The sequence below is a fragment of the Alosa alosa genome, chromosome 21 (genome assembly GCF_017589495.1).
Source record: "Alosa alosa isolate M-15738 ecotype Scorff River chromosome 21, AALO_Geno_1.1, whole genome shotgun sequence".
NCBI lineage: Eukaryota > Metazoa > Chordata > Actinopteri > Clupeiformes > Clupeidae > Alosa > Alosa alosa.
Window position 1 is genome coordinate 26110828 of NC_063209.1, and position 72089 is coordinate 26182916.

The 72089-nt window shown below is 42.7% G+C and overlaps 3 protein-coding genes and 1 long non-coding RNA gene across 5 annotated transcripts; 3 read left to right on the forward strand and 1 right to left on the reverse strand.

Annotated features, from left to right (window-relative positions):
• The first annotated feature begins 1424 nt into the window (after nt 1-1424).
• LOC125286363 (probable carboxypeptidase X1) lies at nt 1425-20032 on the forward strand. 2 transcript variants are annotated; one of them, XM_048231394.1, is made up of 13 exons: nt 1425-1898; nt 6568-6677; nt 7504-7643; nt 7983-8067; nt 9243-9393; nt 9646-9734; nt 11973-12096; nt 16882-17078; nt 17305-17484; nt 17579-17873; nt 18220-18359; nt 19009-19111; nt 19232-20032. In XM_048231394.1, the coding sequence occupies exons 1-13, from the start codon at nt 1478-1480 to the stop codon at nt 19537-19539; spliced, it is 2343 nt and encodes a 780-aa protein (XP_048087351.1). In that variant the 5' UTR covers nt 1425-1477; the 3' UTR covers nt 19540-20032. The 2 variants fall into 2 exon arrangements, with proteins under 2 accessions (XP_048087351.1, XP_048087352.1); XM_048231395.1 differs by lacking the exon at nt 1425-1898 and adding an exon at nt 3141-3525.
• A 7434-nt stretch (nt 20033-27466) lies between these two features.
• Nucleotides 27467-32549, forward strand: lyar (Ly1 antibody reactive homolog (mouse)). Its single transcript, XM_048231396.1, has 8 exons — nt 27467-27999; nt 28128-28242; nt 28362-28469; nt 28575-28658; nt 28974-29346; nt 29436-29498; nt 29926-30011; nt 32303-32549. The coding sequence occupies exons 1-8, from the start codon at nt 27878-27880 to the stop codon at nt 32438-32440; spliced, it is 1089 nt and encodes a 362-aa protein (XP_048087353.1). The 5' UTR covers nt 27467-27877; the 3' UTR covers nt 32441-32549.
• A 16799-nt stretch (nt 32550-49348) lies between these two features.
• LOC125286642 lies at nt 49349-50636 on the reverse strand. The gene is made up of 3 exons (XR_007192213.1): nt 50398-50636; nt 49999-50262; nt 49349-49791 (listed from the first exon to the last, which is right to left on the reverse strand). It is a non-coding gene; the product is annotated as an uncharacterized LOC125286642 (long non-coding RNA).
• Nucleotides 50637-55450: 4814 nt separating this feature from the next.
• tmem128 (transmembrane protein 128) lies at nt 55451-60612 on the forward strand. The gene is made up of 5 exons (XM_048232358.1): nt 55451-55590; nt 57372-57504; nt 58022-58183; nt 59899-60007; nt 60425-60612. The coding sequence occupies exons 1-4, from the start codon at nt 55485-55487 to the stop codon at nt 59996-59998; spliced, it is 501 nt and encodes a 166-aa protein (XP_048088315.1). The 5' UTR covers nt 55451-55484; the 3' UTR covers nt 59999-60007; nt 60425-60612.
• Nucleotides 60613-72089: the final 11477 nt, after the last annotated feature.

Below are 72089 nucleotides of genomic sequence, written 5' to 3' on the forward strand. Positions count from 1 at the left end.
TAAAGAGGTGTTTGTCTTTTGACAGTAGGCTATCCATGGTCTTACAAGCCCTGCTTATTCATGAAGAACAATATGAAGCAGAACAGTATGACTAATAACAAACAAACAAACAAAAACATGTCAGTTCACTTTAGGAAAAAGAATACCATACACGTATGTACAGTAAGCTACTTAGTTGCGGCCATCGCATGCAGTGTGTTCATATCTGTAAGCTTGTCTTTAGGCGCCATCTAGTGTAATCTGAAAATAGGCTACACTAACATAAAAAAAACTGGCATTTTACATACTTTACTGGACAGACGTGAGTTAACTTGTTTAACATCAACACCCATACACGTTTCCAGTTGCATGGGTAACAATTTAACAATGATAAATTAGCCTAAGTGAGGACTCTTCCATTTACTTCTGTGGCCTAGGCTTAGGCTATTGAACATAATATGAAACAGAAGAAGCCGTTCAGCTTTCAACGTTCTAGATGGGGAATTAAAGGTTAACTGAAACGCAAAGGTCGTGTTCTTTTAAGCAAAGGGGCCTATGATATGAGATGTTCTTCATTAGTCTTAATGAAATACAACTTCAACGTCTTCATGACATGAGTTCCCCTAGGCTACTTCTAGTTCTGTGGTAATAATAATACAAATATCATTAATAATAATCATTGTTTATAGAGCGCTTATCTAAACAAAGTTACACAGTGCTTTACATATATAAAAGAATATATAACTGTCTAAAAACACAGTAGTAATATGGTAGAGTGTAATAGGCCTACATCTGTAATATCCTTAGGCTACCCTGTCTTGTGTTCCGATAGTAGGCTACAGTCTTATAGTAGGCTAATCCTACTTCTATAGTGTGTCCCAAAATACTATAGTATAGTATTCCTACAAGATTAGGCTACTTGATCTTAAAATAGCCTAGTAGGCCACTATACGATTCCTATAAATCTTTTTGGTAAAATGTAGCCCTGTTGCTAAATATTTTCTCGCAAGATGCAACTAGGCCTACGAATTGTGGGTCTTACTTTTCTCTATTTTAACTGTTGTTCAGACAACATTTTAATCTGTTTTTCTCAGTATTGGTTGTAGGCTGTAGTACATTGCACACTATCGTTTCCACCAGAGGGTGCACTTTCAGTACTTATTGTTGTGTCTGTCCGGTTGTGAGGTAACCAAGCACATAGATCCAAAATATTGTTTAGAAATAAGATTACATTATTAAGCCCTTTAAACAAATAGAAAGACAAATCACACAATAGAAAAGAAATAGAAAAACACACATGCTTTCATATTAGCCTACATATCATGAAATGTTTACCAGCGTTCCATCTGTGCAGGGTATTACGGCAAAAGTTTGTCCGTAGTCTACTCCCTAAACTTGTCTGCGCATGCTATCGACGAATTACGGGGTTTGGCCAATTATGAGGACTTGAGAATCTGCACAATTGTCAATTTTCGTTCTGATTTTGGACGAAGGAGACATGGCTTTTGTGTTATTTTCTACTTTTACTCTTATATGCATTACGCGATTATCTAGTTGTGGTAATGTTTCATTGGTCTATTTGGAAAGGCAGGACCGCACAAACGGGACTGGCATATCAAACAACAGTAGTAGACCTACTACCTTGGCTCCTGTATTGACGACCACCTTCATCCCAACTACCAAGCCAACCGATGATACTAAAATAGTCACCGCAGTTAAAACAGAAACGACAACTATAGGAGGTTCCAAATGGTCAAATGCAAAAACTACTACTACTACTACTACTGCAAAGACTGAAACAAAGAGCAACACGTCCAGTACTGTGCATTTTACCACCGAAGACTTGAATGAGAAAATCGACAAAAACGTGGAAAGGAGAGTATGGGACAAAGCCGAAGACAATGAGCCACCTGAGTTAGGTGAGAAATTAATTTAGGCTTTCTGCCTGTGAGCTAAATTTAGACTAACGGTCCTTCAAACACAATGTGAAAATGTATTTGAATAGATGTGGTTTATTTGTATTGACGCTCTTATTAACTGACCTATTCCATAAGTAATTTGTTAAAGTGGAAGTGCATGATGCATGTTGGCCCATGTTGTCTGTTTTTGAACATCGCGCGCAGTTACATAATTCTGCAGGCAGACCAGGTTGCGTGCTCCTTTAATTGCCAGCGGTCATAGAGATTTCACACTTAAGATTCCATCTGAGATCGAACTGTATGCATTGCCTTGTGTTGTTGTTATTGTGGTGATGCTTTTAATGAACTTTAATATTTCCATATGATCAGTGAAACACGGAAAATGAAGCATTGCATGAAATTGTCAGGAAACCGAGTTACAGTAGGCTAGATGTTTCTGTCTAAAATGTACAATGTACAAGAAATGGGTCAAAGGGGTGTGTGTGTGCGTGTGTGTGTGTGTGGTATGTGTGCGTGCGCGCGTAAGGGAGGGCTAATATTTCTTAGTTTATCAGTCACTGATGGAAACCAGATGCACCAGTGTGCAACAGGCACACTATTTCTATTCTCTTTTCGCCTGTGAGTGTGTATATATATATATATGTGTGTGTGTGTGTGTGTGTGTGTGTGTGTGTGTGTGTGTGTGTGTGGTGTGTATGTGTGTGTGTGTGTGTGTGTGTGTGTGTGTGTGTGTGTGTGTGTGTTGTGCATGCAGGAGAGAAAACTATTCTAGTGTGCTGCACTTAACCATGAAGGAAATTCAGAGCAATGCATTATCACCACTGAAAGAAATCAAAAGTATGTCAGTTTAAAACAAAAGCCAATGTGCCATTATCTGTTCTTCATTTCTTTTCTTTTCCTCCCAGGAAACTGGTTGTGTAACATTCAAATTGAGTTAAAACACATAATTGTTTCCAAAAGTCTCATATAGAGAGAACAAATGTAACCTTACAGTTGAAATGATATTCTGAAACCTGGCAAAGCCGAATGTAAATACATCAGCTCAGACCTTGTAAATGTGAGTGCTTCCATTTGTATGCACATTGGGCCTTACACTGGGTCAAAAATCTGGGTCAACCCAAACATCCCATAATGGCTTGGAGATCCCCCAAACCCAAGTGAGATGCTGAATCAGCTCTTCTGCTCCACTTCAGACTCGGTCTGCCTCTCTGTCTGCCTCACTCACTGCCCTGCAGGCAAACCACAATTAATCCTGCTGTCTCTTCCAAGTCAGGAACTCAAGACTCTTCCTCCCTCCCTAGAAGCAAGGGTGTAGAAACAATTTGTGACTTGTTGTTGTTCTTTCATTCATTTATTCGTCCACAAAACAAAACTTGTTTTCTCAGTTTCATGAGCTTGCTTTTGCCATTTTTTGCAGCCAAGTTGTTCTGTAGGATCGCGAGGAGCACAAAGGTAGGAAAGGGGCATAACACCATGGTAAAGAAGCCCAAAGTTGTGCCCAAAAACCCAAAGGCCACTAAAAAAGCCACCACTGTTGGGAAGTCCACTCCAGCCCCCGTGAAGCCAAAGGCCAAAGAAGCCAAAGAAATGCCAAAGAAACCAGTGAAAACAGAGAAACCAGTGATGCGTATGTATGCAGCTTCTAATTAGCATAGAGGTGTATGTGGTATGCATAACATGGACATAAGTATGTTATCATACTGTGTAGAACTGAAGGCTGGTGCTGCAACGTTTATCATGCTTCAGACGGGGAGACGTTGTGCTTCTCTGCAAGCTTCAGTATCAAGCTGACAGCTTCTCTGGTGGTCCGTCAGCCTGCAGTTGCTGCCTAGAACTGTGTGCTTACATTTGCTTTTCGCTACTCTTTCGCTAGTCATTTGTCTTCTCAGCTATTTAACACACCTTAATCATTTCACTTTTTTTGATAGCTGTTCATGGACAATTTGCTGACACTCTTCTGATCTTGAGGAATATGAATAAGTAAAGGGTAGACTAACAGTTAAGTGCCAGATATTGTCAAGTTTTCGGTTGACGTTAATGGATATATAGTTGACAGAAATTTGAGAAATTAGGCTAGTTATAAGGAAACGCATAGCTTCTACAGGAATTACTGACTGTTTATAGAGTGTTTCAATCAGGCTATCCAAATAAAGTGTCAGTCAATCTGCTATTAGTGCAGCGAGTGTTATGGTCTGCTTTTGTTTTTGAGAAGTATCATATGACAACATCTGGGGAGTGTGACTGGCCAACTGAACATGACTCAAAACAATGTGGTGTTCAGCAGTGTCTGAGGGCAGGCTAGCCATTTCACAAGAGGCTGATTAATGTTCCTTAATGGAGTGTCAATATGTAGTTCTACACACAGTTCATGGAGATAGGAATACGATTGTTGGTAATATGCATTGTGCTTGAAAGGTTTCGGCTAGAGGCACAGAGATATAGACCCTTTCATCAATAAAAACAAAAACAATGCTTGAACGTTCTATTTGGGCCCCAATCTACTTCCTCTGCATTAAGATAACATATGGCATGTTAAAAAGGAAGTCTTGTGGGGCCAACTATGATGCTGATAATGGAACTCTCTTGAAAGGGTCCATACAGATACACAGTATCACTTATCATAGCATTGAGAGTTTGTGAACACTACAACATGACCTACAATGCCTCTGAAAATGTTTTTTATTTGTAGTTTGGCCAGAAGCTTGGGGTTTAGTGGAAATCATTTGTCATGGAATTTACACTGATAAGATGTGAGGAAATTGTTTGTCTTGTTTATTTGTTCCTCTCTTACATAACCTTTACTTAAAAAATTTTGACAAGGTTCAACTTATCTGGTTTGCCCCAAACTATTTTTCAACAGAACTCAAAGAGAACAGACATTCCGTATGCTGAGACTTCCTGTTGAAAGTAAAAAAGTCCCTACGTTTTGCCTTGCAGAGTCTGGGCTAGCCATCTGCAGAATTTCCTCCCCATCTTCCCTGGTCTGTTTCTCCTGCTCTCCCTCTCCCTGTCTCTCTCCCTCTCCCTCTCTCTCTCTCCCTCCCTCTTTCTCCCTGATATCCATGGAGGGGAGTTTTTAGTCTGTTTTTCCCCTGTGTGTACTGCATGGGTCTCATGGTGAGTTTGGCTCCCAACTTCAGCTGGTGACCCTGCTCTCTGGGAGACTTCCTCTGAGGAACTCGAGGCCTGAATGTGGGGGTGTGAGGCCCCTTTTTCTGGAATCCACAAAAACGAGAACCACGGGGAAACAATAAAGGGTTGTGTGTGTGTGTGTGTGTGTGTGTGTGTGTGCCCCAAAGGCCAGTGAGAAGGTCTCGATCGCATGTTCCCCTCAGCTTGTTCTGTTAGTTTAACCCGTATTCCAAACCCTAACATTCAAATGTCCCATTCCGGGGGATGTTATCCTAAGCTCTGGAGCAGTCCAGATAGCGGCAAAGATGGATGCTGGCCTTGCACTGCATGCCTCAGTGCTTCTTTCAGTCGGAGAGATGTTTTATGGTCTCCAGCATTGTGTCAACACAAAGTCAACCAAGGGTCTTAAGACCGCCAATCATACGTTTTGGGCAGCTCATGCAGTGATAAGACCCTCTGCTTTACTGCACCGTGAAAACGCCTGCGCTTTTATTGCATATTAGAGGCTTATCTTTTAAGCCAAAAGTTGATTGCTCACAGTCCCTCAGGGTAGTAAGAGGGTACTACGGAGTGGGAGGAGGGACATGTGGAGCCAGAACCAACAAACACTGATAAGTTTGCACTCTTGATCCGTGACAATGCAGTCAGCTGAGAGATCCAGCAGGCTTCAAAGGCAAAAGGGGGTATTCAGGTTTTATACAAACACTGAACTGACAAAAAAAGGCCTTGGCTTTGGGGTTCGTGTATGTTTAGATGGCTAGTGGACCCAGATGAACTTCTCAAACAATGGAAGTCTGTCTGCCCTCTCAGTTGGAGAGATGGTAATTGTGGGACTTCTTTTTTCCCTCTCTTTTGTTGAGATTTCCTTTCTTTTAATTTTCTTTCCATCCTTCTCTCACTGTCTCTCTCACTCACTCAGTCTTACACACACATGAGTACTTACTATGCTATAGAATGCACATGGACTCTATGTATATAATACTGGCCACTGTTCTGTGATTGTCATAGAGAAAAGCATGTGCTTGAGGTGTCAGTGCTTTCCTGGGTTAAGGGCCGTTCACACCAACAACGATAACACAAAAATATCGTTCTCGTTCATATGAATGACGACGTTCACACATAAACTATAACGATAACGACATGAAGAACGATATCTTTGGGGATCACTTTCAGAGTGATTTTGAGAACGATAAAAATGTAACAACACATCAGAACCCATCACATTTTATCCATCACATTCATTAACACAAGGAGAGACTTTGCTTATTGTTGGTCAGTGTGGACGCCTTTATCGTTATCTTTGTGGTTATAGTTATCGTTATAGTTATTGTTCTTGGTGTGATCGGCCCTTTAGACCTGACATATCAGAATGCAGGAGTGCACCAAGGACCTGCATTCTGTGCTCTTAAATAGAGCAACTCGTATGTCGATTTGCTTTCTACTGCAATTCAGTGAGCAATTTACAATAACATGGTGTTTACATTTGTCATACTTATCAACTTATAGTCATGGTCTGAATGACTCTCTCTTCTCCCAGAATGCCCTCCTCTCGGTCTGAAGTCTCTGCGGGTGAAGGACACACAGCTGACAGCATCGTCCTACCAGCGTACGGGGCTGGGACCGCATCGGGGCAGGCTCAACATCCAGGTGGGTCTGAACAGCAATGACAATGAGCATGCACGATTGATGAGGAGGAAAATGTAACATCATAACATTTCCACATGAACTGTATGCTGTACTGTTGACTTTGGAGTAAGTACCGGTAACTATGAAGCAGTAACTCTTCAGACATGGAGTATGAATATTCCTGGCAGTTTATTTTCTGTGATTCAAATGAGGAACAAATGACAAGAGAACAGTAGTTTCTAATGTCTTACTTTAACCGCTAGAAATCCTCACACTGCGGATTGTAATCTGTGTCTTTTCTTAGGACTCAAAACTGTTATCTTATGTAGTCGTAACATTCTGAAGACTGCAAATCTTCATCTGTGTATGTTTGCAAAACACTGTTCATTGCTAACCGTTATTGGCTGGTACCATGCTTGGAGAGAACACTACATTGGACTGTCTATACTCTGAAGAGCATTGGCTATCCTCTCTTTCCATTGTCTGTGCTGTGGTCTGCCAATACATCTGTTCCATCTGCTCCTTGTGGTATATGTACTGCTCTGCTAGGTTGTTTACTGTAATGTGGAAATAAGTATTTGTCTGTGTGTGTGTGTGTGTGTGTGTGTCAAGTCAAGTCAAGTCAACTTTATTTCTATAGCACATTTAAAAACAACTGAGTTGAACCAAAGTGCTTACAAACAAACATAAAACAATGACAATGGTACAACAACAATAATAACATATGTGTGTGTGTGTGTGTGTCTGCGTGTGTGTGTGTGTGTCTGTGTGTCTGTGTGTGTGTGTGTGTGTGTGTGTGTGTGTGTGTGTCTGTGTGTACGTGTGTGTGTGCATGCCTCCTCTGTAGTCTGGTATTGCGGACGGAGACATCTACGACGGGGCCTGGTGTGCACAGTATGAGGATAAGAAGCAGTGGCTGCAGGTGGACGCGCTCACGCTCACCCGCTTCACTGGGGTCGTTCTGCAGGGCCGCATGTCCATCTGGAGGTCAGTGTCCCTCTCGATGGTCTGCACAGATTAAACACACAACTATTAACTATTAACTCCAGTCATACACATTGCATTGGCATATTATAGTTAATGAGAATGGATCTATGATATTTGTGAGGGCTCAGTATGCATTCTGGGACATAATCTGTGACATAGCTAAAGGTTAAATCCAGTGGGTTCAGATAATCATTTTATTCACCAAACTGAACTGAGTTTTTAGCTTTTAGTTTCAACTAGACTTAAATCTATGCTGAAATAACTAAACAAAAACTATGTAAAATACACAGGTGAATGTAAAGCTAGGTAAATAGTTACAGTAGATGTGTTCTTTTGCAGTTGGGACTTTGTGGAGACTTACAAGGTTCAGCTCAGCAACGACTCAATCACATGGAAGCCGTGCATGAATGGGACAGATGAGGCGGTGAGCATAACCAGTCCTGATACACTGTGGCCACATTCACACCAGTAGGTTATGTAATGCATTTTTCAATGTCAGAAACTGGACTGTTCCATGGGGAGGGACCCACATTTCTAGAACGAGGTCACAAATCACAAAGATTGTGCTGTCACAGAATCACACAGCCCACAGAGACCTGGCTAGTTGGGTATTCATTCTTCATCGTTAGCCTCATAGCATCATACTGTATTAGTGGATCATTTCTCCTTCCACACTCTTTTCCCCGAGCACAGGGACTAGCCAGGGCACTAACGGGCATGGTTGTCGTTGGCATTTGGGCACAGAGTTAAGTGGCTATTTTGGAAAGCCTGCCAGTGCCAGGCCGTGCCAAGGGAAAGCCGGCACACACACACACACAGACACACACACACACACACACACACACACACACACACAATCTAATGGGCAGTACAGAAAGTGGAATGTGATTCCTGCTGTCTGAACTCCACGACCTGAACTGTAGAGTTCTGAGCATAGTAAAATCTGGTTTTGTTGTTAGCTTAACTCATTGAGTGCCAAAAACGTAATATTAAGTTTTTAGCTTTTTTTTTAAATTACGAAACTAGACACTCTAACACACCTTATATGTGATTTTGGGAACTCTGTGATGAATGGAAATGAAATATATGACGATCGAAAACTCATGAAAACGCACAATCTGGACATATATCTGGACATTTTATCATAACTCGTTTGCCGCTTTGGGTCGAATCAGTGACGCATCCACGTCAGCTCAAAACCAGGCCATTTTCGTGGGTCTATCACTAGGTGGCAGTCTCGCCAGGTCTCGCTGATCACTTCCCGGAAAGTTTACAGGCAACACTTCATATTTCATGAAAGACGATATTTCTCCATTTCTAGAAAAAAACAGCGATTTTGATGAAAACTAGCCACTGTTTAGCTTGGGATTTCTCAGGAACAGAGGCATGTAGAAATACACGGTTTGCACCCACTGAGAGCTTAAAGTGTCACCTTTTAAACGAGCCATTGTATGTGTTCATAGCTATAACACAGAATATGCTGTGGCTGTACAAAAATCATCAACAATGGTCTAGATTGCTGGCACTCTAGGACAAAGCTTCCGAAAACAGCTTGGCATTCAATGAGTTAATGGTCTGTAATGTGTGTGATAAACGTAGGTTTTTGAAGGAAATGTGGACACCTATACCCCAGTCTTGGCCGTTTTCCCAGAATCAATGGTGGCCCGCTACATCCGCATCAACCCTCAGACCTGGTATGAAAATGGCACCATATGCCTGAGGGCTGAGATTCTGGGATGTCCTATTCCAGGTATGACTGCATGTCCTACAATCACCCATTTAACCCCCAATAATACCGTCTGTCAAGAAATCAACCCTCAGCAACACCAACAAACTTCTTAAGATCTTAATCACAAATGACACACGTAAGAACATTCACATGGTTACACAATGGTTGAAATACAGATTGTGTGCATCTGTGTCTTTATGCAGATGATTGATTACTATGTCCATGAATCACCATGCAGGTCTAGACTTAACACTGTGTGAATACCATCCTCAGACCCAAACAACATTTACATGTGGCAGGAAGAGGAGGGCTCTAGGGACAAGCTGGACTTCAGACATCACAACTACAAAGAGATGAGAAAGGTAGGATGGTTGTCTTGAGAAATGCTGTATTGTACTACAGTTAAGGCTGAAATCAGCGGTACCTTATTTGACCAGTTTTAGAGAAATTGTACCCCATACCTTTTGCAATGTTGTCACTCACTAGGTTGACTAGAGCACAGGTCACATTTCCGTGAAATCATGGCATATGTTTTAGTCTCAAAGCCAGTCTCAATGTCAAGTTTGTCATGAGAACACGTCTTTTTCTCATTTGCGTCCACTGCATGCAGCAGCTGTGTTTGTTGTAGGTATTTTAAACAGATAGTATGTCTCTAAGTACTTCACGGATGAGAGAGACTGTTTGGCACATCTTAAAAACAACTGTGAGTGAGGAAGACATGCGTGAAATGTGAAAACTGCACTTTAAGCCATTTTCAGTAAGTTACAAAAAGTCTCAAATTCTGCTTTCTAAGAATCCAGGACTCAACCCATTTTGAGATTTAGGTGTTCTTCTAAAAAGCAGACTCACATGGAAAGGAAATGTACCAGTCAGACAGTCACATTGTTAACTTGGCACAGGAAGCTCCACTCCTCGACAGCTTTAAGTCGTGGAGTTCTTGGCCTCCATCTTGTTCATTAATTCCGTATCTCAGACAGGCTGTTGCACACTTGCACAGTTGCTGACTAATACAGAAAAAAAAAAAAAACACCACAGCAATGCCAAAATCGCTGAGAATCTTGTTGAAGCAACACAGTGCAGTTCTTTTGAAATTACGCTTCAAACTCATTCTGATGCTACACTGACTTAAAGGTAAACTATGCAGTATTGGCAATTTCCTTTCTCAGTTTTTTTCTCAGTTTTTGCTTCTTTTTTGCTGGCTTTGTCATGACGAATGTCTGCCTGGCGTGTATGTGTATTTGAATGCAGTAAAGCAATTCGTTACACTCGTTATACTTCCTGACACTGAGGCCGTAGTTGCAAGGGTGGTTTTTCCGCCTCACAGGCTGGGGAAGCGAGACGCCACCATTCAACCCGAAAAAGTCATATAACCATTCCAATGACTCTGAAGCTGTTAAATGAAGGTAAATTAAGCCAAAAAAAACTTGCATATTAAGCTAAAAAACCTGCATAGTGTGCCTTAAAATATGAAGAATGAAATATCTGACGAGCCTCCAGAATTCCAGGCATTGGAATTGAGGCACTGGCTAGCACCTTGGTGTTGAAGATTGACATCAAGGGGTACAAATACCAATTTTTCCATTGTGTTACTTTAAAAGCCAGTAAACTCGTGGCGAAGGTAACCAAAGCTCCCAGCATCCTCCTTCTCCCCCTCCCAGCATGCCCGTCTTCGTGATTGGCAGTGGCACCCTCTCAGCGCAGGCCTGTGGTCTGAGGCTCCACAGTCTTTCCAGTGAACAAATATTATTCCAGCTCTGTCCTTTTTTTCCCTTCCAAGCTAGGCCAGTGCTACTGCAGCGGGCGGCTCTGTGGTGAGCTTGACCATCATTGCGTAACACTGAGTACATTAACACACACACACACACACACTCACACACAAGGCAGTTGAGTCCTCCTTTCAGCCACCAGTGTCAGCACTGTTTTTATCTTTTCGTTTTATTTATCTATCTGAAAATTAATGTAGCTCATTTTGTACATAACATTAAATAACATTTATACCATATTTTACGGACTATAAGTCGCACCGGAGTATAAGTCGCACCAGTCAAAAAATGTTTCATGAAGAGGAAAAAAACATATATATAAATATATATACAGTATGTTGCACCTGAGTCACAGGGTCGGCCAGACTATGAAAAAAAGTGTGACTTATAGTCCGGAAAATACGAAAATGTACATTTCATTTTATTACATTTAATAAAAAATTGCATCAACAAATTCCAAGAATTTATTCCAAGAAAGTTAGAAGTAGTATGTGAAGTAGTATTTTACACAAGCTACCACATATATGATTTTACTATCTTTAAATACAAAGTGACAAATGTTTGGGAAAGAATCTTTAACCTACTCAACACCAATTAACACATTATACAAGTTTGATGGCAGATTCTGTACACAGATAAAGGACACTGTGCTCCCCTGAATGGAGTCCAGTGCATTGCCAGCCTAAAAGTATTAGTAAATTGATATGATATAATAAAATATAATATAATTGACAAGATAATAAAGTAAATTAATTACTAAAAAGAAACATCGAAAACACCAAGACTACTGGACCCTAGGGACAGACCACTCTTGTTTATGTGTCTCTCTCTGCCCAGCTCATGAGGTCAGTCCACGAGGCGTGTCCGGACATCACCCGCATCTACAGCATCGGGAAGAGCTACACGGGCCTCAAGCTGTACGTCATGGAAATCTCCGACAACCCAGGCAAACACGAGCTAGGTGAGAGAGTCAGCCGGCGCTGTAACAGTCCCACAGTTAAAGAGGAGCTTGGCATTGTGGGAAAGTGTGTGAGAGGGAACAGCAGGTTTTAATGTCTGTCATGTGGCGATGAAGGGAAATGTATGTATGTATGAGAAGTTTGGTGAACTGGTAGCCAGTGAGTCACACCTGGACTCTTAAATGCAGTTTATGAGAACAATGCTTCAGTGGTCTTTCTCTCTGCGTATGTGTTAGTGTGAGTGTGCGTGCTTGTGTGTGTGTGTGTGTGTGTGTGTTTAAACACTGTTTACTCACTTCATCTTCAGGAGTCGTGGGGTTCACATGCTGGGCCTCATTCATTAAGTCAGCAGCTTTGTTAACTCTAATACTGGTCCTGTAGCTCATAAACACTCACAGAGCCCAGATTACTCATATGAAAGCACCAATGTCTGGAGCCGGAGGGGAACTGCACTGATTTACTCTCCTCTCTATCTCTTTCTCTCTCTCTCTCTCACTCTCTCTCTCTCTCTTTCTCTCAAATTCAAATTCAAATTCAAAAAGAGCTTTATTGGCATGACCATGTGGTATAGTGTTGCCAAAGCAGACACACAAACAAAAACAGCAACTAAGAAAAGTAAACTTATGACTGCTAAACTTCAACAATAAGACTATTTGTTTTAATTAATAAATTAATCCATACATAAAATGAAACTAGTAACTAAGATTCACCATATTTTTGGTAATATCAAGATGAAAAGGAAATTTAAATTTGTATGTCAAAATTGAGCTATGATAAAAAAAAACTTATTAATGCACTTAAATAAAACTCTCTGTGCCAAATGTACGTACATTTGCGAACGTAGCGTTATCAGCGTCATGGACACACCGCAGATTGCGAACGCTGTCAGACCCAAGTTTCCGTCGTATTTATCAATCGTTCAATCCTTAGTGTAAACTGCACATTTCTCTGCCTTTCTCCGCCCATAAACGCAATTTACGAACGTCCATAACTGAATGGCAGAGCCTACATACAAGCGCAGTTGAATGAAGTTACTGTAACTGATGACAACATTAAAAAGAATGAAACGTTTAGCGATCATGAAATAATACCATACATGATAAGATGTAAACAAGCAGGGAGATAATGAAGATCAGTAGTTGTACTCAAACTACGTGTGCATGTAGGCTATGGAAGATTGGTCAAATCTAGCAAGTAGGAAAGTTTAAGTGAATGACATGAAAGTTAAAGTAAGACAATCGAAAGGCCAACGAAAGTTGCGGTTGCTTTTGGTAGTACAAATACTTTCACCACAAAAACTGGTGCTCTAAATAGCGATTCTGTTGTCTTTGAAAGGTTCTCTTATTGACGCATTGAACTGCAATTTGGATTAACACCTGCTTTTACAAGGCGGAAGTATTTAGGCGCAGAATAGACGTGCGCTTTTTTAGGAGCAGTCTTATACCACGGAATACATAATTAGGCGCTCTTTACTCTTCCCCTCCCATCTTTTTACGTCAAACTCCCACTTTCCCCTGGATCCTCCCATGAATGCATATGCATGACATGACAAACGCAATCTGCCACTTTCAGCTCCCGCAACAGGCAGTTTGCGCTTTTACATCATTGCGGCCTGTTTGTACATACCTCGCAAAAGCGTTAGTACATCTGGCCCTCTATCTCTCTCACTCTCTCCCTTTCTCCCCCTCTCTCTCTCCCTCTCTCTCTCCCTCTCTCTTTAAGCTTAAGGCGGGGAAGTGGGTACAGTATATCTTATGTGCCTCATGAGAAAGCGCTGTGATTGGTTCGGCCGGTTGACCCTGGAGTGTCGAGGTGTTTGCTTTGGCCGTCGCGTCGGCGTGCTTTGCCCGGCCAGCGCTGGCAGGCAGCTCTGAGGACCTCTCACGCCAGAACTCAAAATGCGCTCGGGTCCCCCGGGTAGTGATGCACTGCGGCAGGGCAAAGTGCCTGGAAACAGCAAAAAAAAAAAAAAACACCTAAAAATGGCACACCGAGTGTCAGATTGTGGGCCATGCAGCTTGGAATGAAGCAATACTGCCTTTTTATGAAGAGCTTAAAAGTCCCATCTGTTTGTGATACTGTTCTCGTTGTGGAGTGATTGCTGGAAGTTGAAGCTTCCGTGGAATCTCCAGGTTTTTTTTTATCTCAGTCTGAACACTGGTCTCAGCCAGTGTTAACAGTCTGGACAAGGAGTGAATTCTGATGTCTTTAGAGGGGATCCAAGTATTTTGTGGACTCAGACTCAGTCCATTTCATCATCCTTTACAGTGTCATGTAGAATGAATGAACCACCTCTCTGTTTACTGATATTCGGCTGTTTGACTTCTCCACGTGAATAATAGTCTGGCCACCTCAGTACAAAACAGCTCTAGGCGTACCAAACGTTCTTGGAAACATTACATTTTTCCTGATTATTTTCATGCATATCATAGATGAAAGCAAGATTTCAGACAGAAGCCAAGTTCATGCATCCCTAGTTTAGTGTGTTTTGCAGAAATACAGAAAAAAATAAACATGTGGATGTGTGTTACTCTAGGACTGTGAAATAGCAAAGTACCTGTTCCATTTTCAGTTATTGTTTTCATATCCTAGTGCAAAAAGGCTTTCAGGAGTTCAGGATACATGCAAAGACTGTCTTTGTCTTGACTACAGTTAAGAGATTATTTGGCATCATGGGACTCTGGTGATCGGCCATTAAGCCCTTGAACATGCTTCTCCATTCTGTTGATAGATCACAACAGATATCTAAGGGAAATTATCAATTATATTAATTATCATTATACACCAAAAAGGACCAAAACCTATTGCTGAGGGCTGCTGTAAAACCAAAAATGGCGGCTCAATGAAAGCACCAAACAAACACGATACCTATTCTTCATCATCATCCTCCTCCTCCTCATTGAGTGTCATGCCTAATAACGGTGATCATTGATTTCCTGCCGGTCTTCGCCCATACTCATTATTACACTGGTTGCGTCACTCCAAAGCCTGGTAGCGAGGCTTTCCAGGATTTTTTCTACCTTGGATTCTCGTCTCTTCAAGTTTTCCAGTTAGTCATTCTGTCTTTCCAAACCTTGCTGCCTCATGGCATGCTCGAAGAAGATTCCTTGTCTTTTGCAGACTCTGTGTGACAGACTGCTCTTCACTCCAGCTCTTTCCAGCTTCACCATGTGTCACTTTATGTGTCACTGTATTGTATTATCTGCACTCTCCGTATAAACTACATTTCTGATGTATTTATTGAGTGTGTTTATTCTGGTTAATGTTTACATTTTGTTTTTTGGCATTTCTTTGATATAACCATTGTCAAAGTTTTCTTGAGGTTGAGTCTGAGCCCCATTCTGTTACATATTAGGGACATTTAAAAATATACTCCAACCAGACTTTTTGTTATAAACACCTAGCCCACAAGTCTTCCTGGTAGAAAATTCACCAAAGCTTCTCTGAAAAGGCCAGAAGTGTTGAGAAGACAGCAGAACTGTTTTGCAAGGGTGTGTTTCGCTGAAGATAGTGCTGGCCCAAGCTCATCTCATACCTGTGGTTTCACGGTCCAATCGTTTGAATCTGAGGCGCATTGTTGCAATTGTCTAGGGACCACATGTGTTTGTCATCAGTGCTCATCAGAAATGCATTGATTCTGTGGTCAGAGGAAAGGGTCAAAGTTCAGCCTCTAACTGTTTTGGGAACAGTGTCTACGCTCCACCCCAGAGAATAGCTGGTGGTGGGAAGGCTAACTAGTCCCAGCTTTCACTGAAAACTCTGGGTCTGAATAAATGGTGTGCTTGCCAGAAAACCAACTAAAAAGGGGGGTGGGCGGGGGTTGCGTAACATTCACAGGCAAACTTAAAGACAGTCCTTTCTGGGTGGGAACAGATAGAACTTGTGTCGCAGCTGAACTCGCCAGCGTGAAAACCGCTCATCATGCCATGTAAATATTTACGTAAATAAAGTCGATCTTGCTTGAAGAGACTTGTACGTTGCAAGTTGATGAAAATCCCTACCGTGAATGTATGAATACTTTCTGTGGAGCTAAGCATGGGGGAGCGCGAGTGAGCAGGCATCTGGAGATCTATGGGTAGAGAGGCATGTGGGAGCATGTCTATGTCTGAGTCAGGCCAATGATGGTGCTATTACATCCTGTGTTGGTAAATGGATGAACCTTCTTAGTGCCTCTGGAGCCTGCTGGTCCAACTAACAAAACTGTGACTGTTTATCATCTCAAGGAACTCGGAGAAGCCATCTTGACCAGCTTTAACGATGGGGTTGGGAAGGGAGGCAAGGGTCAACCTTGTGGAGCTGCAATGGCAAAGGCGGAAATTTCTAGAAACTCACCATGAAAATGCTTTTGGAGCTGTTAGAAGGAGGGTGCCAGATTTCAGACCCCTCTGCTAGTGCATAGGCTACTACCAAGTCGAGACCTGGAGCTCTGTCAAGGCCTTTTCACAATGACTGTGTACAAACACTGACCACTGGACACTAAAAACTGCCTGGAAACAAAATAGAAATAAATATGATGGCAGACTCTAAAACCAGTGGAATAAAGTTGGCCTAAATATCAGAATCACAAACACAATTGTGGTTTAATAGCCAAGTATGTTTGTTGAGTAACATTTAAGTACCAACATCTGGTGTGTTTACATTCTTTATGTTCCAAGTTCATGTTTTGGGGGGGGTTTGGTGGTCCATTGGCACATGTGGTATTTGCATTTCTTGTCCATGTATGTTTTACCAATAAAGGTGGCGTCAGTGTACAAATAATACATCTTATTCATGGGCGCCCCCTGCAGGTGAGCCGGAGTTTCGCTACGTGGCTGGCATGCATGGGAATGAGGTTGTGGGCCGTGAGCTGCTGCTCAACCTCATGCAGTACATGTGTCAGCTGTACAAACAGGGCGACCAACGCATCGTGAGGCTGGTCAAAGAGACACGGATACACCTGCTACCATCTATGAACCCAGATGGCTACGAAATGGCTTACAAGAAGGTTACACCTGTTCTGTTATCCTGTTTGATGTGTCCTCAAAGTTACATTTCTTAATAATTTAACTTATACACATTTAATAAATAATTGCACCTTACAATTGACATCTCAAATACTCACACGTTGTTTTCACATATACAATATATATACATATCTTTTTGTCTTTGAAGATTTGTATAATGGTGAATAAAGCACAGCATACCAACTTCTTGCCTCTTTTTTTCAACAGGGTTCTGAGTTAGCTGGCTGGGCACTGGGTCGCTATAGCTACGAGGGCATTGATATGAACCACAACTTTGCTGACCTGAACACTGTTATGTGGAAAGCTCTGGAGCTAGAGACGGACAAGTCAAAACTCATCAACCACTACTTCCCCATTCCAGAGCAGTACACCTCCGAGGAAGCCTTTGTCAGTACAGTACACTCTCCCTCCATCTCATAGTGATTTCTAAGCCAACGCAAGCCTTTTGTTACTCAGTTTGTGCTTGTTTGACTTGCCTTAGGTGGCGTCTGAAACCCGTGCAGTCATTAACTGGATGCAGAACATCCCCTTCGTCCTCAGTGCCAACCTGCACGGGGGGGAGCTAGTGGTCACCTACCCTTTCGACATGACCAAGGACTGGGCTCCACGCGAGCAGACCCCCACGCCAGATGACAGCTTCTTCCGCTGGCTGGCCACGGTGTACGCCAGCACCAACCGTGTCATGTCCGATCCAGACCGCCGCCCCTGTCACAACGAGGACTTCCTGCGCTTCAACAACATCATCAATGGAGCCAATTGGCACACAGTCCCGGGCAGTGCGTTAATCTCTTTGTTGTCCTGACATTTCTGGTTATTAGAAGATATCACAACACCAACATCAGCAATACCAGCTTGACTGAATGAGGCAGAATGATGGAGGATGGTGATAGTTTTATTTTTACCACCATATTTATCTGAAGACTCAGTCAGGACGATGGAAAATCGGTAAAAATAAAGCTGGTGATAAGCAAAAGGCCTCTAGACAGGCTCCTATTGAATTCTAACAATTGAAGGATAAACAAATGATATAAGGCTGATTCACAATACTGTCAATGGCTTTATGCCTTTTACATCATTTAAGGTTGATGTTTCATAATGGCTGACTTGACTTTACTCCTCTAGGCATGAATGATTTCAGCTATTTACATACCAACTGCTTTGAAGTCACTGTGGAGTTGTCCTGTGACAAGTTTCCCCATGCCGGCGAGCTTCCCAGGGAGTGGGAGAACAACAAAGAATCTCTACTGGTCTACATGGAGCAGGTCATCAGCTACAAACATTACTAGTCCTATACAAGACTAACCTAACACACACACTTACGTAAGGGATAATGTATAGAACGCCGGTCATTATTGGGAAAATAAGCGCAGCGGAGGGGTCTTGTTCTGCCCTGAAGGGACTCTGCCCGAGTCCATTAATTCCGTATAACTGGACACAACCGCGAAGGCTGTTATTCCGCTTATCACCCGTTTGCCACTGTGAAGCAAATACCATGCACTACCCTCTCCTCTCTATAGCTGAGGCCTTACCATGCACTACCCTCTCTTCCCTCCTCTACCTCCTTCTACCATTATCTCCACCTACCACACTTTGACTAGTACTTATAACCTAGTCTGCACTCTTATGCTGCTGTTAAAGAGTTGGCTGGTGCAGTATTGCTCTGCACTGCAGCTTGAATGGGGTTTCTCTTTCTGTACATTGCCTTTTATGCGTAGTTAACCCCTTAAAGGTGTAGGTTTTTTAACATTCTAAGTTCCACAACAATTGAAGGTTCTAAAATTCTATGTTGAATTCAATGAACCCAGATATTCTTTAGAACGTTCATTTGTACTCCTTTAAGGGTTTAAAACACATTTTCTCAGATGTGTGAGTCATCTTGTGACTCGTTTGTCTTGGATTCTTTCTACACAGGTACACAGAGGACTCAAAGGCGTAGTGAGAGATAAAGACACAGAAGCTGGAATACCGGATGCAGTCATCCAAGTAGATGACATTGATCACCACATCAGATCAGGTGAATTACCAGCAACACTGACTCATGGGATTGGAAATAAAAACAGACTTGAACAAAAAACTAACCCACCCACACAAAGTAAGTAAGAGGTTAGAGTTGTTTATTTTTCTCTTGTTATAGCACCTGATGGAGATTACTGGCGACTCTTGAACCCTGGCGAATACGACATCACCGTCACTGCTGAGGGTTACTACCCCTCCAAGCGGCAGTGCCGTGTGATGTACGACCACTACCCCACCATCTGTGACTTCCGCCTTACCAAGACCCCCAAGGAGCGGCTGCGTGAGATAATCGCCAAGGGTGGCAAGATCCCCAAGGACTTGATGCTGAGACTACGGCAGCTACGCCTGCGCAAACTCCGCACCACCACCAAAGCCCTCAACCGCCGACGGGAATCACAGCGCCGGGCTCGGCAGACCCAACACTAGGCAGCCAAGTGACCTCTGGCCCAAGCTTCGGGCCAGTAACAGGACTATCGTTTGATCTAGTGAACAAACGGGTTGCCATTCTAGGCAACAGTGTGCTTTTAAATGCAAAAGGGAGATCAATGTGTTTAGACTTACATTTAGTCTTGTTCTCAGGGTTAGGCAGAACATGATAGGCCTATTTTTGCTTTTTGACATAGTGGTCTTGGAACAATGTGGGGTCTTATTTTTTGCTGTGGTAGTCCAACACATTGTGATACTTTTGTTATTCAAACTCAAATCCAGACAGATGTTCACTATGCTAAAAAGAGTGAGTGAGAGTGAAAGGGTAATCAAATTGTTATAAATAGAAATAAAATTGACTCAGCCTACCAATGACCACAAACGTAAGCTCATGTTGCTGGCAAATGGGGAAAAGATAGCAAACTACATAACTCTAACAAAAGTCAGTCTGGAACTGACACTGTATCTACATTAAAATGAAATATTTCACCTACCTCACTGGCTTCTGAAATTATTCTATAGTTGATGTTGGCCTAGCCCTGCAGCCTGCATAGCACATATTTGAATCTGAGATATTTGCTGCCATCTTGTGCTCACTTATAATGACCAAACCTTGCATATTTCACTGCAGTGTGCCTTATCAGAGAAGTTTTAATTATATCATATACACCTTGGTATAATATTATGCAGGCTTACCCAGTGTCCATGTTTAAAATCATTCTAATCACAATTATGCTGTTAAAGGCACACTATGCAGGTTTTTTAGCTTAATATGCAAGTTTTTTAGCTTAATTTACCTTCATTTAACAGCTTCAGAGTCATTGGAATGGTTATATGACTTTTTTCGGGTTGAATGGTGGCCGTCTACGCTTCCCCTAAGCCTGTGGCCGGAAAAAACCCCCTTGCAACTGTGGGCGGCCGGGACGGCGCCCTCAGTGTCAGGAAGTATAACGAGTGTAACGAATTGCTTTACTGCATTCAAATACACATACACGCCAGGCACCGGCTAGAAAAAGGTAGCGATGGAGTTTCTCAGATATTCGTCATGACAGAGCCACCGAAAAAGAAGCAAAAACCGAGAAAACAGTAAGGAAATTGCCAATACTGCATAGTTTAGGCCTACCTTTAACCTCACGTTATGACAAAACATATTGTAATAAACTGCACAGTTGTCTCAGAATGTTTTTTATTGGTTACGCACCAAAACACACAAACACATAATTCCGGGCCAGACCTGGTCCTTATGTTCCAGCACTAAACATCTATCTGAGGCTGTATCTAAAACACACACCAATCAACCCTAGTTATGAACAATGTAACCAGCTGCAAACATAAACACAACAGACAGGACATACAACGTTGTCAACCCACATGGTTTAGCACATGAACATTACACACATACACACTGCACAGCATCATGGGAGCACAGTCATAAACAGCTAGGCTCAGATCATTACACAGCCCCCGAGACTTGGTCCATGTCCCCTTGACTCAAGTCTCACCCTACATCAGTCCATGAGCCTGGCTGGGACCGGGCAGCTGGCATTGTGTGGACATCCCTGCTCGCGAGCGGTGACTTCCGGTGAAGGCTGCACAGTGACGGTGTTAGAGCCACAGCTCCATTGTCACTAAGTTCCACCCAGAGTCAGTGTCAAAGTCTCCACCCCCTCAGCTGAGGCCAGGGGTCGATCTACGGGCCAGTCGATCCGCGGTGGAGAGCCACAACTCTCCGGCAGCTTAATCAGTCTCACACGATAGACCACGTCAGACAGCTTCTCCTAAGACATCACCCACTGGCTAGTGAGTTTTCGGAAATGCCTTTCTGCCGGGCAGTACACGAAACTTTATGCGCGATTTGGAACTCCTGACGCGACAGCGTATAAATAAGCTCGCTTTTGACGTATTCAGCTTCACTCATAGCCTGCCTGGCCAACTCGTACTCCTTTCAGTCTCTCCTCCGTGGCTGCTTGTAGTATTCCAGCCCTGGCTTACCTCCAATCTCGCTACCGGGCGAACCAGTTTCACCAAGTCCCACCCAAGCGTCTCGTAGCTCACGCCCAACATCAGAGCTGCGGTGTGCATTTTATTTGACTCTTGCACCGCTGTGCGATATGCCCAGAGCACCAGGGGCAAGTGTAAGTCCCAGTCCTTTTGTTGGCGGTCAGCCAATATGGCCAACTTCTTTTCTTTTACAGTCCGGTTAAACCCGTTCCACAAGCCCGCCGCTTTGGATGCCAGAGGTGTCGATTCTCGTTTCAGGATGCCCATAAGCTTTGGCAAACCTCTGCAAAACACCTCCGGCCAAATTCAGCCCTTGGTCGCTGTGGAGCTCTTTCGGTGCCCCAACCGCAGAACATCTCAGTGACCAGTCTGTCCTTTCAATAGCCTGGGTAAAGCTCTGATCTGGCACTGCATACACCTCCGGCCACTTAGTGCAAAATAGTCCATAGCTCACAGACGCGTGGCGATTTCCCCCGCTCTGTGACTGGCAGTGGGCCCATGATATCGGCGGCTACCCGCTCCATGGGACCCCCCGACTGCGTGTGCTGCAGCGTCTGGCGAAGGCCGCGTGGGGCCCAGCTTCTTCACTGTGCAGAAGCGTCAGCAGTGAACATGCAGTTCAACGTCCCAGCCTGCATCCCGGCCAATAAGTGGCTTCTCAGCCGACCGAAGAGACTTTGCAATGCCAAATGAGCTGCCACCACTGCCCCATGCACATGTTCCAGTACACGGGCTCGTAATCCAGCAAGAACCAGCAACTGGAAAAATGTCAGATTGTCCAGCTTCGCCAGTGTCTATACAACAGTCCTTGACGAGCTACTATTCCCGGCCACTGTGAATAAATCGCTTTTTTGGTCTCTGGATCGAGTGCTGATCCGTCAGTCCATGACGGCCGCTGACGGCCGATCCATGACCACACTTTCGGCCGGCGTGGCGGTTCTCGATTCGCGATGTCCTCCCCTTGACATCACGTCCACCGGGCGGCTTCGCGGTCCCATGGCCCCAGCTGCCGCTCACTGCAGTGCTGCGTTGTGGCGTTGGGCTGGGTGCGTTGTCTCGGTCTCTCGATCACTGTAGCTGGTAGCGGAAGGCGGCGACGACCTCGGGTGCTGCTGGCGGCGTTGACTCTCTCTGCTGGCGTGGAAGCTGGCGAAGCGGTGGCCCTCTTGATGGCGGGCGCTGGCGAAGGCGGAGAGTCTCGCTGGCGTGCTGCTGGCGGCGTTGGCGCTCCCTCCTGGCGTGCTGTTGGCGGCGTTGACCCTCTTGTTGGCGCTGACGCTGGCGAAGTTCAAAAATAGCGAAAACTCTCTCTCTCTGCCAGCGGTGATGCAGCCTGTAGCCGGTGACGGGCTCGGTGAGCCGCTGCCAGGCTCATCTCCTCCCCTCGATTGCGGTCTGCTGCATGGGCCTGAACAGGGCGACTTCGTTGCCGTGAAGGCGTTCCCGCCCGTGTCGAATCTCCATGTCGTAGTCCTGGGCGCCCAGCCAGCTGACCCAGCTGGCCCTCTGGTTCTTTGAAGTTCAGCAGCCAGGTGAGCGACGCGTGGTCCGCTTCTCAGCAGGAACCATTTTGGCGGTAGGTAGGTTCGAAATTCGCGCACTGCCACCACCACCGCAACCAACAGTTCTCTGCGGGTCACGCAGTAATTCTTCTCCCTTCGGTCCAGTGAGCGGCTGAAGTGTGCGACCAATTGCTCGCGCCCTGCTTCGCCTGCTTGTGAGAATACGGGCGCCGACGCCCACACGCTGGCGCCAGTGTCCAGGATAAACGGCAGTCGAGGTCAGGGAAAGCGAGCACCGGGCCTCGCGATAGCCCTCCGCAGCTGCCGGAATGCCAGCGTCGCTCTCGTGTCCACTGGAAGAGCTGGCCTTTGTGCGTCAATCGATGCAGCGGGCTGGCGACTGTGGCAAAGTCCCGAATGAAGCCGGTAATATGACGCCAGGCCCAGGAAGCTCCGCAGCTCAGCACCGTCGCGTGGAACAGGCCAACGTCTCACCGTCTCCACCTTAGCTGGGTCGGTGGCCACTCCGGCAGCCCCCACGACATGGCCCAGGAACCCGGTTTGTCTCCGGAACAGGTAGCACTTTTTTTTTCCAGAGCCCAGTACCTAGTATTGCGTCGAACACCTTCTCCAGATGTCCTATGGCACCGGTGAAGTCCGTTGCATGACACAGGATGTCGTCCAGGTAAACCACGCAGCATGTTCGTGGAATGCCCGCCAGGACACGCTCCATCAGTTGCTCGAAGTTTGCTGGCCCGTTGCATAGGCCGAACGGAAGTACCCGGAACTGCCACAGCCCTTGCCAGATGGTGAACGCTGTCTTCGGGCGAGCTTCCGGGGCTAGCTCAATCTGCCAGTAGCCACTACGCAAGTCCAGCGAGCTAAACCAGCAGGAGCCGGCAATGCTGTCCAGCGCATCGTCAATGCGGGGGAGCGGGTAGGAGTCTTTCCGGGTTACCTTGTTGAGGCGCCTGTAGTCAACACAGAACCGCCACGAGCCGTCCTTCTTCCGGACGAGTACACCCGGCGCAGCCCAGGGACTACTGCTTGGCTCTATTACTCCTGCAGCGGCCATCTCCTTTATCTTTTCTTCAGCTGCTTTTCGTTTGGCGAACGGTAAGCGGAGAGGTTGAAGTCGGATGGGCCGGGCATTTCCGGTGTCGATATCGTGTTGGACCAGGCTCGATCGGGTGCAGTCCTCATCTCTTGCGGCGAAGATGTCGGTGTAGGCTGCTAGTAGCCTCCGCACCTGGCTACCCTGTGCTTCACTCAGCCCCTCACAGCTACGAGTGCAGAGATAATTTACGGCTTGCCTTGTCTCTACAGAGGGCCGCGCTCTCTGAGCGGAGAGTGGTGTTTGCTCAACCCGCTCTCCTGGCTCCTCTCTAGTGGGCGTGAGCTGAGCAGTGCCGGACTCAGCAAGTGGACCTGGATGAGACCTGTTGTTTCCGCGGGCTTGAGTTTCGCGGGCTTGTGTGGGGAGGGGCGGAGTCTTGTGTGGGTTCCAGTGGCGGGATGCTGCCATCAGCCCGGATCGTCTCCTCCTGTGGCCGGGGGCGAGTTTCTTCGTTACACTCACGCTGCAGGCTGGCTCCGTCTTCTGGGCCCAGCAGGTGGCCATGGGCGAGCGCGCTGTCGAAGAGCCGTCTTGGTAGGAAACTCATCATCGCCGGAGTATCGGTTGCAGCTTTCTCCTCCCGTCCAGGGTCGGCATCCCACTTCTGACACCAATGTAACAAACTGCATAGTTGTCTCAGAATGGTTTTTATTGGTTACACACCAAAACACACAAACACATAATACCTGGCCCTTATGCTCCAGCACTTAACATCTATCTGAGGCTGTATCTAAAACACACACCAATCAACCCTAGTTATGAACAATGTAACCAGCTGCAAACATAAACACAACAGACAGGACATACAATGTTGTCAACCCACATGGTTTAGCACATGAACATTACACACATACACACACTGCACAGCATCATGGGAGCACAGTCATAAACAGCTAGGCTCAGATGTGGGGCATGTTTTGTTTAGATGTGGAAGGTCCAGAGAACAGAGACAAACATGGCAAGAATTGGATGAGAACATAGATGATATTCTTGGGGAACAAGGAATGCAAGTAGAAACAAAGTCCTTTTAGGCAAGTCCCTCCACTCGGCGGCCATATACCAACGTTTTATGGGCACTCATCGGGCACAGTCTTTGGGTCGAACTGCTGGCGTCGCGCAAGGCTTCCGCGACACCAATCTTGCTCCAGCAGCGAGATCACAACACATGATTGACACAATGTCTTCACAACACACCATATGATTGGCTCAATGTATTCACATCACACCACATGATTGGCTCAATGTATTCACATGTCGACGTTTTGCCGAGGAAGGGGTGGGATATGTGTAGACAACGGCCATATTGGCGTGACAAACGAGCCCCATGCATTTCTATGGAGTATTTTTTGATGGTTATTTTTTGGTGCTATGTCTCATTAGAAAGTCTCTGGTAGAAAGAATTAGAGCCTTATTTGTTTTCCTGAAAAACACTGAGTTAATGAAAAGAATTAAATTTTTTGTTTTGTTTTGATTGGTTGTTTATTTGTTGGTTTCTGTTTTGTTATTATTTATTATATCTAGATTTATTTTTACACCTTTCTGATTGAATAGCCAAAACCTCCAATAGAATCACTCTACACACTCCTGTACAGTAGGTGGCGGTATACATCAATTAAACTATGTAATCTGCCATTAAAGGAAAGAAGAAGAAGAACATTCAAACAGGAAATGGTGTAGCCGACTTTTACTGACTTCCTTCGCACTATACAAAAACAGGTCCCCACCAGAAGACAGTGCAGCTGGAGCCGAAAAGAAGAGCAAATAATACGAAGGCTTAGGATAGGCCACATTAGGCTGAACCATCATCTTCATGTTATTGGCAAACATGCCACGGGCCATTGTGATAACTGCAGGGAAATGGAGACAGTTCAACATGTTTTATTAGTTTGCCCAGTGTACAGCATAGATTGAAGATTCAAGATTTCTTTTATTACATGTCATTATAGGTTTATAATAGAGTAAAATTCGTTGTGTTTTTTTTCTCCTCAAAAAATAAATAAATGAAAGGGTGTGTGTGTGTGTGTGTGTAGGAAAAAAAAAGTGCCTTGTTGTCTTCAGCATGAGTTCAGCAATCTAATTGCTTGGTGAAAGAAACTACTTTGGAGTCTGGTGGTACGAGCTTTCAAGCTTCTATATCGTTTGCCAGATGGTAATAGCTCAAATAGTTCATGGTTGGGATGACTAGGATCATTCAAGATTTTTTTTGCCTTCCTAATGCATCTTCCCTCAAATAACTCCAGTATGGAGGGTAGGTCACAGCCGCATATGGTCTGTGCTGTACGCACAACTCTCTGAAGTGCTTTTCTATTGTATTGAGAGCAGTTCCCATTCCATGCAGTTATGGTCCCAGTCAAGATGCTCTCAATGGTGCCTCTGTAAAAAGACCTTAGGATCTTGGGTCGCATACCAAACTTTCTCAATCGTCTGAGGTGGTACAGACGTTGTTGGCCTTTTTTTTTTACAGTGTTCTGAGTGTGACTGACAGGTGAGGTCTTCTGAGATGGTAATGCCCAGGAACTTAAAGTCTCACCATTGATGTTAATGGATTCAAACTGTTGTTCTTTCCGCCTGAAGTTAACTATCAATTCCTTCGTCTTGGACACATTCAGAGACAAGTTGTTTCCTTTACACCAATTCATAAGGTTGTTGATTTTGTTTCTGTAGGCTGTTTCGTCATTGTTTGTGATTAAACCGATTACAGTGGTGTCATCTGCAAACTTGATGATGGTGTTGGTGTTGTGTATAGCCACACAGTCATGCATATAGGAGTAGAGGAGAGGGCTCAGAACACAACCTTGCGGAGCTCCCATGCTGATGGTCAAGGAGGAGGATGTGATGGAGCCCATTCTCACCACCTGTTTTCGTCCAGAGAGGAAGTCCAGTATCCAGCTACATAGGCCACTGTGGATTCCTAGACTCCTGAGCTTGCCGTCGAGTTTATTGGGGACAATAGTGTTAAAGGCCAAGCTGTAGTCTACAAACAGCATCCTTACAGGGTGTGTCAGGGAGGTATGCAGTGCGCTGGTGATGGCATCATCAGTAGATCTATTCTGTCTGTAGGCAAACTGGTGACGGTCAAGCGTTGGTGGAATCATTTTGCAGATGATGTTCTTCACAGGACTGTCGTTATCCTGTTAAGACTTAAGACTCTCTAACAAAATAGAGCGCTGTGATTGGATGAAGTCCATGGCGTCAGCCAATAGAAATCCCTATGGTTTGATACTAGACGTACAGGCTGAGCAAATTAATTTGCCGCCGCTAGGGTGCGTCTAGATTTCTAGGCTAGAAGCACAAGGAAAGGAACACAACTTTTCTAGTGAGTGTTTCCCCACGGCGGGAATTGTAGGTGCGCATTCAGGAACCTACACAACACGAGAACAGTCGGCATGAGTACGAGATAGGAAAAGAAAATCGTTTTCAAAGTCTGTAAGCGTATACTGGTTAGATTTAGGTCGGAAACTTTTAAAAATGTGTTTTATAGCGTGAGGAAGTTTGCCTTAGAGTTTTGTGTTAACGTAATTGTACTTCGGCCCCGTTACTTTAGATCTCAGTTTTTGCACTAACCGGTCGGGTAACTAACTTATCCTAATGTTGCGGCTAACATTTGCTCACTTGGTAAACTTGAGTACATGAGTTTGTATTAAATAAAGAAGATAACTGTTCGTACGCGGGAAATTGTTTATTTTGCTGTTGAAAACAGCTTGACTGCTTTGAAACAATGGTGTTTTTCACGTGCAATGCGTGCGGGGAGTCGTTGAAGAAAGCTCAGGTGGACAAACATGTAATGAAATGTCGGAATTGTGAAGTACTGTCGTGTATTGATTGTGGAAAAGACTTTTGGTACGTGGCATTTGACTGTTTCGGTGTCGTTATTTTTGTGCAATGTTCTGAGCATGTGCTATGTTAAATCAGCTGACTTTGCTATCACCCTAGATGTCTAATTTATTTGAACCTGTATGGTTATGCAGGGGAGACGACTACAAGGACCATAACAAATGCATTAGCGAAGACCAGAAATATGGTGGCAAAGGCTACGAGGCCAAGTCCAACAAAGGTGATGTCAAGCAACAGCAATGGATTCAAGTAAGTTGATTAATTAATCATTCATTATTTATTAAGTGGCTCGGTTATAGATCATATATGAAATGGCATGTAAGACACGGTGAGACGTAAGGTTGAAAACGACACTCTTTCCCCCTCAGAGAATTCATGAAGCTATGGACAAACCAGGAGTGACTCCAAAGCTAAGGGACATTCTCAAACAAGTCAGTTCGTATGACAATGTTCCAAGAAAGAAGGCAAAATTTCAGGTATGGGCCTACAGCATTGAAGACTTGCAGCATGATTTTGTTTCTGCACTTGGGATGAATTAAAAGTTTGTCTCTGAAGTGTGTTTCACTGTTTCTGTTGTGTAGAACTGGATGCAGAACAGTCTGAGGATCCACAATACCTCCCTGCATGACCAGGTGTGGGAAGTCTTCTCTGCAGCCACAACCAATGTAAGTGATTTGAGAATCTGTTTAGTCTAGGCATCCACAGATTGTGAAATTCTGGGCCGGTACCAATGTTTAAAATAACGATTAGTTCAATAACCGATATCAATACTGATATATTTTTTATTTGTTTACTTTGGTTTTGTTTGTTACTAATTATATCCTTTTGTGGCAAGGAAACTTTAAAGTGAACAATTGTCAAGCCTTTCAGGCCTTCTCAGCAATATCATACTAGCCAAAAAGGGTACAAAAGCAGCATTTTTATTTACCACTGTTGAGGAATATTGAAAGATGGCAATATTTGTTCTGTGATCATTGAAGGGTCCAGAGAAGCAAGGTAATCAGGAAGCGCCTATAGATAAGATCAATGGGACCAGTAAGGCTGAGGAGAATGGGTCGGCACCGCAAGAAGCATCGGAGGAGGTGGCCCCTCTGAAAGAGAAGAAGAAGAAGAACAAACGGGAACGGAAAGAGGAGCGACAGCAGCAGCAGCAGAAGAAGAAGCAGAAGAAAGCTCACGCTAACGCAAATGGCCAGGAGGAAGAGGAGCGACAGCCCAGCGAGGAAGCCCCTGAGAAAAAGAAGAAGAAGAAGAGGAAAATGGAGGAAGTGGAGGGGGATGACTGCACTTCTAATGGACAAACTGCTGAAGATACTGGGAGGAAAGCCAAGAAGAAAAAAGAGAATTTAGATGGTGAGCACAGGTTACAGTTTGAAAGCCATCCACTTAATATTCAACTGAGTAGGAACATTTCTGAATTATTTGATTTTGCCACCATCCAGACACGCAAAATTCAGAGGTAGCAGATGATGCAGAGGGGGAAGCTAATGAAGCAAATGCCAAAGGTACAGTATCAGCTGTCTTGTAACACTTGCTTTGCTTGGATAGAAAATCATTAGCTTTATGTGCACCCAACCAATCTCTCAAGTGCTGTATTTGAAAAAAAAAGATTTTGTACCAAACAGCAGCATGGGTTTGGTGCAGCGGCAGCTGGAGACCACTAGGGCGCAGTGTTGTGTTTATATGGGGGTGCTGAGTCACTTTCCTGTGAAAAGCATGTCAGCAAAATGTTCTCTGCTGAATCAGTCTGCATATTGATATCATGTTGGGTTTTATGTACTAAAGCCAAATATGATTTAGCCATTATAGATGGCAGACATGATGAGTTATTCAAGAAAGAATTACATGCAGGTGATATGTTGGTGTGGTGCCAGATGTTGGCTTATATCTTGTTCACTTTTGCTGTGCAATATTGATGACTTCTCTTTGCAGGCAAATTCAACTGGAAAGGGACGATTAAAGCAGTATTGAGACAATCACCAGATGAAGGCATTGCTGTCAAAAAGCTCAGAAAGAAGGTAACTCACCCTCTGTGTGGATATTTTTGAAAGGATCAGGGGCATTGGATAGTAATTGTATTTTTTTTGTAAAGAATATTTGTACAGAGTTTGTGTCTTTGCAGTCAGAACTTTAGCCACAATAATACATTTCCATTTATATGGTTCCAATTGACTGTTCGTAAAAGCCACGCCCCCTAGTTATTGTTACTACGCCCGTCAAACTCAGAACGGAGTTGTCTAGAAATTCAATGGTACAGTAGCTGTTAAGACTGTAAAAGTTACAGCACAAGAGGCTCTTTTAGAGAGCCACGGACCTAAATTCATTTACAATCCGTTGAAAGACTGCAGTATGACATGGAGACACATGTATAAAAACTCATATCTAGCTTTGTTGGGTGACAAACTTAAACAGGAGGCGAGTGTGATTCACTGATATTAATATTAGCTTCTAGCTATGCTAGATAGACTTGCATGCATGTTACAGACACTGGGCCATGTCATGTAAGAAACATGGTGCTGCCAAAAAACGGAAACATGGCCTACATTGCAGAGCCACTTCAACTTTATTATTATATGGTGAATAAATGTTACACTACTGTACACAGCCCACGGATCTATAAAGATCAGTGGCACAGCCCCATGCTTCTCTGACGTGACGAAGCTAGCACGGTATTAGCAGCGGTTAGCTAACTATGCTAACGTTAGTTATCTACAAGTCTCCTCCAAGTTTCAATCATATACAATGCTGCCTGGCAATGCTGAAAACAATTAATATGCTTATTTATCTGACTTACATTGAGTTGACTGTGTGGCCTAATCCACAGATGTCAAGTCAGTTTTATTTTTAAAGCGCATTTAAACATGCACAGAGTGCAACCCAAAGCGTTCCACAAACAAGACACATAACAAGACAAAAGATGCCCGATGGAGTGGCATAGTCGCCAGTGTGCCCATGACATCAAGACATGACAAATACATTTCAAAAATAACAAATACAAAAAATGCTGGACGGAGCGGCGTAGTCGCCAGCGTACCCGTGACACCAAGACATACAAGACAGACAACAAAACAAATTAACAAATAAAAAGTAAAAAATATATATATATATTTTAAAAAAGTGGGAAAAATGATGTTAAAATTAGTCCAATTTCCAAACCAGCTGAAAAATGTCCAAGGGCAATGATCCGTGAAAACGGCGCACTGTGTCTTCACATGCAACGTCAACAAAGTTCTTTAGCAACTGACCAACCCGGTGAATTCACTGGCAGTCTGGAGATAACGTTAACGTTAGGCCTTGTAGACTGCAGTCTGGAGATCACTGGAAGCACAGTCTGAAGTAGTGGGCGATCGTGTAGATGGACTTTTAACAGTGACCGTTTGTTGCTCCGTGAGATTGTAGCTCTTCACCGTTAACGTTAGTCTGCAGTTGGCATGGCAGCTCGCAGGTCAGCAACAGCTCGGTGGCCACGGCAGATCTTTCACAGAGTAGCCAGGTCCAGCTGTCCCGAGAGATCCCCTCGACCAGACAGTGAAGTGCACCGCTCACGGATGGATGGAAGGATGTCCGATGCCCAGCTAGGGCAAAAGCTAGCCATAGCAAGCTCCCCAATGGACAAACGTCAACGACATCAGCTGACTTAGAAGCAGTAAAAAGGACTAAGAATAACACGAAAACTATAAAAAAAAAATGACATTACATAAAAACAAACAAAAACATGACGCCAGACAGAGCGGCGTGTCTCGCCAGCGTCCCCATAACCTAGCAACCAAACCACAGTGCACAATTGATTTCCCCTCTATGACACACACACTCACACACACACACACACACACACACACACCACAAGGATGTGGTGGAGCACTGTTTCGTTATGGTTTGCTAAGGAGTAACCCTTTACTTTAAAATAGTGGAGATCTGGGACCAGAGAATTTAATCTAATTTAACATAATTACAGAAAATGTAATCAAGATTGAAAGGCATTTTTCTGTGTATCGGTGTTGTGTTAATCCTACATATGTCATTTGACTGTCCTTTTCAACTCACTCAACTCAATATCACTATAAAATACCATAAAACCGGACAAATATCAAGGCTCCCAATACATTTCTATGGAGCCGTAATGTGAAGTTGATGGGCCATGTCTGCCTGCACGAAGCTACTGGACTGCCATTGGCTCATCTGCGTTCGATGGGCGGGGTTTTGCGAACGGTCAATACAGAAGAGTTTGACATTCTGAAGAACAAGTTGAAGCCAAATTGTGACTACTTGATTTGCTCATTTCATTTCTGTACCTGTTCCACTCTTTCAGGTTCTGGCTGCATATTACTCATTCAGTGGTAATGGGAACTTCAGATCAGAGGAAGAGATCTTCTCCCTGTTCAACAAGAAAATCAACGGCAATCCCAAGTTCAAGGTTGTGAAAGACAAAGTCAGACTTGTGAAGTAGGCATTCAGTGACATTGCCCATGAATGATTCTGTCAGAGACCTATTTTTCCAAAAATCTCACTCATGAAATGTTTTTAGTAAAAAAATAAATGTTCTGTTAGAACCACCACATTTGCTTCTTCATTTTGACCAAATTTAAATTCAATAGAAGAGTCATCAGGTCATGCTGGTCAAAGTGGAGTCATGAACTGTCTATGGGCTTTGAATGTTAAAAGGAGCCGCTGGGCATCGAGTGGGCCTGGTTCTTCCACTCCAAAGAGCTAGATGAATCTCTTGGGATTCCTCTATTGTGTCCCTTTTGAAGAAACTGTGAGCCTCCTCACCCCAAGCCAAGACATGCCGCCGCCGCTGAAAGGCTCCTCCTAAATTGCCACCAATTTGGTGCGATAAGAACCGAGGACGACACCTAACCTCTCCTCCCTCCGCACCTCATTCAGCACGGGAGAAAGGGCTGGGAAAACAGACCCTTATCTTTCGGGATTAGGCGTTTTCGGTGGGGTAGAGCACCTGAGGTAAATTTGACTCTCACGCGGGACGGGGCTAATGCACATTCCTCGGCACCCAAAACGGGGGGTTCGCTTGGCCATCGACACAGAAGCCCCATAGAGGCCCGGCGAACGAGCGAGCAAGAGGCGGACCCCGGGTGAAAGTCTTAATGCTGGACCAATTTCCAGCAGGAGAATGAGAAGGCTGTTGGACACGCTGTAACACACACGGCTGTCCGCAAGGCACAGTTCCCTCCCTCCCATTATGAGAGAGTCCTGTTAATCCTGCATGCTGAAGCTGATCCCTATTCAGCGCGCTGCTCACCTGTAATTATATATTGCACCCTGCGGGTATTAGGGAAGGTTTTACTCATGTGTTTGCAAGTATTATAAATATGTGCTCTGGCTTTTATGGTTATATCCTTATCTAAGTTATATTGTGAAATGCATATCACCACAAAGCTATTTAAAGAAAAATGAATGACACAAAATGTACATTTTCCCAGTTTATGCTCGATGCATATGAAAGTTGTCCACATTAAGTCAGCCAGGATTGGAGCTTATATGGGAGCTTGCTTTACTTTGCCTTCCTCACCACACTCCATATGGCTCCCCACCTGAGGTTAGAGAATCTGTTCTGCCATTTTATTGGAGAGACATAAAGCCTTGACTACACCATGTCAAGTTAGCTGTTATGGATGAGACTTGAGCTTGTGAAAGGTGTTTTTTGGGGGGCGAAGCCCCATTGTGCTTCTACATTTTTCCTATTATTATTCTTCCGCCATGGGAGTCTATGGCGGCCCATAGAACCATCTGGTAAAAAGTTTGGCACACTGATTTGGGACAGTCCCATGATTAATTTCACCAAGTTCCATGTCGGTACCTCTAGCGCCACCAACAGGTCAACGTTGGATGTGCATTCACACATGTAACCTTTGACCTGTATGACCGATCTTCAAAAAGTATTGTTGGAATCCTTGGACCAAGCCGAGTTCATATATCTCAGCAGCCCTTTCATGGATCATAACCAAACTTCCCACATGGACTCATCACCCCATTAGGAGGACACTCAAGAAATATAATGACCTTTGACTTCTAGGGGGCACTGCAATTAGCAAAAATGCATTTAGGCTTGTAACTCTTGATGTGTTTGTAATTACAACTTACTAGGGAAGTCTGTTAATACTCTGGAAGTTCCTACGGCCGACACATACCAACTTGTGACCTCAATGTGACCAATCTTGCCGCCATCTTAGATTTTGTCTAAAATGCGTAAACGTTTTCACAGGTCACAGATTTTGTCCATTTGTCACTAAACCTGGCACAGATGATCCTCAAACTTAGTCTTAGATATATTTTGATCTTTGAAGCAATATTCAAAAGTGTTCGTCCAACACAGCCAATCGAAATCCACTGCGAAGCCACCAAACTGGAAGAGACCATATATCTCAGGCAATCTTTGGTCGCTAAACATGTAACGTGCTCTGACATCTTACGGCCAGATATCTGATGTAACAGCATTGAGTTGCCATTGCAACTCCAGCCTATCTGCTTGACCCCCCCCTCAATGCTGCTTGCAGCTATAATTATTTTCACAGAGCTGACAACTCGCGCATTGACCGTGAGATTCATTCATTTGATTGGCTCCACGCTGTTGGATTCTCTGGTTGTTGCGTTGTGTTTTAGTTCTAATGTCTGTATTGAAGATGGTCAATAAAGCTTGACGGCAGGATCAGGATCGGCGATTAGATGATTTATTGTAGATGGTACAACAATGAATAACAGAGCTACGGAGCCCCGGATATGTCATGGGGAAAAAGTTGTGGCCACGAAATAGCAATTCGTTACCACAAAGTACTAATTTGTGGCCACAAAATATTAATTCGTTCCCATGAAATAGGTAATTTGTGGCCAAGAAATATTAATTTGTTCCCACGAAATAGTAATTTGTGGCCACAGTACTAGCCCGAATAGGCAGACATGCTGTCTCCCTCGGCCCATGTTATCACTGATGTTCCTCGGATGTTCCTAAACATCGGCCTGTATGACCTTCCTGCTCGTACACAGGCCTAAGGCACAGTTATGTACAATAAAATGGACCTCTCCCCGTTGTATACTACACACAGATGTAACATATGAACACATCACTTGATCAATCAAAAAACAGATTTTTTAATAGATCAAACAATCGCAAACAGAGTCTGATGTGTCCTAACAAAAAAATAATAAAACCAAGCATTACTTCTCAGGCACTTTAAAGAAAAGAAAGTGCAGGCACCTTGAAAGAAACCTTAAAAACTGATTATGTTGCTGATGATTATCTCACATTCTAAGGGTCAAAAGAAAAGGAAAACAAAGTCTTTTGGAAGTTCAGGAAACCATCCAGCAACAGTTCAGTTCAAAGGCAAAGTCTCTGTCCCAGATGTTGTCTGTGGCTCCCGGCAACCTCAGAGGCACATGTGGAGTGAAAAGAGCAGTATCAGTTGAATGATAGTCATGTAAACAATAGTATACAGTGATGGCCAAAAGTGTTGGCACCCATGCTAAAGTCGACTGAAAAGAGGAATATAAAATCATCTTTTGGAAATTGATCTTAATGCCTTAAGTGAGTTTCACCTTTAAGGACACCAATTTTCTTAGTGAATGAATAATGTATCATAAATAAATAAATGTTCTTCCTTAAAATACAGGGGTCATAAGTATTGACACCCCTAGGTTAAATTCCCATTGAGACAGGCAGATTTTTATTTTTAAAGGCCAGTTATTTCATGGATCCAGAATACTGTGCATCCTGATAAAGTTACCTTGGCCTTTGGAATTAAAATAGCCCCACATCACATACCCTTCACCATACCTAGAGATTGGCATGGGTGTTATTTCAGTTAGCCTATTAGCTGGTTTGATGCTCATTGAGCTCAATGCAAACAAACCAGCTAATAGGCTAACTGAAATAATCATGGTTTCCCAGTAAAATTTCACCCACCACAAGAGCCCCTCGTGCAGAATATTGACTCCTATGCCACACTCACCTCTGCAGAGACTGCGCTATAACTTGTTTACTCCTCTGCAGTTTGGATGACAATAAATAGAAGGCTAATGTTAATGATCTGCTTTACTTGCATCTGTCATCTCAACCTAGTGTTGCTAACCTGCCTAAGCTATGAAAGTAAGTTAATTAAGGCCTACTTGGTTTACTGACATTTGAGTAGGCTACAATATGCAACCCATTGGCAAACGTTTACACCTGGAGATGTCCTTTTAGCTCGTGTCATGTTTGCTAGCTTGTGGGCTCAGTTTGTGTAGTGCAGTGCTACCAAAAATCATAGAAATGAATAACATTGTAAGACATTTACCTCTTCTATGATCCAAGAATGATTTCATACGAGTCATTTTTTAACATTTATTTTAACTAATGACAGAAAACATTCCGAATTCTATCCACATATCTTAATGTACTATGCAAAAAGTCATTTCCAGTCGTAGCCGAACAGTGAGATGCAAGCGTTCCAATCCACTTAGATATGTTATTACGGTACTCACGTCCTTAAAGTGGCAGGCAGTCAATTAGACTTACACACCACCAATGTAATAACATTAAAGAAAAGTGTAGTCTAATAGTATCTAGTAATTTCATATTGATTTAAACTTAGTTGGCTATTAGTAATTATGCAAGTCACAGAATATGAATTATTACAAAGATATGAACTTAATAGGCTATGAATTACAACATATATGAATGTATTGAAACATATGACATTATGCCATCTCCTTAGGGTGCTGTCTTTTTTTGGACAGTTCTACGAAAGGTTATACTGCTTTGTGAATTACCCCAGTCAAAAGTATTTACACAAATAAAGTAGGCCTACTTTGATTTTCTGTAACCCTTATTTACCTTTACTTATCCTTTTTAATAAGCATCAAGATGATCCGTGTAATTTTGGTCTTACTAATCTTAATTACCCTCAATTAAAAAATAATAAAAAAAAAAAAAAAAAAAAAAAAAAAGCAACTATTTTTGCAATTTTCACTTCCTCTCGCAATTTTTTCGCAACAAACCGCTAAAAACACCGCAACTTCCATCGCAATTTTTTAGAAAAGTTGTGAAATCAGGCATTTTAGATCGCAACAATCTCAAAAAATCCTCGCGAAATCCTGGAGGGACTGTTCAATGTGCATTTGATGGTGTGCAGAAATCCTTGAAAGATCTTAAACCGGTTCTAAATGAAGCAAAAACAAAATATGTGATCTTTACTAGATCGAGAAAGTGCGACCTTGATGCCTATAACATTTGTTCCCTAAATAAGTTTCTTAATACAAATATCTGGGCATTTGGCTAGATAACTATTATTTAGAACACATGTGCTTGATCTCACAAAAAAGGTAAAAATTAAATTAGGTCCACTTTACAGGATTAGGTCTTGCTTCTCTTTAGAAAGCAGAATGACCATTATTCAAGCAACTATAATGTCAGTCCTAGACTATGGTGACATTGTGTATATGCATTCAGCCCCTTCCACTCTGAAATCACTTGATGCAGTTTACCACAGTTCACTATGTTTTATAACTAGAGATGGGTTTAAAACTCATCGCTGTAAATTATACCAAAATGTAGGCTGGTCTTCCCTCTGATAGGAGGGAAAGGCACTGCCTCCTTTTGGTTAAGGCATTACTTGGAAACTAATTACTAAGGCATTATTTATAAGGCATTACTGGGAAAGTTTAGCCTGGGAAAAACCCAAACGTACTTCTGGCAAATTTGAGATTCGCTCTGAAAGTCCATCTGGCCAAGAACCCATTCTAGCCCATTTCCAATTTTCCTAGATCGAGACTATTTTATATGTCCCGGTCAGCCAGAAAGGACGAATGAAACAAAATGCTCTTTTGAACGTGAACTGTTTTGTTCAGAGCTGAAAATGCAATGGTGTTTGACAGAGGGAAGATGTACATTTCTAGTGACAAAATATTAGCTTTCAGTGTGGCACGATGTCTTTGTAAACTAGATGTACCGCCGAGCGGTACAAAAAGACAAAGAAATTCTTGAATTGTGTGCATGTCTGCGTGTACATGTTAATGTTTATGTGTGTGTGTGTCTGTGCCTGTGCCTGTATGTGCCTGTGTGTGTGCATGTACATGCATGCGTACATATGTCTACTGTGTGAGTATGTGTCATACATATGATTACTGTGAATGTATGTGTGTGCGTGTGTATCTGTTTATGCACATGTGTGCATATGGAATGGGTTAACATGACCCCTGGAGGCAAACATATGCAAAAAATTGGTCATCCTAGGCCCTACGGTTCTCAAGATATTCACAGAAAACTCTGTTGGTGTATGGTCACTAAATGTACACATATTGTTTTATTGTAAGGCCCCCCATGATCGAGATATTAACAGAAAACTGTCTGCCCTACCCTCCTTTCGGGGGGTCCAGTCCAGTGGGGGGGCTACAGATCAAAACGAAAAACAATGGTTCCATGCTATCCATGTGGGGTTACATGCCCACCAAGTTTAAATTACCCGGTCTTTCAGTGTCCCGGGAATCCTTGGACGGAAATTTAGCCATGCGAAAAAAAAAACCCTAAAAAAAAAAATCTGACTAACCCTACAGTGGGCATCGCTTTCAAATGACTACTTCAGTTGCGCATTACGAGGCATGAAGCTGCGTGAAGCTTTAGTACCACTTTCAGCCACTGTGCGTCGCTCTGCCTGCCGCCCCTACTGAAAAAGCAGACTTGCCGAGAGTAATCCCAGCCTACGAATACAATAACAAAATAAAATCATGCATAATTAAACTTTACCTCGATTTAGGCTACTTGGGTATGTCTTAAGGCTTGACTACACGGTGGTAACGAAAATCGAGATCGAAATTTGCTGTGTACATTGTCAGTGTTGGGGGTAACGCAGCTACGCAAGTCAAAACAGTGATGTGATAATTGAGCCAGTAGAGAAATAACTGTTCAGAATTAATCTGTAGCCTTGGGAAAACAATGTTGTTGCCAAATTAATACTATCTGGCGACGTTTTTAACAGGCTACGCAATAGAGGCTTAGACAACTATGACCCACGTTTTGGTTTCGTAAATTAATTTGCCCTACTTTTTGACTGCAATGTAGGCAATTGACTGCTTTTCTGTACAATAAACAAATACATCTGCTTTATGCCGCAGAATTACATTCATATTTGGCTGACTTCTGCAGACGTGCAAAAAAAACTCTGTTTTCGTTTCAATATTTTCGTTTGCTGTAACACGACCGACCGGTCAATTTAGAACCGACCCAAATATATATTTTTTTTTTTTCCCCTTTTAGTCCGACTGACTTTGCTGGTTGTAAACTTGCATTAAGACCGACCATTTTTTTTTTTTACTCTAAACAACCAATACAAATACAATACAACCTACAAAAAGTTGTTTGTAATCAGTTAAATACCTTCCTCAACGAAAACAGTATCCTTGAAAAATTCCAATCAGGTTTTAGATCAAATCACAGCACAGAAACGGCTCTAGTAAAAATAGTCAATGATCTCAGACTAGCTACCGACTCAAACAAAGTCTCAATCCTTATTCTTCTGGATTTGAGTGTGGCATTTGACACCATTGATCATAGCATCCTAATTCACCGCCTTACTAAGTGGGTGGGTCTCTCTGATAATGCTCTAAACTGGTTTCAAACCTACATTACTGGCAGAGATTTTTTTATATCAGTCTAGGAGATCATGTATCTGAAAAACATGACTTGCCTTTTGGTGTGGCCCAGGGGAGCTGCCTTGGTCCCCTGCTATTTTCTCTATATATGCTTCCATTGGGAAACGTCATAAGTCAGCATAATGTAAACTTCCACAGCTCGCAGATGATACCCAATTGTATCTTTCTGTGGAGCCAACTAACCCAGATGGCTTTTGCTCCCCTCACTGCATGCCTAACCTCCATTAATCAGTGGATGAGCAAAAAACTTTTGAAACTAAATGATGACAAAACAGAGGTACTTCTGGTTGGACCAAAACTAAAAGCGAGATATTATTCTTAGTAATCTGGGGAACTTGGCACACCAGGTCAAACCAAAAAAGTAACAAGCCTCGGTGTCATCTTAGATGCAGAGTTAAGTTTTAAGCCCCATATCAGTAAAGTTACTCAGACAGCCTATTTCCACTTGAGAAACATTGCCAAAGTCGCGCCCTTTTAACTCAACAAGATGCAGAAAAAACTAATTCACGCCTTTATCACTAGCAGGTTAGACTACTGCAATGCACTTTTCACTGGTCTTCCCAAAAACATCTAAAGAAATTGGCACTCATACAGAACTCTGCGGCTAGACTTTTAACTAAGACTAAGAAGAGAGACACATCACCCCTGTGTTGGCTGAACTGCACTGGCTCCCTATTTCCTATAGAATTGATTTTAAGGTTATGTTAATTACTTACAAAGCTCTGAATGGCATAGCACCTTCATATATCTCTGAGCTTTTAATATCTTATCAACCACAAAGGAAACTTAGATCATCCAATTCTAATCTTTTAATAATCGTACCCAAAGTGCTCCACAAACAAAGTGGAGAAGCTGCGTTTATCCATTATGCCCCAAACTATGGAACACCCTGCCTCTGTACATCAAACAGGCGAGTTCAGTAAATATTTTTAAAAGATCTGAAAACATACCTGTACAGGAAAGCTTTTAGTTAACTCATCTTATCCTGTAGACTACATTTTCAGATTATTCTACATCTGCTACTATTGGAGGGGCTTGCCAGCCAGAAGCAGATGGGCTCCCCATTAAGTCAGGTTCTGCTCAAGGTTTCTTCCTGGAATATGGGAGTTTTCCTTGCCACAGTTGCCATATGGCGTGCTTGTGGGGGTAAGAGGGTTAAGGCTGCCAGTCTTATGGCGTCATTTTCTATATTTTTGATATGTTGCTGAGTATATCATAAACAGCAAAGAAAAGTGATTGATAATGACTGACTGACTATTATTGTGTTACATGCTTCAAATGTAAAACACTTTGAGCTGCATTCTGTGTATGAAAGGTGCTATACAAATAAAACTTTATTATTATTATTATTATTATTATTATTATTATTATTAATTAAAATAAAATACTATTTATTTTAGTAGGCCTAAGTATTGTGAATATAAATTGCCTACATACAAACGTAGGCTCTCTTAAATAAAACGCTGTGGCGTCATCTCTACACCATTGGTTTACGCATGTCACACTATGGCCTATACGCTTCGTTTCATTCACACAAACATCTCGACTCAACGCTTATTACTTGGCACGAAGCTCTGGAAGAACTGTGCCCAGAACACACAACTGTTTCACCAGCACATTTAAATGACTTGACTAAAACCGTGCATAACTGGAGGTACACCTGTTATCTGAGCAGTCTGTATGTCCTCATTTTGCGACTGCGAGGACGATATGAGTCTGTTGCATAGATGTCCGAGTCACGCATAATGTTTGAAAACCACTGGATCTCTATGCTACTACATTTTGGTGAGTAGCATAGAGATCGTTAAAACAATAAAGTATGGCTCTCCGTTTGGGACATCGAAAACTTATATTTTTAATAGGGTAGACTACCATTCTAATTCAGTGGAAATGCATGGATTCCAGTTGCTGCTACTGGAAGAAACTGGAATCCATGCATTTCCACTGAATTATTTTTGGAATCTGATCCCTTATCATACCTGTTCATTCTTACTGTTGCTTTCGACTTATCGTGACTAAATTCAAGATGGCTGCAAACGCTAAACTTCGTGGAAGATACTGTCTGTATAAATCGTCTTGTAAGTAAACTACCAGTGCTTTTTCAAAGTTCTCAATGTCTCGTTTTAAATGTCAGGGCCCTCGGAAGTCTACCAATGAAGTGTGGAGATACATTGAGCCTCGTAAAATGGGTGTAAAACAGTGATTTATTTGCATGGCTAGCCCGATGCGAAGCACCACTATTGAAAAAAGCTGTTGGTAGCATCGGCTAACTAGCGCCAGATTTTGGGGTGCAGGGGACAAGCTGAGATGGGCTATGAGACATCGTTCACACTTTCGGTATCATGTTTCAATACACTTTAGGTCAATATCACACCGGAATTCTCCTTTAAGCTGATTTTGCTGAGTTTTTGGGGGCGATTTAGACAGATTTTTGGAGGATAAAAATGTTCAGTGTTTAGGAATAATTTGGATCCTCAAGTTATTTCTGAATTCCACAATCATTTTGGAAATAGCTATTCACTGGCCCTCTGCTGTGACTCACAATTGAGTAACAAAGGGAAGAACTAGCCTCTACTACTCCTCACGGTCCTCATCCGCTGTCCTGTCGCCATCTTCTCCAGACTCTTCATCCCTGTCCTTCTGCTGTTTTGCTGTGTAAATATATTGCCACATGTAACATCACTGCCTTTGCAGAAACAATAACTAGTACAGGCCAGGCCTACAGCTGCACTTTCCAGATACATGTACTGTATACACAGTTTTAACCCAGCTTTGCAGTTACAGCTGATAACATCTAACAAATCAGGTGGAGCAACAGGACTTGAATCGAGGGTGGGCAAGTTCCTCTCCTTTCTTCATACCGGTCTTCTAACTCCCTCCAAACGCGGTTATATCCACAGCCGGAGGATCAGGAAGGTCTGCTGCTTTTCAAAGCAGCACCTGTAGATGGGCATGTTTTCCATGGAGGAGCAAGTTGCGTTCTGTAGGAGACAGTGTCTTCAGTGCTGGAGGAGCCGGGAGTGGGAGACCTCACCGCCAGGGATGAATTACTGCACGGGCCTACCAGGCCCGGCCCAGGGGCCCAAGGGGTCAGGGAGCCCTGAAGCCCAAGCCTTTGCATGAAATCATTGCCTCAATATCAACACATCAGGATGTAGGCTATGAATCTGATTGAATTTAGTATTGACCATCCCCAAAATGCACCAGAATACAGGAAATCACATCAAACAAATGGGGGGTTTTGAAGGACCTCCAAACCCCCCCCTTCCATATATGCGACAATTAATGGGGGGCCCTTAATACATCTGGGCCCAGGGGCCCGAAAGTTCATAATCCGTCCATGCTCACCGCTGGAGTGTGGAGCCCCAACAAAAGATCCGAAGAGAACCCTTGTAAGGGGTACTAAAAAGCTTAGAGGCCTACGGATTACGGAGACCAGCCGTCGCCTGGGCCTGGCTACGGGAGGAGTGCTTGCCTGAAGAGGGTTTTGATGCAGTAGCCACAGCGGAGAAGGACTTCACGCGACTGGGAGAGCCGGTCTGAGAAGCGGCCTTGGAAAATAAGGTAGTGGCGCTGGCCTGGGGCGCTGACTTCACCTGAGAGAAGACCTTTTGAGCCTGCCCCGCCGAACAGCTTTAGGCTAGAGTTGGCGGTGGCCCTGGCTGATGAGGTGGTGCTTTGAGGATGGTTGGCGGAGCCTGTTCGAGTCGGCCTGTTCGCCGGTACTCTTTAGAAAAATAAGGGGAAAAAAAAGTTTGTTGTGTGAAATCCGATGGCACGAGCCAGAGAGAAGGTCTAGGCCTTGGCGCGATTGTGGCGGTGTGGAGTGGCCGGAACAGCGGAGGACAGCTCTGCAACAAGGCAGCAGAGGAGGGGCGTAACGTCGGTAGCTGTAGCTGTGCTTGGCGTGGTCCGCTCTGCGATGGAACTGGAGTCTGCTGCCCGACTGGCGGGGAGGCGAGGAGGGAGCATCGGAGGTGCAGTGCCAGTTACGGTGCTCAGCGCCGTGGAGGCTAGGGCCCGCCAGGTGTTGGAGGAATGTTGCAGTGGTGCACACTGCGAAAGTGCGACCTGAGGGCGTTCCCCAAAGGGAGCTGGGGACGAGAGGCGACAGACCAGGTGACTGCTAGCACGCCCCGCATTGGGCCACTGGTGGTTGTGGTTCCGTGGGGTGAGTGGGGCTCTTGCGGTGTGTGCACCCCACCTGCTGTGTGGCAGTGCCAGAGACTAATTGCTAGACTGAATGTGGGAGCATGGCGCCGAGGATGGCAATGGCTTGTTGGGGAGCTGTGCAAAGCCAGCGTGCTGGACTGTGCTCGAGATTCCCACGATGTTTCGCGCTGTGGATTCTGGGAGAACTGAATGATCATCTCAATACCAATGTTTCCCAAAAGGCTTGTCCCAAGGAGAACAGTATTACCTTAAACACACATGAGGAAACTGAACAGTCGGCTACGTAATAAATAAACAAGTAGGCCTTTTCCCTATCCAATGATATCGGCAAATGTTTGTTTTCCAAAGTAAGAATTTCACTTCACCATGCACCTTCGACAATGAATAGCTCATTACACTTATGTTACTGTTGAGCGTAGGCCTAACTGGCATCATTACAAACATTATTGATTGTCCTAAACACTGGCATTTTATGGCATTGTGTCATGTAAAGATCGTTGCAAAATCTAGAGAAATGTGTGAGGTGGTCAGCGGGGGACAATTGAGACACATTGGATTGTGTTATTACTTGCATTCCACACTATCCACAGCTGTGGTATCGGGGGCAGGAGGATTACTGTTAAAGCGCAGGCTTTATATAAAATTCTTCAACAGAAGGCCTGCCTCGAATGCAGGCTTGCCCAAAATAAAGGCCTGTGGTTTTCGCGCAGCCTACAGTAAGTAGGTTAAATAACAGACCATACACAGTAATGTGCGGTATGATGATTTTTGAGCAAGATGTTTTTGGTGCTCTGCGTGTTCTTAAATAACAATTATCAGTAGCCTAATATTCGACCATTATTTTGTGTAAATGGGCTATGCATTGGGTTAGACACCAGGGGCCATATTCACAAAGCCTTTTATCTTACCACTAGGAGTAGGCTACTCCTAAATAGCAATAAAAGATTTTAGCTATAGGAGTTTCTCTTATTAAGTTATTCACAAAGCCTTTCAGACCTAGGCTACTCTTAGTAAGGGAAAATGACAACTCCTGACCAGATTCTGGAGCTGAGCGCTCTAGAATCTTTGACTAACAGTCTAAGAGTGAGTGAGTCTTCGTTGCTATGGATGACGTCAGGGGCGTGCAGAGACCTTTGAAGGGGCAGGGGCTCAAATTTAAAAAAGGGCACATGGAACAAAAGTTTCAGAAAACGTGTTAACTTTATTTAAAACTTAATTTTGATTACAACCCAATAGAGAATACATAGGCTTCATGCAAATTATATCAAAATAAAACATCTTCCATCTTATTGATTAAATTCAAAGCTAATTTTAATAGCCTAAAAATCTAGACCAGTGGTCCCCAAACTACGGCCCGCCAACTCATTTTGGGTGGCCCCCCAAAACATGTCAGTGGTATATAGCATCTGGCCCGCATGGGAGTACGACATCGTCAAAGTATAACCTCCTTAATTTCCCCCATTCATTCTCTATGGCGAGTCTTAACAGTACAGATGTAATACTCTTTTTGTTGTTTTGCCGCTGTTTCGCGTTTGCCATAGAAAACAGAATGAAATGTAGGCCTACTGTACCTGCAAACAATGTAAGAGGCCTATGATGACTGCATCAGTGCTCAAAGTATTCTAAAAAAGTGTATCAATGAATTGTTAATAACTTTTATTCAAGTCATATTTCTGGGACTTTCTGGGATAATTATTTCTATTTTTTATTCACTCGTTCAAATGTTCATACAAATTCACAAAGTTCTCATCAGGTGAGTGAAATTGGTCATTTCAGATGTTTTTGCCAGCACTTCATAAAACTCTCATAGTTGGAGAACTTCAAATTATATGTAGGATATTGCTTGTTCACAACTTGAGCTGTGTATGCAAAGACACAGAGTTCAGAGTTCACACATTTTGAATAAAATATACTTTTGGGAATGCTATTTTTTTTATTAGTATTATTTCATTTGAGCTACATTTTACACTGATATGGCATGATTGCAATATAAACACAGCTAACAATGGTATTAAATTGCAGTAGCCTAGGATTAAATGTAATGGAATATTCAACTAAGGTAGACTGCTGTTGTTCACAGCACTAAGCTATTTATGGTTACTAATATACTCTGGCCCTCTCTTAGAGCCAGGCATAGTGAGCTGGCCCTTGGAAGAAAAAGTTTGGGGACCACTGATCTAGACGCACCCTAGCGGCAGCAAATACGTTATTGCCTAGTCTGGCTTGTCAGGCTATAATTTTAATGTTTATCACAGTGAACTACCACCATTAGCAAGCTGGTGTCACGTTGCAGATTCACGTGCTGTGCGTGTGGCCACTGAGTGAAATGACTCATAATGTAGCCTAGGCCTACGTAACAGAGAACAACGTGTGGAATTGGGTTAGTTAAACAACTACAGTAGCCCATGTCGTCGGCTTATGACTATTTAGAAAAGGTTTGCCTACTCTGTTTTATGAGCTAGGTCTATAACATAGTAACCTAAACAGAATATGTTATGAACGTTCAGCCTTAGATTTTCGAAGCTGCCAGGTTATTGAAATGGATGGATCATGACATTGTTAAAACGGGTTTGATAGCCTACTTCATTAAACATGAAACAACTTTAAACATTTTATTCTCTATCTCTAAGCTGAATACTATTGCATGTTCAGATAGGCTAACTGCCAAGTGACCTTACCGTGCTCCCAAACGTCTCCTGCAGCACTGTGCCTGCGTGCACCTTCTGAGAGTTCACTGAATGTATGATGTCACGGATTGGTGGCCGCAAAGCATTTCAATTAACACAGAAAATTGTTATTTTTGTACATTTCTGATTTTCACAAACTATTAGAGACATTTTAGGGAATATTCACGTTGGAACTAGCAGAAGTATTACAAATTTTAAAAAGTAAAAAACGGGTCTTGTCAAAAGGGCACTTGGACATCAAAGGGGCAAAAGGGCAGGTGCTAGAGCCCCTGTAGCCCCCCTTCTCTGCTAGGCCTGGATGACGTTATTACTCATGCACGAGCTTGACTGAAGTGACCACCTTGATTGGCTGATGATTGTAACGTGGGAATGATTCCAAACACCTCCCTTACGATGAGTGGCAGGTGATAGGTCTGAGAATGCGTGCGCTACACAAGGACAGAAGATGATGAATAACTGAATAAAAAGGCCTAGCCTAAATGAATCAAGAGTAAGGCAAAACAAATAGCCTAGTAGCCTAATGAAACATACGGATTGATGTAGTATCTTTGTAACATTATTAAATTAATGTTACTATGCCTATGCCCACGTTTGCAAAAGAGAACCTTTTAATTTGATTCACAATAATGTTACATTGAATTTACATGTTGACAATGAGTAGCCTAGTTTTGGTTATTGTTGGTGGCGTTATTGCATGTTAGTTATGCCTACAATGCAAAATTGCTTCCTCACGATTGGAAGTTCCTGTAGCCGCATAGGATTTCAAAACAGGCGAAATGAAAAAAACGGTTTGTGAATAAGTCTGTGAGTTAGGAGTCCTCTTGACTTCTTTTAAGCAGTCACAGCTGGTGGGAAGGTGTGATTTGTTTGGGGCAGGGCCGAATTAACTGGGCACAAATGTCTGATGGCCCCCCCAGTCAACGTGAATCGGGTGGTCAGTTGGCTATGCCGAAATAGTTTTCAACATTTTGAATATTAGTGTCGGGTGAATTAGGCTAGGAAAGGTTCTCAAAGTAGCCTTATGGCTGAAAGCTGCTTGGGATCCCCCCTGTCAAGCAATATAACCATATAAACGCGTGCACTCATTGTTTCATAAGGAGTACATTCGGCTTTGTCAGAACTGAGCTGTGGACGACACGGCACGGCATGCCCAATTGAAAATAAATTAACGCAACGCAACACAGACCCCGCTTCTCTCGCGTCAGTCACTGACATGAACGAAACACAGAACCCGCTTCTCTCACGGCAGTCACTGACAGTTGCCTAGAATAAATGCATGGGGAAAAACACTTCCCCATGACAAAGACATCGTAAAACACTGAAAGTTAATATTTTGTCACTAGCAACATACATCTGTCCTTTGTCAAATGTGTTATGTTCCAAGTAGCCTATGCGTAATTCTGCTTCATAAAGTTGAACAAATACATTTGCTTATTTCACAGAAAAATATAAATAGCCAGTTAGGGTCTACAGTGCAGAGTTGGTAGCCTAAGTTATAGTAGGCCAACTTGGAGTGAACATACAAACAGGGGAAATTCTTTCTCTAGTAGCTGAGTAGCCTCAGGTGCGCACGTAGACATAAGGCCGAACATGCAAGCGCCAATGAATCGTGCACTCACGACAATCACGCCGTTAAAATACGTGAGAAACACGGAAAAAGTTGGCATGCATTGTTTCGGTCCCCATGCACAGGGATTATTTGTCATATTATTAATATGATTATTTGTGAAATTGTGCAAACAGGCGCAACACATTTCAAAAGGAAGGACTGGTAGCATGCAAGCTCACAGGAAAGATTGATTTAAGAACGTTATCACAGTGTGTGGCTGTGGCGCAAAGCAGCGCGGGCGGAAGACAGCAACAATTGGCAGGGGAGGGTCATGTCTTGTTTAACAATTCTGTCGGAGGGTCATTTCTAGCAGGCAAGGGAGGGTCATGCAACTTTTGACTGAAGCACTCAATTCCTCCGGTGGCCCCTTCAATAAATAACAAACAGTCCCTAGATTGCTGCTGGGCTATATGTTTTGGTTCATGTCTGTTAACAACTCATTGCCGTCAAACGCGTAGCCTATCTCGCGGTTGCATCCAACCAACCTAGCGCCGCTACTTGGCATTGGAAGACACAATAATGGGTTAAGGACAGAGCAGGGGCCTATTGCACAAAAGCAGAATTAAGACATCTGGGATAAGTTACTGAGCTGCGCTCAATGAATCCAAAACACGACCGTACAGGCTTAATTGGTTGCACAACGAGCAAGCCAGGATGAGCAGACACGGATTCATCAAGCCAGGTGAAACCTATCCTGGATAAGTCTTGGCTCACGGCTCCCTCAAATAGACCCCGCCACCGATCACAGATTCACTGATTTACCATGGCAACTAGAGCGGCTTCATTGCTTCTTCTACGGTGTGAAGTAGGTAGATAGCCTTCTCACAACAGCAACAAACAGCAACACCTCTGTTAAGGAGAATATTGCAACTAGTTCCGCGACCACCACGCGTGAAATGGTTAGGCACTCCCGTGACGTCACATTGTCGCATATGCAGGTCGGGAATGGCGAGTATGTAAAAGTTATTTAATGATCACAAACGTTTAAATAATGACAGTGGGTCTAGGTATACGTGATAATGTGTAGTGGGCAGTGGAAAAATTATTGGTTTCCGTTTGTGGTGACTGCTGACTGAGATAAGGGATGAGATTAAATAGATCCTGGAATTTAGCCGGGTCTGGAGCAGGCTAGCTCCACAGAATAAATCGCCATGGTAACTTATACCATAACATATCCTGCTGCCCGCTATCCCGCGTTTGTGCAACTGGATCACGGATAAATTGAGCCAGGATAACCAAGATATCCCGGCTTAATCCCTTATCCTAGTTTTGTGCAACGGGCCCCAGGTCACCACTAGGGGCATACAAACAAAAAGAAACACAAACTCAATTTAAATCAGGGGAAAACAGTGGTCAGGCTGTCACGCTGACAGCCAGCTGTGATCTATAGCAAACAAAAGAACAAGATTTTACTAATAAAATACATCTTCAATTATCACATACATGCTCCATAAGTCATCATTTTACAGTTATAAATACAAAGAACTTTTAATCAGTACAAAATGTATGCACTTGAATCTTAAAATATAAATAAGATACAAATAGATATATCTTTAGACCCATGTACCAACCCCAATCATTACTACATGGTTAACTGGCAGTACAAGTAAGCCATTGCTGCCTACCTTGGCCTTGTTTGTGCTATGGGCAAGAGGCCCGAGGAGTCCGAGTGGAGGAGGGAGGGCGCGTCGGCTATAAATGGAAAAAAAAGGAACATAAAGCCCACCATAAAGCTAAACACTATGCATCATCCCCCCTTACCGTCACTAACCAAGCAGCCCAAGGTTTGTTTGTTAGTTAGCAAGAGAAACAAAGATAGCTAAAGCCAACAGACTACGATACTGCAGTTCAAGGTGAAACACAACTGCATACGTTAGCCTAGTATAAAAGTCCACCTACCGATGTCCAGCGTGAAATAAGCACAAGAAAACGCTCCTGTCCTCCAGAGTAGCCTACTGCCAGCGACGGCAACTTTCATCCCACGAGCCTCGCAGAACACCTTTAAATTTCCAGGGAGTGTTGTGCCCATTGGTTCCGTGTCATTCCCACAGGTGGGCACAATTAGTGTGCGCCTAATCAGTAGGCGTGCTCACAACTGGATAACAGATAGGCCTAATAAGGTGTTCCTCAGGCAACTGGTTCCCTGCAACTTCACCTGTGCTCCTGAGAACAAAGTTTCAGGTGTCATCATTTTGAATCAGCTTTAAATTCAGATACATATCATGAATTATTCCATTGGCTCGTTTAAGCCTCCCTTTGGGGCTAATCAACCGAGCCACTAAGCACATCATCTCTCACCTTCCTCTGTTGTAAACAAAGCGCCAGCCATTCTACCTCATGGTGAAACTATGGTAACTGCCTTTCACAACTTGTTTCCCTGCTTTGTGTCTGTGTGTTTGTTACCGTCGGGGTGTGACTGATCTTTCTTTCTCTGACGCACAGCTGCACCCGGAGAGCAAGCTTCAATCTGAACGCCAGAGTAATCCTTTTTGAAAAAGCACACACTGGATGTGCAGTACCTGGTTTCTCTCTTTCTCTTTCTCTCTCCCTCTCCCTCCCCAGGGTAATGATTTGTGATTTGAGTACTTCTAGGCTTACTGTGCGGTTAAAAATACTCCCCGCTAAGCCCCTCCCTATGATCTAGCTTTTGTTGAATCCCTCCCAAAAGACGACAAAGATATATTTTGTATCGAACTCTCTGCATGGCATTGAGCACCATGTAATGTCCCTGTCATCAACTGGAACACACTTTGCTGCCAGCACCCCAAACCCCCCCCTCTCTCAAGCTATTTAGGGATTGGCTGCATATGAATGTAGTGTGATGTATATGCATTAATTCAAAGTTGCCCGGAAAGCGGATGGCTTTGTGCATCTGAAGTAGCATTAGTCATGTAGGCTGGCATGGCAATCTCCAGGGAGCTCATTTGTGCATTTTAAAGGTGAGTTGTGTTGTGAGGGCATGTGTGAGTGTGGCCCTTCTCTAGCCTCCAGCTGTGCACCTGTCACCTCCTAATCTTTCACTCTTGTCTACCGGAATAACTCACAGTGCTGCTATGACAGACAAGGGCTCATATTTGGACTGAACAGATATTCACCATTATTCATATATCAAAACACCACAAGCACCATTCCCTCATCTTAAATAATCAATTTAAGAGGTAGTGTGATTCTGTGGGGGAAAAAAAGTAATATCATGACAACTGACTCAGTGCTCTCAATCATTGGCCTCATTGCATCGGTGTTTAGTTTAGCACAGATTCAGGATCAGTAGGTATGCCACAGTGAATGGCACTCCAAAAGGGCACAGTATACTCGACGATGCAGTGGTCACAAAAGTCACCTGAGTGCCAGACCAGTTTACTGGTGCACAGCACTAGTTGCAGTGTTCTGAACAGAGATGTCTCTGCTGGGGAAAGGCTTTCGCTACCGAGTACCGACTCTACTCTACTCTAATGTCTGCTAGTGGTCAGCTGGTTGGGCCACAGGTCCAACTGTCCTTGCAACTGAGCCCCATCCCCAGCAGCTTTACAAGGAAGTTTCTTTTATGTGTCCAGACCCTCCTCTGAATGTGATCAGTCTGTATGTGTTGATAAGACATTATATCTATTTTATATTGATATCACATTATCAGGTCTCCATCTTTAAACCTTCTTGAAACCAAGACAACAGCACGTTATTCTTCTGTCTCATTTGTATGGCTGTGTTACTTAACCTTGACTTTTGTAAACAAGTCTTTCAATATGCAGTTGGTGCAAATACTGTAAGCCACAAATCACTCGTTGTTCAAGGTCATGTTGAATGTGTGGACTCTTATGTATCCTGCCAGACACCAGCTGTCTGTAGGTGTGTGTACTGACCACCCTTACAAATTCATTCATGGAGATCTGGGAGCTCTTCCTTGTTCAAGCACTTTTTTAAAAACAAATCTCTAATCTTGCTGAATGGCCTTTAAAACTGGGACTCTGAACCGTTTTCAGCTGAAGGATTTGAGACATTATTCCAGTGAAAACCGAGCTGAGGTAGCCTACAGTCTGCCAGGACCAGGCAACTCAACCACAGGAACGTGCTGCATCACAAATTGAGTGAACTCACACTGAGTCTGTATGTGTTGATAAGACATTATATCTATTTTATATTGATATCACATTATCAGGTCTCCATCTATAAGCCTTCTTGAAACCAAGACAGCAGCACGTTATTCTTCTGTCTCATTTGTATGGCTGTGTTACATAACCTTGACTTTTGTAAACAAGTCTTTCAATATGCAGTTGGTGCAAATAAGCCACAAATCACTCGTTGTTCAAGGTCATGTTGAATGTGTGGACTCTTATGTATCCTGCCAGACACCAGCTGTCTGTAGGTGTGTGTACTGACCACCCTTACAAATTCATTCATGGAGATCTGGGAGCTCTTCCTTGTTCAAGCACTTTTTTAAAAAACAAATCTCTAGTGCCTTATCTTGCTGAATGGCAGGCTTTAAAAACTGGGACTCTGAACCGTTTTCAGCTGAAGGATTTGAGACATTATTCCAGTGAAAACCGAGCTGAGGTAGCCTACAGTCTGCCAGGACCAGGCAACTCAACCACAGGGACGTGCTGCATCACAAATTGAGTGAACTCACACTGAGTCTGTATGTGTTGATAAGACATTATATCTATTTTATATTGATATCACATTATCAGGTCTCCATCTATAAGCCTTCTTGAAACCAAGACAGCAGCACGTTATTCTTCTGTCTCATTTATATGGCTGTGTTACATAACCTTGACTTTTGTAAACAAGTCTTTCAATATGCAGTTGGTGCAAATAAGCCACAAATCACTCGTTGTTCAAGGTCATGTTGAATGTGTGGACTCTTATGTATCCTGCCAGACACCAGCTGTCTAGGTGTGTGTACTGACCACCCTCACAAATTCATTCATGGAGATCTGGGAGCTCTTCCTTGTTCAAGCACTTTTTAAAAAAACAAATCTCTAGTGCCTTATCTTGCTGAATGGCAGGCTTTAAAAACTGGGACTCTGAACCGTTTTCAGCTGAAGGATTTGAGACGTTATTCCAGTGAAAACCGAGCTGAGGTAGCCTACAGTCTGCCAGGACCAGGCAACTCAACCACAGGGATGTGCTGCATCACAAATTGAGCGAACTCACACTGAGACAAACTAATCTGTCATCGCTTACAATATCCAATTATTTGGTGAAAGGGATGAAGTGTTAGTCTTGAAAATATTGATTTTCAGTGGCCTATATTTTTTTCTGTCAGGCCCTGCATACTGCTAGCCTGGTAAACCAAACTCATTCACAGAGTGAATAGTCTGATCACTCACGATTGAGAAACCTTTCCAGCACTTGCATCGCGACCGACGTAGACTTTTGCGCTAAAAATCATTGGTCCAGCCTAACCAATCACATTAATCAGAGATTCATAACGTTATTTCCTACTTCGCCTAAACTTAACAAACTGACATTAAGCAGCATTGGCAGTCAGAAATCTATGCAGGCTATGTTGGCTTACCTTTGCTATAAATAATGTACACATTCTTCCGATGGCAATATTTTTATATTTGCAGGCATTGCTACTACCGTTTACCACAGCCACTTTCGATTTCGAAACTAGCGTCATCCCATCTCCTCGCTGATTGGGCAGGTAATCTGCCGACCAATGGAAACGTTAGTGAACTGGTTAAATTTAGGCCTAATCTTAGTATTAGAACTAAAACTTTTTTATAGCATTAGGTTCTTAATCATGTGAATTAACCATCCGTGATAAGTCTGTTTCAAGGTCAGTGAGGTGTAAAGACTTTCATAGCAGTGGGGGTTAATGGTACACAGGCCAATATCAAGTCCAGACTGGGAATAAGACAGTTAGTATTTCAGCCCCTTCACACAGTGGACTTCAATGCAGACACCCCTTCATTCATGCCATCCTTAACCTGGAGCACTGTTCATTCTGACGGGAAGGAGAGAGGCTAGTGTTGCTCTGCTGTGCACTTCTGTGCAGCACACCGTGGAGGGAATGTGTATGTAAAAGTACACGCCTCAGATAAGAGGCCAGGGTGCCTACTAGGGGTGCTGTTTAACTTTTCACAAAAAATTGGATTTAACGGTGACAGTGTGGTTTACATTTATTTGAAGGGTGTTAAACACTGGACATCAGCTGTGGGGGTGGGGGTCTTCATAGATTGTCACGGCACCAGTTCTAAAACTTGCTAGCCTTGTAAGCTGAAAGATATCATTAGCCTACATCAGACACGAGATCCATAGGCATCCAATAACATCTTTAATTCACTCGACAAGCTTGATAGCAGTTGACTCGCTGCAGCGATTAAATGCTAGCATTGCAGTAGCTGTAAATGACGTTGGCATAGGTCTATCAAAATAGGTTCCATGTGTTCGTCTGTTTACACCATTTGCCATGCTTGATGGCCACATCAAGTCAGTCAGTTTTTTGTTCACTCATTGTACCAATTTTCCACATTGGTCCTTTTGTTGTGATTTTTTTTCTTTCCCCCCCAGCTATATCACGTTCCTCTATAAAGCCCTGTTGGTCTTGCACCTGAAACTCTGATCCTCTTAGAGGTTGAACTGTGTTCTGCTCTGATTTTTTTTTTTCATACCTTTTGTGTCTACGGTATATCAGAGGTAGCCCAGTTCTTTTGGGAAACACTAGCTGAGCTACACTTAAAAAAAGAAGGAAAAACCTGCTTGAAGTAGGCAAAACAGCTTTCCTTGTTTAATAGTTCGCATTTCTTTACACTAGCTGGTAGGTATCACATACCACTGGCTGCCCCTTTCAGTATATGAGAACCTGGAAATCTTGGCATGACGAACTGTTTGAACTCTGTGAACTACTGACCCTGACCCTCGAGGGACAGTTTTGACATGCTCTCCTTTGGGTCCATTGGGGACGCCATACCTGGGCAGCACTGGGGTGCCTCTCAAAGTTGAAGGACTTGCAAGTCATGCTGATGCTAGTCTGATTTGGAACAACCTCCAGCTCAAACCTTCACCTGCATTCTTTTGTTAGACTCTCTTACTTATACTGAGGTTGCACCCAAATTCTGAAAGCCCAGTCCATCAAGCTCATATATGATTCTGATTATTTCTGAAAATACAGAAGGCATCCCTGTACATTTCCACTGAAAATGAAATGTGCAAAGACATCTGTCAGCACTTTCCCACAGGTCATAAAGCTTCATGCAATTCTGCTTGTAATCAAGAGTATCTATTACATTTACCAAGGCCTGTATATTAATTGCTACCCTGGTTATTTTCTGTTTACCGTAGTAATATGCCCAATTTAAATGTTGGTGGCGGGTCCTTTAAATGTACGTCATAATTTACTTCCCGGAAGTTAACGTCATTTATCACACTGCCTGGCTCAAACCATGGCAGACTTTCTTGCAGAAAATGAACTAGTAACGCTAAGAAATCGATTCAAAAGAGATGCCGAGCTGCTTCTGCAAGGGATCTCTGATGATGGCGAAGAAAAGAGTAAGTCTAATTATTTTTGCTCACTTTCTGAACGGAACCTAGGAAATGTATGCTGATGTCAGGCCAGATATCCCTGGCGAAAAATGGACTGTACTTATGGCTAGCTTGCTATCTAAATTAAACAGCCACACAGATCAACATTGATTGACAGCAAAGTTTGGTTACAAGATATAAGATAATACACGCGAGACTAGGCCTACTGTCAAATCAAATGGTGCTTGCTATTTGTTGTCAGTAAGTTAGTCAGTAACATTACTAGCTAACTTTTAACGTTTGTCATCAAAGAGCAATGCACAACTTATCAAGGAGTTGAAAACAAAACTGAGATCTTCAAAACAGCACAACATTCATTTACAGAGGGCTCCGCAGTCCTGTCAGACTTGCTTTGTCGGAATAAACAGCTTCAGTGGGTGCCATGGTACTGGTAACACAAACTGCATTGTTTGGGGATGACCAGTAGCCACTGTATGGCAGCTGTTCAGTTTGTCGCTGGCTTCTCCTCAAGCAATGGATTAGGATAACTTGTAACTAGGAAACAAGTTATGCGGTGAAAAAAAGACATCTTAAAAATGTTATTTTGATGATAATATTGTCCCCTTGCCACATCGTGTATTGTATAGATTTACATCAAAACCTCGAATCCTCCACATAACGGTGTAATATAGTGTGCCCACGATATTAATTTTACGATACGCTAAGGTGTCTACTTGATACACAACTGGCGATTTATTTAGCCTGCTTGTCATAGGGTAGGCCTAATAAACGTATGGCTGGCTTGTTCATTATAATGTATTGTTTATGGTAAATGCCCTATCAACAAATTATCAAGATGGGTCTCTGTTGTAATTCAGTTAGGCCTATTGTAGATTGTTTAGATATGTTTACATGTAGGCCTATTACTTGCCTGACCACTTGATTGAATTTTATAGGTAAACAGAGGTGGACAGAGTACACAGCTTCATTACTTGAGTAAAAGTACAGATACCCTTTGCTAAATTTTACTCAAGTACAACAGTCAGATGTCTACTTAAGTTAAAGTACTAAAGTACTTGTTTTTAAAAGTACTTGAGTATCAAGAGTACAAGAGTACATTTTCTAAATATTGCATTACTACTGCCACAGTGCTTACATTTATGTACAGAAACATCCTACATGGAGTTATGAAACAATTTAATGTTAATACCTTGGAGAATGTAAAAGGAATTGAAAGTAAAATCAAGTCATTTTCATCTTTTTACCATGTTGCCAGGGAATGGCAGTATTTCTAATACATGTATTTAAAATACGTATTTCAAAATACAAAATACTATTTTGTAATGGAAACACTTGAAGCGAAAACTATTATTAACTTGTTCAGAAAATTGAAATAGTCTGGTGAGGTGGGGCCACAGCTTGGCGCACATCCGGGATGGACCTGTTGCGTCTTCATCCATTGTTTGTCTCCAACCATGGAGTTGACTTTGGCGGAAAGCTGAAGGTGATTGCTGATAGGCTGTCCCAATCAGTGGCGCCTGCACAATCCAATCACGTTTGAGAGGGAAACAACAAATTGAGGGTTTCCGATTTTTTCTTTTTCCTTTTTTTAGAAGTAGTAATGGGTACTCACGGTTATGGATAGAAATGTAGTGGAGTAAAGAGTATAATATTTGCCTCTCAAATGTACTTGAGTAAAGTCATGAGTACTCCCCAAAAATGATACTCGAGTAAAGTACAGATCCCTCAAAACTGTACTCAAGTACTGTACTCAAGTAAATGTACTCCATTACTGTCCGGCTCTGTAGGTAAAGAAGAGAAAGATGACAAACCACTCCCACGCATTAACCGGCACTCCGTCTTCTGGATCCTAGCATCCATAGGGTTGACCTACTATGTGGATTTCTTTAATGTCATCATGGAAGACACCGATATTAAGAGGTAGATTCTTTGCATGGGCAGGCTGATTTGTTTGATTGAAGGATCAATTGGTCATGATGCTAACAAAAAGGCTGGTTTTGTCATTATTTGTCTACAATTTGTCATTGCTCATATCTGTCTATTGATTATCCATTGTAATGGCCTAATTTGGACTTGATTGATATTAGCCCAGCCTTAATTTCTTGAGCAGTAGCCTAGTATGCCTATGTAATGTAGTAGTTGGCATATCAATAGCCTAGTATGTCTATGTAATGTATAGTTGGCATATCAATGCCTTATTTCTTATTTCGATGTATTCTAACAATCTATTCTTATCTTTCACTCATTCATTCTAATAATATTTGTTGTTAAAGGGGAGTTTTCTTGCCACTGATTGTAGCCTCTTTGTTTGCTGTTGGGGGTTTCAGCCTTAGGTTCTGTGATGGATCCTGAGACGGTGTCCCTTTGTGATGATGAAATATAATGGAATTGAACCTGCTCCGTTGTTTCACTGAGTTCTCCCCTCTGTCCTTCACAGCTGGTGGTTTAATGTTGGACTGGTGCTGCTGACTCTATGCATATCTCTGGCTGCATTCTGCATCGTATACCTGGAGTGGTGTAAAGGCATCCAACATTATGACCAGGAGTACCCTGCCATTCCCCCTTTAACTACCGCAGCCTTTATTGCAGCCTCTTGCAGGTCAGAAACTTCCCAGAGGTGCTCTGACAGACAGATATGGAGAATTATGTAATAGACATTCACATTCCCTATTAATTAAATGTATATTTGAGGAACAGGTATTCTCGTGGTTGTTATGTGCACTTCTGTTTTCATGTCATAATGTTGCTCAAATATGATGACTAAAGCGGATGTTTCACAAGGCAACTATTTGAGCAATATTTCTGGCAATGTTCCTGAGTACTGTTGCTGTAGCACATTCCCATTGATATTGAACAACTTTTTTTTTTCTGGAGTTCTTCATCAGTAGGCACATTTCCGTGATCATCCAATCAGAACACATCGGTTGAGTAGTTGCCGAGCAACATTGCTCAAAAAGTTCCCTCGTGTACAGTATCTTCATCTTGACTGATAAACTTCAGTTTGTGTCCAATGTAGCCTGATATATTTAGCCATTTTAATGTATTACATTAGCTAGAGGGGAAGCATAGACGTACAAGATGATGATCTGAACCAGGGTAGGAATTTCACGGCGGCCACGACGGCCATGGCCGTCGTAGCCCCTTGCGTTGGCCGTGAGGCCCCTTTGAAAATCAGAGGTTAACAGGCCACGGTGGCCTTGGTGCCCCTTCTTTCAATATTCTGCTTTATACCCTACTAATAGCGACTTTTATTTAGCCTGTGGCCTGTCAAAATAATCTTAGCATTCACAGCGCAAATTAATTTAGTAATTTACGCAGTGGAGAAAGTGGCAGCGCAAGAAAGAAAGTGCGTCCAAATTCACCCATTCTCATGTTGAACTACTTTCATGAAGTAGCCTATTCATCACACAGACACCACGTATCACATGAAAGAGCTTTTTCTCAGCTTTTAAAACGATGTTAGCCGATAATTGCTGTGTTGAACGGTTCATGTTGAGAAAAGTAAATAATATAATTCAATTTAATCATACATTCTACTGAAGGTGTTAAGTCCCCATGATCTCCATACCCATTCATCTCGGTGTAATACTTTACGAACCCTTCTTTTTAACACATGACAACCCATATATCAGAATAAACAGGAGACCTTACCGAACACAAAGGTGTAAAGCAGTCCCCTGTACAGTTAGCCGTTCCAGAGTAATCCAGTTTTGAATTTGCAGTAAAGTTCGACATGCATGGATGTCTCCAAATTTGGGCTTTAAGTTTTACAATGTGTTTAAATTGTTCCACATAATTTCATAACGGGCCAAATACAAAATAAATGTTACAAATATCGCCTATATATTGGTAAATCAGAGGACAGCTGACTAAGAGTTTGTAAAAGTAGCCTTAATGATCACAAAATGCTAAGCATGCATCTAGGCTATTTGAGTTTCTTAAAGCTGAGCTGTGCTTAAATTGTTCAATACATGATTTCATAACAGGCCAAATATAAAATAAATGTTATATATAGCCTAGATATCTGTAAATATTAGATAGTCAGATGATTTACAGTTCTATGTAAAATGTTATGTTTTCAATTCATGTTTTTGTAATGTTTCATACAGTGATGCAGGTCTACTGCAGTGAATAGGCTAAATACAACTTTGATAATTTTTATAGCCTACTACTAATAGTTAACTTTGGCCTTGGTGCCCAGACATGTGGCCTTTGTGCCCCCCACCAAATATGCCCAACTGAAGGCCAAGTGGCCTTGCCCCCAGAATGGTGAAATTCCAAGCCTGATCTGAACACTTGCTGCTGTTTCCTCAGCTTTAACATCGCCCTTTGGCCAGTGTGGTCCTTCCTCACTCCCGTGATCCTCTTCACCCAGTTCATGGGGGTTGTGATGTTCATCTCAGTCTTAGGATGACAGGACGAGGTGAGGCCTCTGGAGACAGGAGACTTTTACAGCACACCGCATCACCACGTTCTGAAAACTCATTTTTCAACTGATGAATGAATTAGCTAGTGTAGCCCCCCTACCCTCTAAAACACACACACACACACACACACACACATATCAAAAGGATTAGCTGCATTAACTTTTGTAGCTGTTCTAACTTGCCATATGTAACTGGGATATAGAGCCTAATATACCCTCTAACAACTTGATTTAGGTAAGCCCTAGTAGTATACTAATCAGCATTACTTGATGCTAGATTTGGAAACTTAAACATAATAGGCTATACTCTGTTCAGTAGTGGCGCTCAATGTAGTACATGTGAAATTTAATTACATAAAAAGAAAATGGTGGCAAAGAAGTAACTCGCTTTTTCTTTATTTTGTGATTTCACAGACACCCAGGATGGCCAGACACTTTTGCTACCCCTTACAAGCGCGCATAAGACTTAACTTTTGATCAAACTGTTTCCATCACTGTTTTATAAATGTCATTGTTCTTTTGCCATAATTTTAAATTAAGCTTTTTTTTTAACTGTGTCGTCCACAAATGTAAATGTTTGTTAATAAACCAGTAAAATTAAAGTGCTTTCCTATTTTTTTTTTATATACTGTAAGTCATCTGTCTATATGCAGCATTACATTAATCTCTTAGTCTCTATGAAAAAATCCAACCTTGAAGGGGAGCTAATTAAAAATATGTTTAAGATCAATGGACTGAGATCAGCATGGCAGAAGCTTGACTGTGTTGAGTAAGAAGTTGGATGATCCAGCTATGGCCCCCTTTTAGTGTCCTGGTAGAGACAGTCAAATTTTGTGTTCAAGTATTCCATGGAGCAGGGTTTCCGATGTCCGGTAATTACCATAGACTGTAAAAATATGGACAATGCGTCTGTGACGTCACCCATAGATTTTCTGAAGAACGGTGTCACTCCCCGATGTGAGTCGCTACCGGATGCGAGTCGCGCATGCGTCACTTTGCTACTTTGCGACTACTGTGCTGTTAGCCACAGAATAATGACATTAGCCTACACAGCAGTAATGTATTATTTCGCGTAAGGCATCACATTTTTACGGCATGATCTCTAATGTCAGTTCTAGATTAGAGGCTGAAGTAGCCTGCTAGCGAGAGACTTCTGTAATATCAATAAAAATTGACCTACATAACGAAGTTTGTTCACTGCTGGCAAGTAAGTAAGCAATCAAGCACAACAAAGGCTGTCACTTGAATGGCGTTTGCTAACGTTAGCAATCAAACAATCTTAGATAGCTAAAACGTTTTTGAAACAGAAAAGTGAATTATTTTATGGATTTCAGTCGGATCCCTTGGCGTTATGCCGTAAAACCTATCAATCTGAGCATGCGTGACTCACATCGGGTAGCGACTCACATCGGGGATTGACACCGTATGGGCGGTGTCATCTTGGAAAACCTTGGGAAATCCTAACCCCGCCTACCTCCTAGCCAATCCATATATGGGTAAAGGGGCGGGGCGTTGTATGAGACTGAGCAAGCCGGTGAACCCGCCTCGTCGTCAGCCGAGCAGCCTCAGCTAACGTTAGGCCTACAAGATGGACTGTCTGGCACAGACGTTGCTGTAACATTGCTGGTAAGTTTGATCTGCTAACGTGAAGTTCATGTATGTTTCTTAATGCCATGTTCAGACACTTTTTAATGTTGTATGCTAAAAGGTTATATTCGGGTGAACGGTTGAAAAGTTGAGAATAGTTGAGTTTGCAGATTCTAGCTTCTAGGTAAAATAAACTAACGTTAGCTATCCCTCCCTGGCTGAAGTTACGGTCAAATAACGTAGAGTAATTTAGCGTTACAGGTTCACCAACTCACGTAGAGTAACTTAGCAGTTTACAGGTTCAGCAACTCATTCTGACAAAAATGTATCTTTGCCTTTATTGTTTGGTAATTACCGTTATCCATCTCATATCCAGCTCGCTGTATTCTGTCAATGTATGGTGTGAATTGATAACAAAATCGTAGGGTATTAGTTAACTTGTACATCATTAATTATTTTTGATTAACTCTTAATATCACGTTTTGAAATTGCTAGCAGCTATATAGCTCTAAAGTTGTCAGTGGTAGTTTGCTCTAAGATGACATTGAAATTTCTCATCGATGGCCATTTCACGATCCAGCGTTCATGTCATCTTATTTCACCTTGTCAGGCTATTAAAAAAAAACGTTAAATCCAGTTACAGTGTCTGGTGTTTGGCATAACAATGCCAATATTAGTGTACGGTCACTGAAGACCCATTTCAAAACGCACAATAGTACTACAGCATTGTACAACAACTGTACTTTTGTTGATTACAACAAGTGGTGTTGGTTTGCATTATTGTATTATCTTGTAAGTAGGTAGGTAGGTATGACTAATAAAATGTTTACCTTTTTGTTTTTGCAGTTCACCATGGGGAGGAGGTGGCAAGGAGGTCCATGGGCTCTTAACCTGGGACTAGAGGTCCAGGTGAAGTGGTTTGGCTGGGGTGTGGTGATATTGAACCCATTGAGACTATACAGTACATTTCACTTTATGTCTGTTAATGAATGTTACACCTACCCTTTACTTATGCCAAACCCATTTCTGGTCTTTAAATATCAGAAAGCAAACTTACTGTTGATGGCACTGAACTTGAACTTGGAAATGTTTATGCAACTTTTCTGAACTGTGAATCACATTAAAACTCATGCCAGTATTTAGTTTTGTTAAGTTTTGTTATGTTTATACTTATATTTACCATTTCTGCTGTAAGTGCATGTTGTGTGCAGTGGTGGAATGTAACGAAGTACAAATACTTCGTTACTGTACTTAAGTAAATTTTCCACGTATTTGTACTTTACTTAAGTAAAATTTATAGTGCATACTTTTGACTTTTACTTCGTTACATTTTACAGCAATTATCTGTACTTTTACTCCGCTACATTTCTACAACACCATCGTTCCTTTTTACCATACATTTTATGATCAGTTTTTTTTCTCTCTCTGACTAACACGTTTGTTTTACTGGGGGGTTGCTACCGAAGATTCTGGAGCGCTACGTGCATTCTTAGAAACATAAGCTTCTAGTCTAGACCAGGCAAAGCGTGAGCTTGTAGCCATCTGCATTCGGTAGGCTATATTCACCAGACCCATGGCTACACTGTACATGCAACTGTGTTCTGTGCCTTTCTCTGTCTGTTATCTGCAGCGTTAGGGCCTCCTCTCCGATGAGATTGCTATCCGCGGATCAGCGAAGTTACAGGCCCATGCTTCTGTCACACGTCTGATCATTTGCGGCACAAATGAATGGTAGACTATTAATGAACCGGTGGCCGGAAAAAAACGTAACATTTTCCAGATTAGGAAATATTCCTTAATTGTGTGTGATTAAATAAAGATGCATAGCCTACAATTGGGGGGTAGTAAAGTGAGCGCTCATTCAATGTCTATGCGTCTGCGCAAGTGAAACTGAACTTAATCATAAAGACACCTTTCTCAGCAACTTTTCTGTTCAATCAGCATAATTGGCATTACGATCCACCCGACGTTTCCCTTGTCTACCCCGTTAAACTTCAGGCTCTCGTGTTTTGCGGAATGATATTACTCAGCAGATCACCCTAGTAGATGACCAGAATTACAGTCTCTAGAATTGTAGGTCAGAATGTAAACTGGGCCACAGATGGTAAGCACAATTGCATTAACTTAAAACTATCTAGTCGAGTATAACCTAAAACTAGCTTAATTAAAATGCCACAGCCCATACTGATTTTTCCTTTTAGAATATAGATATTAAGAGAATAAATCATTATGCAAATACTTTTACTTTTAATACTTTAAAGTACATTTAAAAGCAGGTACTTTTTACTTTTACTTAAGTAGGGTTGTCATTGTGGTACTTTTACTTTTACTAAAGTAAATATTTCTCTGTGTATTTGTACTTTTACTTAAGTACTGAGGTTCAGTACTTCCTCCACCACTGGTTGTGTGTGATGTCTGTATGCTACTGAGACCTTGAATTTCCCCTTGGAGATCAATAAAGTATCTATCTATCTATCTATCTATCTATCAATCAATCAAACCAATTTGCCTGTGCTCTCAAAAACATTTATACAAATCTGTCAGCTTCAGTCAGTAGGTTGAATTGAAGACCCAGATGCAGAAGTAAAGGTGATTTTTTTTTTTACTTGTATATCTTGAGCATTACAGGTAACCACTGTTACCACAGGTAACCACTGTTTTGTGAAACTAAAATAACAAAAACTAATATGTACTAAGCTAGTACATAGTCAATACATATTAGATCACTTTAAAGACTGACAGATGCAAATGCTATAAATAAAAGGTAATCAAGGGGTCTGCTGGTGAACAAAGTCTTTGAAGTCAGAAGTCAGAAGCTGCCACTGCTCAATGACTTGTCCCCCATCTGGTAGGATTTCAAAATGTTCCAGATCTGAAAACAGAAATATTGGTATGTCACATCCTTGAACTTACTGCAAACTATGAACAAGTGCTCACAAATTAAGCTAAAAAATACTCCCAATATGTATAATGAACAAACTCACAGAACACTTAGCTGAATGGGGACAGGACAGGCATATTCAACTATTTGCACATGTCCTGTTTATGCAGGCAATAAGCAAACCCAAATTTGGTGTATTCAAAGTTCTGTAGAACAACCATTTCTTGTATTTTAATGTTTTCAGTGGAACAGTGTAAACTCATATCTACACCCCATTGAGGTAGTTATTAACAGTTAGGACAAGGTCAGTCAAACAATAGCCATATTCTTTAATTATCCAATCTGTATCCAACTAAAACCTGCTGATTTAAAGGCTACTTTCCATGTGTGACTTATCAAAAGAGGTCATGATAAATTATTGCACAGATGTGCCCCGGACTGCTCACAATAAAAGGCCACTCTAAATGTCTGAAATGCATTCATGTTTGTTCAGTATGCTAACCATGTCTGGAATAGACAGCTAGGCCTATTGAATCCAGTAGGTTGCTCCATTTAAAATGTATGAAAAATGTCAAAGTACCACGGAATCAGTACTGAAGTGATGCTTCTGAGTCGACTGCACAGACGAGAAGTGAAGTTAGGAATCCAGAGCCCTCTCCAGCACCCAGCCTGTCTGGATCACCTACAGGGAAACTTTGCATAGACAAGTATTGTTTCAAATTTGTGTTTAACAAATAAACGGCATCAAGAGTTTCAGACGTCAGTTATAACTAATAACTGTTATGGTGACTAGCTAACGTTATCGCTCGTTATCAGCTCCATGTTCAACGTATAGTCAATGGTTCATAGTGGTTCACAATTTTACCTCCACTAGCTAATGCTTCGGCTGAAGTTATTATCTGAACGAACGCTTTTCTATCTTAAATGTGACAACCCAAAGACTAAATAAATTGACAACGGACTAAGCATTCACACAGAGAGTATTTACAAAAGGTTTTTTGACGAGAACACATGCTTTGTTACCCCAGTATGTTTGTGAACTAACGTTAACGGGCTTAACGTTACAGCTGTCTGATCATTGACTCAAACACCTGGCTAGTATGGCAAACGTTAAGCAAACTCACAACGGGAGCACAATCGGTTTTCACTAACGTTAACTTTATTCAAGTTAACTAAATTTATGTGTGTGCTTCAGCCATTCGGTCATCATTTTCGACATAAACTTATTTGAAAATATAGCTGCAAGCAGCAATGAGGGGGCCAAGCAGTGAGATCAGCAGGCCAGATTAACCATGTAAGTCAATGCCGTTGCATCAGACATATAGCCTTATGCAGTCACAGCAAGTTCCATGCCATACAACCCAAGATTGGCTGAGTTACAAGGTCAAGTTTCACATCAAAACATAACTGATTTTGTGGGGCTGAACCAGGGCTGAGTGTCGCCGCCCCCTCCCCAGCCAGCCCACCGCCGCAAGAATCGCCCCTGCCCGTCCCCACCCGCCCCCACCCTTGCACGCACGCATTAGAATGAACTGGATGGAACTCGCTGTCATCAGTTTCACATAAAAAATAAAAGATCGATTGAGATATGATCATGCTTGCTGTAATTTCAATGCCCCCATAGAGGTCAAAGTTCACCAACTTATTTGTGCATCATCAGGATGAACCAGACGGTTCTAAGGGCTGCCATTGACCTCCATTGCAGAAGAATGCAGCAACTACAGGCCAAAATACATTTTTGCTAATTACAGAGCCCCCTAGAGGTCAAAGGTCACCAAATTTCTTGAGCGTCCTCCTGGTGGGTCCTGAGGACCATGTACTAAGTTTGGTTTTGATACATGAAAGCATTGCTGAGATATGAGCTCACTTCCTGTTTGGCGGCTTCGCCGCAAATTTTGATTGGCTGTTACAGGCAAACGCTTCTGTCAATTGTTCCAGAAAAAAATACACTTATACGGCATGGTCTGAAAATGGTCTCTGCCAATTTTGGTGAGGATCAGCTGAAATTTGTGACTTGCGAATACTTATTCATGTTTTTGATTAAATCCAATATGGTGGCCGAATCAATTACGATGACATCACAAGTTGGCTTGGGTCGGCCTAAGGACCTTCCACAGTATTGTCAGACACCACTAGTGCGTTTTAATTCTAAGCAAAACAGCAGCTACAGGCCAATAGGCATATTTCTTAATTACAGCGCCCCCTAGAGGTCAAAGGTCACCAGATTTTTTGAGTGTTCTACTGATGGGGTTATAAGTCCATGTACTAAGTTTGGTTATGACAGATGAAAGGGTTGCTGAGATATGAGCTCACTTCCTGTTTGGCGGCTTCGCCGCATATTTCGTTTGGCTGTTACGGGCAAACAGTTTTAGTTCCGAAGATGAAAATTGATAACTTTTGTGCGGCTTGGTCTGAAGGTGTTATGTGCCAAGTTTCGTGAAAATCGGACAAACTGTGTGAGGCGTGAAACTTTTTAAAGGTTTTTTAGAAAATCCAAAATGGCGCAAAATCCATCATGGCGGAAATTGACGTCATAGGGTGCGTTGAATTCGGCTTGGTCCAAGGATTCCAAATTTTGGCAATTGGGCATACGAAGTCAAAAGTTACGCGGCGTGAACGCATGGCCCAAATTTGCCCTGTTGGTGGCGCTAGAGCTGGAGGTGCCGCATGAAACTTGGTGCAATTAATTATTGGCCTGTCCCCAATCAGTGTACCAAATTTCACAACTTTTCACCAGTCGGTTCTATAGGCTGCCATAGACTTCAATGGCGGAAGCGTAATAATAATAGGGAAGAAAAGATAGAATCACTAAGGGTTGCCCTGCAGCTTCGCTGCTTGGCCCCCAATAATAAGAAATCATAGAAACACAATGGGTGCCTTCGCAGCTTCGCTGCTTGGCCCCCAATAAGAAAAGATAGAAACACAATGGGTGCCTTCGCAGCTTCGCTGCTTGGCCCCCAATGATTTGACGCTAACGTAGCCGATAGTGCCCACTAACATGGATGCTATAATGCTAACATCTACGTGAAATAGTAGTGGAATGTCACTTACCTGAAAAACTGGAGCGAAGTCTTCTTAAAGTGTCGGTTAGTAGGCTTCAGTTAATAGCAACCCATTTTATGTCAGATATTTGAATAAACAACATCAGAAAGGATGTGGCGTGTAGGATCACAGCCAAGACATAATTTCGGAGTTTCCTCCACTCAGCTAGTGACGTCGTCTGCTGCCTCGACACCAGCCGTCAATCAAGTTGACCACGCCCTTAATTGTTCATACATTTAATATCTAAATGCGATCTAAACTAACGAGTTAGAAAAAAATTCACACCCCTCACAGTTGTCAGGCACTCGGGAATTACCAACAAATACAATAAAAGCATTCATTTATGCTGTGAAAACGGACATTTTAACATTGGGGTCTATGGACATTTGCTCCCTTTTGGGACCTGCCCCTAGCGGATTTTCGATGTATTGCAATTTTTGCATTTCCGGGTAGGCTTCATTGTTCAAATTAGAATGTTGCCGCTTGGGTAATTACCGGACATTGGCCGGAAAAAAAATGAAATGTCCGACAAAATTAAATCTCTCCGGTCAAATTGTCCGATTGAAATTGGCTAATAATCCCGTCCCCCTAACGCAATCTGAATTTGAGAATAAGCCTTAAAATGTAAGCCTATATTAAAGCAATACGTCCTCTGGCTATGTTTTTAAATATACCGTTTGAAAGCTATTAAACAACACGCATAGCCTATGCTGCATTATCACTAACTTTTCCTTTCAGTGTGTATCTGTGTGCTTCTCTCTTCTGTGTATATGATATATTAGTTGTGCTGTCTCATTTAAAAGTGTTAGGCTGTCTGTGTGGACTGCTTCACATTTTCGCCTCACCATCATAGATTTTGTCTGTGTTAGTAAACTGTAACTATTTGAGGTCCTAATTGATAATGCTATTTTTTAGGAGGCACTTAGAGGGAATGCCTGGACCCTGAGAGGACTAAGACGATAATTGGTGAGTTTATTTTATTTGTATGTCTTTCTCTCCAACTCACTTTGTATTTACCTCCAATTATCGTGATAACACAACAGTGTTTCTGCACTTTAGCATCTGTATTTGTGTCACTAATATTTTGCATGCACTATTTGTATATGTTCTGTCTTATTCAGAGGCCACCCTGAAGCAGTTCCTTGGCCAGACACTCACTCCAGATTGCTGGGCCAGGCAATAAATGCCAAAGTGACAGAACTGAGGTTCCATAACAAAAACAAAGATTTTCAATAAAATAGAATAAAAGATAACAGAAGTGTTGTGTGTTTCTTCCTCTTTATACTGATACTATGGTTAATTTTAAGTAAACACAATAGTGAAATATTTAACGATCAATGCGGAAAATATCAAACCATAGTAGAATATTAACTATATTAGAGAAATAAATGTCTGAAATACATAGATCATGTGATCAGAATCTTCATCAAGGGTCATGTGATCATGCTTCTTACTGCCATATATTTAAATATATTTAATTATATGCATAAAATATAAGAAAGTGGCCAATATTGAATATTTACTTATATTTTGAAATATATTGATACATAAATGGAAATATATGTATTTCACATAGATGTAAATATATTTATTTAACATAGATGTGCTTATACTGGAATATGTTCAAGCTGCATATATGTGAATATATTATTTTTCTGTATGGGTTTCTTTTGCGCAATGAAACACTAGTCAAACTATAGGCGAGTATTCATCAAAACTCTTATTTTGTTGTCATAGCCTATCGCAGGCCTAGCCATCATATTATCTGATTAGATTATGTTTTGAATCAGTTAGGCCTAGGCTACACAGCAATGTAGGCCTGTAAAAGATAAATTCAAGAAAATTACTCTTTCTCAGCTGGAGATCCTCCTGGAACCTTGATTAAATTGGGTTCTTTGAGGAACCTCCCTTCATACTGAAAAATCGTTAAGGTTCTTCCAGAGACCTCTAAGAGCATCAAGGCACGTTTGAGTTCTCAGAAGAGCCCCTGGGTTCTTGGAGTAACATTGAGGTTCTTCAAGGAACTATCCAATTTTTACAGTGTAACACCGGTTCAAACCCCGACCAGTAGGTACGGCTAAAGTGCCCTTGAGCAAGGCACCTAACCCCTCACTGCTCCCCGAGCGACGCTGTTGTAGCAGGCAGCTCACTGCGCCGGGATTAGTGTGTGCTTCACCTCACTGTGTGCTGAGTGTGTTTCACACTCACACAGATTGGGATAAATGCAGAGACCAAATTTCCCTCACGGGATCAAAAGAGTATATATACTGTAATTATACTTATACTTATTAGGCTTCTCAGGGTCTTTGGAGGAAAAACAGCCCCATATCACAGATCCTCTATGCTCATCAGTAGACCCAGGCTTCTTTTTGGTCATCCTTCCGTGTATGCCAAAGCCACCTTGAGCCACTTAAATCTATAATTGCTTGAGCCACTGCTTGCGAGCTCCTACTAACTGTTACAGACATCTCATCCCCAAGCTCTCATTCTCATCTCGGGGGATTTTAACCACGCCTCCCTGTCTGCCACTCTCCCCACATTTACGCAATATGTTCTGTCACACCAGAGACAATAAAACTTTGGACTTTGGGTTTTATGTTAACATCAAGAATGCATATGCATCAACACCCCTACACCCACTGGGCTGTTCCGATCACAACCTTGTCCATTTGACCCCTGGATACATACCCTTAGTGAATTAACATCCACCGACTAAGAAGTATGTAAGAAAATGGTCTGATGAGGCCAGCATGGCTCTTAAGGACTGTTTTGATAGTACAGCTTGGGAAGTTCTGTATAGCCCTCATGGGGAGGATTTGGATAGTATAACAACTTGTGTCACAGATTACATAAATTTCTTTGTGAACAACACTACCTGTTAAAAGGGTACGTTGTTTTCCAAATAATAAACCCTGGGTGACACCTGAACTGAAAGGACTGCTTCAAAGTCAAAGTCTGCTTTATTGTCAATTTCTTCACATGCCCAGACATACAAAGAGATCGAAATTACGTTTCTCACTATCCCACGGTGAAGACAAGACATATTTTACCTATTAAGTCCACAGACAAACATAACATTCAAGTAAACAATAAAAAGTAAATAAGAAGGCATATACAATGAAGAAATAAGAGCAGCAAAATTGGGTTTGGGTGCAATTGTGCATAGACAGTCAATATAATAGTGCAAAGTCAGGCCAATAAATGGCTGAGGTAGTTCTGTTTGACCTAAGTACGCAAGTGGCATAGTGGTGCAAGTTATGTAAGAGTAGCAGAAGGGGGAAGGACACCTACAGGAGGAAATTGGAGCAGCGCCTTCAGAATAACAATGCCAGAGAGGTCTGGAGGGGATTAAACATGATGTCAGGCCATGGTAAAGTAGGAGGTAATGGACCTGAAGCCGGCGATAAGGACAAAGGAGGGCAAACCATTTAAATCTATTTTTTAACCGATTTGATACGGATGCCCCCGTTACCACTCATGACCCCACCCACCAGAGCCCAGGCCAATCTGTGACACAAGCATGCACCACTCGGAGGTTACCCACCCCCCTCTCCCTGTCCATCTACAACTTCTGTACTCTCCAGCCCTTACCACCCCCCCCCACCTCCCCACTCACTCAGGGAATGCCTCCCCTGCCTGTGGGAGTATCAGTACATCACCCCCTTTCCCTAGCCTCCTCATAACTGAAGAACAAGTGAGGGATGTGTTCAGGAGGACAAAGGTGAGGAAGGCCACAGGTCCTGATGGGATCAGCCCCAGACTGCTCAGGGGGGTCTTTCTGCACAACACCAGCCTCAGTCTGGGGAGAGTCCCAGTCCTGTGGAAAACTTCCTGTGTGGTCCCTGTTCCAAAGATAGCACACCCCAGAAAGCCCAGTCACTTCAGGCCAGTGGCTCTGACATCACACCTTATGAAGAGCATGGAGAGGATTGTACTGAACTACCTCCGTTGCCTGGTGGGCAGTAAGCTGAACTCCCTCCAGTTCGCATATCGACCAGGGGTCGGTGTGGAGGATGCAATAGTTTTTCTCCTCCACCGTTCTCTCTCTCACCTGGAGGGTACTAGGGGCTCTGTTAGAGTCGTGTTCTTTGACTCTTCCAGTGCATTCAACACAATACAACCTGCACTGCTGAGGGGGAGGCTAGAAGGAGCTGGAGTCGACTGTCATCTTGCTGCTTGGATCATCAACTACCTCACCAACAGACCACAGTACGTGAGGCTACGTGACTGTGAGTCAGATGTGTCTGTAGCACGGGGGCCCCACAAGGCACAGTGCTCTCCCCCTTTCTCTTTTCCCTGTATACCTCAGACTTCCAATACGACACAGATAGCTGCCATCTCCAGACATTTTCTGATGACACAGCTATTGTTGGCTGTGTTAAGAAGGGGAATGATCTGGAGTATAAGGGGGTCATCACCAGTTTTGTTGAATGGTGTGGAAAGAACCATCTGCAGATAAACACCAGTAAGACAAAGGAGATGGTGATTGACTTCAGCCGTAAGGCATCATCAGTTGCACCAGTGAACATCCAGGGAATAGACATTGAGGTGGTATCAGTCTACAAATAC

Coding starts and splice junctions, on each gene's coding strand:
- tmem128 (XM_048232358.1), top strand. CDS start 55,485: ATGGCAGACTTTCTTGCAGAAAATGAACTAGTAACGCTAAGAAATCGA. Junction 57,505..58,021: donor GAAGACACCGATATTAAGAG/GTAGATTCTTTG, acceptor TGTCCTTCACAG/CTGGTGGTTTAATGTTGGAC. Junction 58,184..59,898: donor TTTATTGCAGCCTCTTGCAG/GTCAGAAACTTC, acceptor CTGTTTCCTCAG/CTTTAACATCGCCCTTTGGC.
- LOC125286363 (XM_048231394.1), top strand. CDS start 1,478: ATGGCTTTTGTGTTATTTTCTACTTTTACTCTTATATGCATTACGCGA. Junction 17,485..17,578: donor ACACCTCCGAGGAAGCCTTT/GTCAGTACAGTA, acceptor GACTTGCCTTAG/GTGGCGTCTGAAACCCGTGC. Junction 19,112..19,231: donor TGATCACCACATCAGATCAG/GTGAATTACCAG, acceptor CTCTTGTTATAG/CACCTGATGGAGATTACTGG.
- lyar (XM_048231396.1), top strand. CDS start 27,878: ATGGTGTTTTTCACGTGCAATGCGTGCGGGGAGTCGTTGAAGAAAGCT. Junction 28,000..28,127: donor GATTGTGGAAAAGACTTTTG/GTACGTGGCATT, acceptor ATGGTTATGCAG/GGGAGACGACTACAAGGACC. Junction 29,347..29,435: donor GAAAAAAGAGAATTTAGATG/GTGAGCACAGGT, acceptor GCCACCATCCAG/ACACGCAAAATTCAGAGGTA.